This window comes from Haemorhous mexicanus, chromosome 1, assembly GCF_027477595.1.
Source record: "Haemorhous mexicanus isolate bHaeMex1 chromosome 1, bHaeMex1.pri, whole genome shotgun sequence".
NCBI classification, from domain to species: Eukaryota; Metazoa; Chordata; class Aves; order Passeriformes; family Fringillidae; genus Haemorhous; species Haemorhous mexicanus.
Genome location: NC_082341.1, coordinates 51843722 through 51915810, shown reverse-complemented (window position 1 = coordinate 51915810; position 72089 = coordinate 51843722).

The following is a 72089-nucleotide window of genomic DNA, read 5'->3' as shown; positions in this document are numbered from 1 at the left end:
CAGTTTGCAAGGAAATACAGAATTTTGAAGAGAAGTGACGTGACTCCACTTGAGGTTTTCAATGGAAGAGAAGAATGACGATGATGATGACATTCACAGCATTGTTTACAGTAACATTGCAGCTAGTTTCCAGCAACGAAGGTCAGGTTCTGGAAGCAGGCACGCATGATTGTAGAGAAGTCTAAAAAGTTTCAGTTTGGCCGCTTTTCTTGAAAAATAGCTAATATGTCTCAACGTTGTGCTGAATCTCGTTGTACAGACACTTCTTTTGAGGTCTGAACTCCTTGCTGGACTTCTGTATCTAAGAATCAGATACAGTAAACCTATGTTTCCTTATATGCTGTAAGAATTTGGTTCTAATCTAGAAGAGCAAGAAAAGGTTGCCATATTAATACAAGGTAAAGAACCTGCTAAGAAAGCAGTTAATGGACTGCTTTTTTTATTGGAGCAGTGATTTAGTGGTTTGATGGGTTTTTTTTTTTTTTTTGCTTCTCAATAGAATTTTAGAAGTGGTGGGGTAAGAAAGTGTGGCTTTTTATAGGTTTGCCTTGAAAGAAGAATTACAGAGGAAACTGTTGTAAAGAATTGATGCAGAGCTCTATGCATTAATGCACTCTTCCGTACAGAGTTTCAGAAGTGAAAACCAAGAGGAGAGAGTGCCGACAAGATGAGAGTGCCGATTTACTAGAATGAATTCAAGATAGCATTCTTTTCTCTCTGAATTACAGCTCTAAACCTCAGGGTAGTAATAGGAAGTACATAACAATCTCAAAGATTTAAAAATGGATGATGAAGTTTTATATCCAGTAAACTGTAAGGCTTCACATTTTAACCTGGTTTGCATTTTGGCAAAAGCCTGGAATCTTCTGCAATTTGCCAGATAGCAAGGGATTTAGAACAGGAAGTATGCAAGTAATCATTTGGAGCCTTCATCTCCCTTCTTAGAACAATGGATACATTTATTATGCTCCTATTTTTATTCCATCAGGGGATTTGATCATGGAAATGTCTAGTCATTCTTTTCTTGTTTTCAACCCCTCAAAGAGCATGAATCCAAACTATTCAGAAGTTCTTGATCTGCAACAGTGACAAGCACTATACTGGTAAGAGTCAGTGGACATTAGCAGATCCCCTATGCCAGCCCCCTATGGCGGGCAGTTCTGGCAGGACTGATGTTTGAGGGGCTGGAATTCTGTGAAATAGAACATTCTATGAATGGGGAAAATGGAAACAGATTCTGAACGTTCAACCCAACACGTGAACAAGTAATAGGGCAGGTAATTTTCTGTGGAAATTTCTTTAGCCCCAGTGTTGTGGATGATGATTACTCTTCCTACCTCCTTTGGTCAGCTGCCAGCACAGTCACGTTACTCCGCTTATGGACAGAAAACCAGAAGAAGTCATTTTTGAACAAAACATCCAGCAGGACCTTAGAGTGTTTTTGCTGCAAAATGTTTCAAGGCAGATAGGGAAACAATTCCATTGTAGAGAGTGTGCTGAGAAGACAAGTTTGGAAGTTAAAAACCATGGGATCTGTTTCTATATATGTCACTGATTTTGCTTATTATCAATTTGGTGGGGTTTCTTGTTTTGTTGTTTTTTTTTTTTTGGTTTTTTTTGTTGTGGTTTTTTTTTTGGTTTTTTTTTGTTTTGTTTTGTTTTGTTTTTTTCCTGCATCCTTGAGATGAAAGCATAAGACAGAAAAGTACGGTAAAGTTAAAATACTTTTGAGATGGCTTGTGCTGAAAAACTTGTAGCTACTGCTAAGGCCCATAAGCCAGGTCCTGTTTCATTTCTGAGAAGCTGTAAAATTCCCATTGGTAATTTAGTTCTAAGCATCTGTTGTTATGGTGGAGATGCAAATTAAGAAGAACAATTTTTGAATCTGTAGGGATGTATTTACCATTTTGGAGCTGCCTTTTCAGTCTCTGAGCCATCAATGAAAAGAAGGAGAAGAATCTACACTCTTTTCAACCTGTGGACCATCCACTACTGTCCACGTGCTCAGATTCAAAGCCAAACAATCCTGTCGGGCCTGATTGGGAGGAATTATTTGGATTCAAAATACTAGACTAGTATTTGATTTCCATCAGCACAGTCCATTGGGCACAAATTTTGATATCAATAGAACCTTTCACGGGGATCCATCTTTCTCACCTGCAGCACATTTTAAAGAGAAGAGGCATTGTTGAATGGCTTCAGTGAAAAAAAAAATCTTAAATGCACTCTGAATGGAATTGAGATCCAAAGGAGCCAGTATTTCAAGAAAGCCTGAGATGTTGTCTGCCATGAGATCCCTTCTAAGAGGTTCTATTAAGGTACCAAATTCTTCATCAAAATACTGTCAGATTGGTCAGAGGGGAAAAGCAAACTTTTTGAATGGTCCTTTGGGAAGACAGGGCTTGCAGCGAATTTAGTACTTGCTGCTAGGTTGCCTACATTCCAGGAAAGAGTATTAAATACTGAAATTTGACCGATGGTGGATGAAGTCTTTGTGACTGTGAAAGTCCAGTGCATGGCAATCTCAGAAAGGAACCCTTTAAAGCCCCTGAAATGCCAACACACAAGTTGTGAGTTGGCAGTGCATGCCAGGTTTTAGCAAACCACAGCAAAATGCTGATTGCAAAACGAGGCCATCAAGTCACATCCGGTATGAAGCAGTAGGAAAGAGGAAAGCAGCTGAGAGCGTCAACCCTGCTAAGTAGTCTCAGTATTCTTATTGCCATTAGCAGAAATGTGAAATGAGTCTATAAAAATTACAAAGGAGGCAAAAGAAAAGGGAGTGATGACTCCTCTGGCATAGTGTTTCCTAACAGGGATCTTCAAAATCCTGTAAAGATTCTCTCATCCTTTAAACTGAAGGAAGGTATTAATGGCAGTAAGGAAATGGCATCAAGTGCTAGAAAGACTCTGGGCAGTGTACTTCTAGACAGAAATGCCACTGATGGAAAACCGACTAAACTGGCACCAATGCAGCAGCATTGTACTAAAGCCCAGAAATTGTCCACGGCTTCACTCTCTGCCATTCCTTTCATATGCACACAGCAGCTCTGCAACATTCCTACTCATCATCTCCTTGGCAAACTGGGCGTGAGGGTCCGTAGTGACGCAGAGTCCCCAGGCAGGTGCAAAGGAGAGCCGCTTTCTTGCAAAAGCCAGGATTTTGAAGCAGTCAGGCCTTTATCACTTGCATAGCTTTAAGCCGCAACAAACATAATTCAACCAACCGTCATACCCCACGCTGTGAACACGCAATGCTTCTAGAACTTCTTGATCTACCTCTAATTCAGCTGTCTCACTTTCCCCTAGTCATTTTCTACTTAGCCAAAGTAACGGGCCTCAGCCATGGTTTTACAAGGCCTTCCTTTCGGAAAGTTCTACCTATATGCAACAGCATACCACTAGTTTCTTCACCACCAAGAGTTTAGGTAGATGATTGGCATCTGCCCTTGCGGTGAAACACAATGGGGAGAGAAAATGCTGTTGGAGATGTTCAGTCATTCCATTTTCTAGACAGGCCAAATCAAAAGAAAAGCAAGCTATAGGATTGTGTACTTGCTCTTACAGAACACCTGCTGCCATCTGACAATGAACTAGCAGAAAATCAGCAAGAATGAGACTTGAGGCAAACAACCTTTGGAAGGGAATAATGGGTTGATAAATAAAGACAACAGTTTCCAGGCTCTTGAGATACTTTAAATGACAGCAAAGGATTTGAGAGCAGAGGCTGAACTGGTGGGGAAGGATTCAAAGAATCCCAAGAAAAACATGACCAAAGAATAAAAGAACCCCAAGAAAAATAGGGGCAACTGACCTGTTAAGGCCTTCAGGAAATCAGTGGCCGCTGATTTAGATAGGCCATTCAAGTTCATTTACTGGTGCACCTTCCACTCCTATTTCACCTGTCAGCATCACAGGGTGAATTGAGACCTTGGAATCAAGATTATTTGGGATTCTGTTCTTAGCTTTAGGAGAGAAGTACAGCAGGTGAAGTACCTGTTACTGATGTGATACCCAGGAACACAGAGTTGACACATTTCATTGAAGTCCAATCACAACTAGCAATACTAAGAGGATAGGATTGGCGCCTTTTCATGACGCTCTTCTTGTTACGCAGCCTGCTCTGATTCTGGTGAAACTTTTTCGTTAGCTTCTCTCTAAAAAGGAGAAAAACCAATTAAATGTCCCTCCCTGCTGATGCTAATCGAGTCAGAGGTCTATGAAAGGGCCAAAAATATTCGGAATTCTTCTTAGACAATGGAAATGGAAGCAGAGCTACCAATCTATTTCCTTGCAACATATCCCTAAAACTCATTCCCTTCTATTCATCACTTATGTATAGCCAGCAGTACATTCAGGAAAAGATGAAACTGACTGATGTCAGCAAGGGAAGGACTTGAAAGAACTATTCCCATGAATCATCGTATAGACAGTAATTCTAGCATTAAAATCAGAACCCTTTTAGTAAGCATCACTTATGGGAAATTCAGGACTCCTGCACAATGGACCAAGAGGATTAAGCAGAAGCCGTTTATGCTTTACATGATGCACTTACTCATTCTGACTCTCTGCACACGCTAGTCACGCTTTTCTTATTGGTGCCTTTGTCTTGTCCACGCATTCTGCGTGCACCTCTCAGAAGATGTGTTTCCTTACAGTCCAGGTACTTTGCCCCCCCCCCAACCCCCCCCCCCCGTTTTGGAGTTCTTGTGGTCTTGGAATTTAGTTTCTCAGCTTTTCCTCTCTTGTTTTAGCAAGGCTTATGTCTTGATGAATTCCAGAGGGCCCTGAGAAAATTCTGAGAAGAACTGTTCCACGCTGGATGGCTGGTGCAGCCCGTAGTCTAAGCGGTTCAGATACATTGTCACAATTGCCCCTTCTTCTTGCACCAGCCAGATCTTTTCCAATGTCATTTTTAGCAAGAGGCACACCAGTTTCACCATGCATGGAATAACACAAAGCAAGGAAATCATGACTACTGGTAAAAACAAAGCTCCATTTACGAGATCTTTCAACCACCCAGTTCTTTCCCATCCCTCAAACCATTGATGCAAACCCCACTCGTTCCCAGTCAATTTCTTCATATTGTCTTGTACTTGTGTGAGTTTCGTATGAATGGCTGCAGAATGGTCCAAAAGATTCATGCAACATATTCCTTATAAAATTCCTAACACTCGTACCCATGTGCTAGTAACAATAAATCTATTTCACCTCCTATTTGCAGTGTGCTATATCTAATAGGATCTACGTCAGTGAGCACCTGACTTAAAATAGAAGAAGTTACGATAAGTCATTTGAACATCCAGCACCCCAAATGATTAAAAGCAGCCAAACCTTGATAAGCAGCGCCATCTAGCGTAAGGAAGAACACAGGTTTTCCTGCTGGAACGAGCAAAACTCGACATAATGGTGCCAATCACGTCTTTAGCTAGTGTTCCTCTCTAGGTATTCCCGGAAACGAAAAAGCGGCTTCCTCCAGCAAAACCCATTATGAAGGTAAGAGAGCCCGCCGAAGAGCGGCTTCTGTTAAAAGAATCCGGCTACCGGCACCTACCTTCGGACAGCTGCGTATGCCCTTCTTCTGCGTCTCTTGCCGCCTAGACCTTAGCGAAAAGCTTTTCCAGGCATTATCTCAAAAAGGAACGTCGTGCCATCACGACGGTTTTCATGAAGGTACTCGAGTTCTTACATTCTCCTGGAGAAAAGAAAATATAAGATTGACCAGGGAGTGCTGCAAATGGCTAAGAATGATAGAAAAGAAAGTTGTTTGAGAAAATTTTCCTACTTATGGTAATGTAAGTTGAAACTGTTGGAAAGTGGTTAGTTATCGTTTTCCCTCAGTTTCAGAGCTGCTCACTTAATCGCAGTGCTGCGAGGCTTCGTTCTTGACGTCTCAGCATCGGCCGAGCTCTCCGGCTGCTGGAGGCGAAGAAGCGGCTTTTTCGCGCCCAGAGCTTTCTGCCGGTCGCGGTGCGCTCCGAACCGCGGCTTCTGCCGAAAGCCGCCGGGGACCGGCACCTACCTTCGGACAGCTGCGTATGCCCGTCTTCTGCGTCTCTTGCCGCCTAGACCTTAGCGAAAAGCTTTTCCAGGCATTTTCTCAAAAAGGAACTCTGCCAGCACAGCAAGCATCCCACGACGGTTGTCATGAAGGTACTCGAGTTCTTACCATCTCCTGGAGAAAAGAAAATGTAAGATTGGCCAGGGAGTGCTGCATAAGGTTTAGAAGGATGCAAAAGAAATTTTTCCAAGAACTTTTTTTCAGCTTATGGTAATGAGCTATACTGGAGGCTCAGACCATTCTTCTTCTTGGAATTGGTGAAGGATGCACAAGCACTGCTGATTGTGCTTCGTTGTGGTACAGGTAATAAATAGTTGATTGTTTTAATAAAAACACACTTGAAATGCTAAGAGACAAATTTTAAAGCATAATTAATTGGAGAAAGATTCCTAAACTTGTGGCCGGTTTCCCCAACCCATCTATTGATTGCAAACGACATTCCTTGCTGTTGTTCTGGTGCATGAACCAAAGCCCAGTGATGTCTACTACTTAAGAAAGAGGTTCTACCTTCTTACTAGAATATGTTCTTACACTTTTAGAACACTACCCCGAACATTAAGAACAAGAGATTACCTGATGAAGTAATGAAGTGCTTTGGTTGAAAGTAAATTGCATTTGAAGGAAACGGGTTTGGGGGCGAGCACAGGAAGATCTCCGAAGTAGAGTGCCAGCTTAGAGATAAGTGAAGCAATTCAGGAATGTCTTTCCGTGAAAATAGTTTACAGATCTTTCTGCACAACAGGTAACAACCAGCATCAGAAATGTGTGCCAATAACAGACTACTCACTACAAGGTTGTCATCCATGAGTGGTAAGGCAACTCAGACTCATAGCAGTGGTTTTGCTCTTGTGCCTCATAGAATAGACAGAAAAGAATGAGGAAAACTAATTTTTCCATCTAGTTTCTTTCAGTATTGGTTCCAAGACTATTTTCCTGCCCTCAGGAGACAGCAAAAACTGTCAACAACTGAAATGCTTCAGAACTTGAAATGATCTGAATGGCAAATATTTCTCCTCAAATAAAATTTAAAACGTAAGTCATAACGGTAAAACAGATCGAGCTATTTAAAGATGAATGTTCTAGACTTACTAAAACATTCCCAGAGATAACTATTGTGTCCTAAATCTGTTTAAAAGTCCAGAGTTCCTGGTAAAAAAACTTCTATGCAGATGAGGTAGCTACATGATAGTCTCTTTCCAGCTTAATTATACTCTTCACTCTCACCACCTCTACCAGTTGATTTTCGTAAGTTCTTAGAAAACAGTACTTTAACTTTTTTAGTTCTATGAAAAAAATGACAGTGACACGAGTTCTTTGCACTGCCTGTTTTCTGAGAAGCCTGACCATCAAGCCTTAGGAACTTGATCATGAGTTTTATTTCATCTCAAAGTAAATTTTAAGGGTGTGGCAGAGAGAATGGGAGCCTCATGCAAAACAGTTTAGGCTTCTAATTCTTGTATTGTCCTACTTACCTACGACAAGAACTGGAAAGAGGATAGATTCCAGTTAGCAGCTGTTAAACATTTGCACATACTCTTCCGCTAAAGAAGAGGTCAAGGATGGTTTTCTGGCCCTCCCTCCACAAGCTGCAGCTTCCTTCAAGGCACTTTCACCTGCTGTGGCATGGAGCCCTCCAGCAGCTGCACTGTAGGTATGTGTTCCTCCATGGTTCTCTAGGGACTGCTGGGAGACAACCTGCTTCACTAGGATATCTCCAGGGACTGCGGGGGATTCTTTGCTCTGTCAACTGGAACACCTCCTCCTCCTTGTCTTACTGTAGTATCACGGAGCTGCTTCCCATACTGGTTTTTCCCCTCACTTGCCACTGCCCATTCATATGTTTTGTGCTTTTGACAATATATTCTCACAGAGACTGATGGGCTCAGTTGCAAAAATGTGTCTTGCTAGAAAATGACATGCTCTACAAAACCATGATTTTATAGAAAAGAATAGTGGAAGTACAAATATACTGCTAAAGGTCCGGAAACTTGACAGTGCTTCATTGTAATCCATCCCCTGATTTTGCCTTCTTTCTCCTTAAGATCTGGAAAGAATACTGGGCAGGAGACAGTGTTGTTTCAAGGAAAAGACTTTTTTAGGATTCTAGGGTGCATCTTCAACTTTCTTGAGAAAATTGAGAAAAGGCCCTTTGTCTTTTGTGGTAAATATCATTAGGCAGTAGGGACAAATTCTGACCAACAAGAGCAGGTCAAAATCTGGTGAGATCAAGCAATATACCTTGAGTGGCCAGGACAGAATCATAGAGTGGTAGAATCAGTTGAATTGGAAGGGGCCCGTCAGGAGCATCAAGTCCAACTTCTGGCCCTGCATGGGACCTTCCTCAAGAATCACACCAGATGCCTGAGAGCAATGTCCCAAAGGTTCTTGAACTCAAGATAGGTGTGATGCTGTGACCACACCCTGGAGAGACTCTTCCAGTGCCCAGCCATCTTCTGGTCAAAAAACTTTTTCCTGATACCGGACCTGAGCCTCCCCTGACTCAGCTGCATGCTATTTCCTCCAGTTCTGTCCTTGTAAACCTCATTGGAGAACTTTCCGATACCTTCATGTCTTTTTTCATTGTGGTACCCAAAACTGCCCCCAAGCACTCAAGGTGAGGCCGCCCCAGAACACAGCAGAGCAGAGCAGAGCAGAGCAGAGCAGGACAATGCCCTCTCTTGCCCAGCTGGTGATACTGTGCCTGATGCACCCCAGGACAGGCTTGGCCCTCCTGGCTGCCAGGGCACTGCTGATAGCCATTTAGCTTGCCATTGGCCAGGAGCCTGGCTTCCTTTCAGCCTCTGGCTCCCTAGTCTATACACACACACAGAGCAGGATTGCCCTGTCCCAGGTGCTGAATCCAGCACTTGTCATCGCACAACTCCCTAAGGTTGGGGATTGCCTGTGGGAATCCTTGGAAACAGAGGATTTTGGGAAAGCTGCAAAAGGCAGGCCTCAGAGACAGCAGAACTGTGCTTGGAGCTAAGCAGTAGTCATAAGGTTTGTCAGCAGAAAAATGATAGAAGAAGTAGAGAAGTAAGGACAAATAGAACAATGGCCTGTGTATTAAAGCTTGACCAGAAGAACTCCCTAAGCTACAGCAAAGTAGATCTAGCCAGATGTTAGGAAGTTCTAAGCTTAATAATGGAGCTCTGTGCATTCTATCTTAAGGCTTACAAGCAGGTCTTTTATTCAAAAGAAGCAAGCGTTCTTTGAACCAAAGTTCTGTGTGCTTCTAGGGATCGGAAAGAACTACTGTCAATATGCTTTTGCTTTGTGGGATTGGTCAAAAAGCTTTTCAAGTAAGTTGTAACATGAAGTTCTTTTTCTGCTGCTGGGGACGTGAGCTGCTGGCATCTTCCCACTGTCATAAGCATGTCATGAGACTGATGCTGGAAAATACAACAGCTTGGGACGCCTTCCCCTGCAGTCCCGCCCCTTTCGTGATTTGTGCATAGACTCCCGGCCAGCCATAATTGCCCATCTCTCTTATTTGTCAAGATCTCTCTGCAGTGTCTCACTGGCCTCAAGGGAGTTAGTTGGCAGCTCCTCCCAATGTAGCGTCTCTGGCAAACTTGCTTAATATTCCTTCAAGTGCCGAGTCCAAGTGGTTCAAAAGATGTTGAAGAGAACTGGCCCAAGGACGATACTGTCTTAGCCACTGAAATTAGCGCTTCATGCTTCTTCTTGCTCCTTAGTGCAGAAATCACAACAAATATCTTCTTTGTTTCTTTTCTGTCCATGCAGATATCTTTGCTTATGCTCATGCTTTTTATCCCAACAGCAGCTGACACGACATTTACATACAGAGCAAGAGCACGCTTTTCCTGCTGTTACTAGACTTCACAATTTTGCAATCTGTCAATCAGATACCTTTGCAACTGAAGTCAGACCTTCAGCATTTCTCATCAAAAGAGTAGAATGTCCTCAGAAGAAGAGAAAACTTTGCTGCATACTCTGTAAGCCTGCAGAATAGATCATAAGGAGTTAGCATCACAATCATTTCAGCACTGACCCTATACTTGAGCAGGGAAAAAACTTCAAAGAAGAGCTAATTAATGCAGCAACATAATCTAAGGAATAAAACAACTAGGATCTTCCAAACTGGTCCCTGCGGTAGAAATGTACTTGTAAGAATACAGAAGGTAAAAGATATGGTTTGGAAAGGCTATATCCTTGCTAAGCTAAATTGGATCTCATCCTGTAGATGAAAGATCAAGAAGCTCAAAGTGGAGCTAGAGAGACATGTCCAGATCATGAGATAGAGCAAAGCATTTTTCAAGATAATTAGGCATTTTGGTGGACTGGGCAGTTAGGTTAAATCTGCCACACTTACTCACTTTTGGGGACTGAATTGTGGAGTGCTAAACCATATCTGCTGCTCTAGAAAGTAAAAGAGACACATCCAAATGGTATGGCTAGTGTAAAGACTCTCACTCTCTATTGCTAAACATTTCATAAGCTATTAACCGGTCATAGGAACAAAATGAAATAAAGCCATTATACCATCTTGGAATGGAAAAATATGTTCAAAATATTTTTTTCCTTCTGTTTTCTTCCTCTTTTTTTTTTTTTTTTTTTTTTTTTTTTTTTAATCCCAGAAGATATGATTCATAATTTCAACCATTCTGGAATGCTTTCAATAGATGAAGCCAGCATAGTATTTTTCTAACAGGCTCTTGCCCCTTACCTTCTTCATTACTGTTTTGGAATATACTCCACAGTCATTTGATCTCAGTCAGTTTTTTATCTCTCTCCCCCCAAGACAAATTTTAAAGGACTACCTAACCACTAAAAATCATCATTTCTCTGGTTTCTCAAAGCTTTTTGAGAAAGTTGTTTTGTTTTGGTTTTTTCATATTGCATCATTCCTAATGTCTTCAGACCTACTACAAGTGGAAGTTCAAATCAATCTTATCTTAAAGAGACCGTGAAAGATAACGAACTGCCAGTCTTGGTATTTGTATTTTTCTAAATCCTTTTGATTTCAAGGTTGCCTTCCTGAATGCTCAGTTTAATTAGAAAACATTGTGTTTCTAAAGGAGACCCAGTTCAATTGCTTCTGCAAGTTCACCTTCATTTTGTAGGATTGTACTTCAAGAAATCTTGTTTCATTCAAACATTAAAAGAGTTGATTTGACATCATATGTGACCCTTTCATCTCTCTCATCTGTATTTCATTGCGTGAGTTTCACAGTTGCCTCCAAGAAGATTCCTTTCAATTGGCATAGCATGTTATCTGAAGATCTGTCTGCTTTCTTCACTTGCTTGAATGGGAAGACATGGGAAATACATTCTGAAGGTTATCTTTTACAGTCTACTTTTACCTACCAGAGTGCTTCTATTGACTAGAACCAATTTCAGCTGGAAAGGACATATTGTTCTGATCCGCTCCTACCAAGGGGGGATGATGTTTTCTTAACTGATCTCGGAGGGCAAAAGACAAGATGGAAAAGGGATTGCAGTATCACTCCAAACAAATGCACCTTTCTAGAATGACCACAGCAAATGCCTTCAAGGAATTAGGGAGAGGAAAAAAATAGAAAAGAGGGGGAGAAAGAGAGAGGGAGTATAGCTACCAAATGGAGAGAGATGAAGTCCTCGCAGCCCAGCCGATGGAGTTCTCCTAGGGGAGATCTCAGAGTCCTGGTTATCTCAAGGTTCTATTCTAGTCCATTGCTGAGGAGGGAAACAGATCTAGAAATGGCTGAGGGGGAGCAGATACAATAAAGAGCAAGTCTATTGAAATTGCTGAGGGGGAAAATGGTATTGAAGACGGGTACAGACAGTCCATGTTCTCAGCAGGAGAAGTCAATATCAATATCAGCAGTGAGTGGGAGCTATTGTTTCAGGACTGGTTTCTATAGGAAACCAGTCTAGGTCCAGCGAACACATCTGCAGGCAACACTTAGCAGGCATCCTGCTTCAGTCAGGCCAGCAGCCCTGGATCAGAATGACGGGCGTCTCAGCCTCAGTCCTTGGGAGGGGGGCTTCAATCTGCGTCCCTCACGGTGGTAGTGGAGCAGATGAAGGATTTTCCATGGGGCGGCTACCACAGTTGCCCCAGCAAGTTCATCTGGCCAAGAGGTGGGAAAATTCCTGGGCTGGTGTCGCGAAGCATGTGCAGGCCCATAGGTCGCCTCGCCCCTTGGCAGGCCCTGCTAGAAGCAGTCACTGTAGACACAGCTGCCAACAATCACTTGGCAGGCCAGAATTCTGCTCAGGGGCCTCAGGATTTCTGGCATTCCTCTCGGACCGGCATGCCAGCATTCCAGTCAGGGTCCTCAGGGTCCCCATGTCTGTCCTGGGGACGGTCGTGAGGCAAATGAGGGGAACTTCGGACTGTCTTTCACATGGATCAGAAAATCAGTTTACTAAAATGGCCAAAAAAGAATGTGTAACATTTAGAATTGAGGAAAAAAACAAAAACAAAACCAAACCCAAAGCATTGGAGCAATATCATTCTAGAGAATGCCATGTATCTATGAAAAGTACAAAAAACTTCTATTTTCAAATGCACTTACAAATCACCATTTTGCATCTGTTTTGGTTTTTTTTTTTTTGTTGTTTTTTTTTTTTTTTTTTTTTTTTTTGTTTGTTTGTTTGAAAGCTCTGGCACTTATCTGATTCTTTTTTGAGCTAGTTCAGCTCATTAATCTGGTAAGAAAGCAGCTAAAAGTAAAGAGAAAAACCTATGGGGACCAGGATGCCACTTCAGCCACGTTGTCGTGAAGCATTAGGTCAGCCTTCTGTGTTGTAGAAATATCTCTGTCCTAGATGAAAATCAATGCATAGCACTATCTTCTTTTAAACTTTGTCCTTGCTACTGGGTTCCTGAATGATCAAGATGCTTTCAAACCAAACAACAGCCAGCCCTCTGAGATACTCCCCAAAGTATTGCGATGGAATAACTTGATCAGGAGGAAGAGCTCGCTATGCAGAACCTGAATATGAGGTCAAGAATGCTTTGTTGTGGATTACCATAGTTTGGGATTGTTTATCTCTTACCCCACCATGTAGGTCTAGGAAAAAATTAGGTAGCCACAAGGCTTTTACAGCTGTTCTTGTATTTTGGGATAGTAAGGATTTAGGGGAGTAAACAAAACTGTGGTGAGTTTTCCTATTGACTTGATTGCTCTGTCACTTTGAATTAACTGCTTTGCATGTCAGCTAACCCATCAGCATCAATGAGAAGAATATTTTCTTCCTTCCTGCACAAAGGATGTTTCATGATGCCTGTGATGTCAGGGACTTAAAAACGAAGACCATTGTGATTGAAAGGAAGCACTGGCATGCCACAAGGTAACTGTAGTGAGCTGTGTTTCCTCCTCAGCTTCACTGTGAGAGTAGAATTTTAATGAGCAGTTCCAAAACTTGGTCTTAGCATAGTCTGGTGACATATCTCAAAGGAGCGGTGTCCTAGGGTGACTTTATGATGCTTGTATCCCCAGTCATCTGTTCTCTTAATGCTGGATATGATATTCTCTGCCTTCAAGACTGGTTCTGAGAGCAAAGGTGGGGAGAAGAAGAAGCACCGAGTTTCTTATCAGAGGCTGCACTCCTTAAAAAGCAACACTCTTCCACATTCTGCGCTGCACTGTGTTGTCTGGGCACTGACGGAGCAGAACAGAGCACGCATTTGCTTTTTAGTTGGGTTAGCTGGCTGAGGCAGAGTTTTCCCTGGACTGTTTTGTTTTTTCCTTTCCCTTTTCTTGGAACGTTTCGAATCTGCTCCGGACTGGGACCTGGGAAGCACTGGGAACTTGCACTTTGTGGCCTACTGGGGCCTACCCTGGGCAGCAGCCTTCCCCATTGCTGGAGGGGTTTATAACAGAGTGAGCACCCACAGGAGAGACTTTCTGATTTGTCGTCTCTTCAGTGCGGCAAATGAGTTTTGTCATCTGGTATTGTTCATTTTTTTGTGCTGGGAAGTGCTTTGCCTGTTAAATCAACAGCTTTTTCCCACTTCTCTCCCCAAACCAGTTGAAGGGAGCGGCTGTGTGGGTGGGCTTTCGGTGGGGGGGAGGGTGCAGTGGCCCTTTGTGAGGTTTTCTGCCAAATTTAGCCCTAAACCAGGACAATCAGGATGTGCGACTTAGAGAATGATGGTTGGAACTTTGGTTGGAAAAGACCTTTAAGAACATTGAGTCTAAATGGAATTAGCAAATGCAGCCATCAAGAAATGCTTTGCTGTTTGAAGAGAACATGATTTATCTGGTAAGCTTTGCAAGTATTTGTGTCATCGCAAGTACACATGTCCAATGCATTAGATGGGAATTTAATAAGAAACCTGTGCAGATCAACAGAATGATTCTCAGGGTAGGATATTTGCATGTTTCATCTGTCTTCCTGACTTCTTCAAATGAATTCTTTTTAGAAAGTAATGATTGGAATTGTTACTCTTTTGACAGTTCTGAGTGTATTACTGACCTTTTTGGCATATGAATGCCAAACGGGTTAATTCACCTCGTTTTTCAGATAAGGACCGAGATTTAGTGTTGCTTCAGCTGGGGGCAGAAACATTGAAATCCTCCCGCCTCCTTCTTAGTACCTAATTTCTATTACAAAATCAGTGCACAATCTTGTCCCTTAAGGTCCACTTAGCTCAGTTTATACCAACAGGGTGACATTAGCAGGGCTCACATGATGCTGCACACAGAAGCCCTCAGTGTGCAGCTCTAGCAGACAGTAATTCCATGCAGTTGGACAATCCCAGTGCTGACTTTGGATCACCAGAAGCGTTCTTAGTAGAACGAGACAAATTTAATGGAGAGGTCTCTGCAGGAAGTGGCCTGAAGAAGACAGCAGAAATCCCAGCTGTGTGTTTGTAGAAATCAGTTGAAGGCCATTTACAGAAAAAAGATCTTTAAATCTAGCTAGCTTTTTCTGCAGATTATTTGTAAACTATATGCATGAGATGGACAGTTTCACTGAGCAACTGAAATACAGCTGCATTTAAGGGGATTGAATCAGGCTTGGGAAGCAGTGAAATAAAGCTTTTCAGGAATACCGGACATCCAAGTCCCGCCAAAATTGATCCGTTTTTTATGTCCAGATGCTTTTGAAAATAATGGGTGACCATTTGGCTACCTCATCGTTTTAATCAGAAATACAAAGAAAATTTTAAACTCACATTTTTTATAGCTTGAATATTTTTCTTTGTTTATTTCCTACTTTCCAATTCAGTTCTACAAATCATATGATTAGGTAATGAGAACTCATGCTGTATAAAAATATTTAATGCTATACTTCCAAGTTAAGGCCATGTATTTCCTGGAACTGTTTCAAAAAAAAAAAATTCCTATCTGGATTCTTTCTTCCCCACGCTCATTATTAGATGAAAATCATTTCAATATTCTATTTTGACTTTAGATGGTGCAAGATTATATTCAGAAATTCAAGCCTCTACTGTTAGGTTGTTTACATGGTTTTCTGGCCCTTCTAACTTTGTGCAACCACTCTTTGCAGCTATATATTTTTGCAGTAAGGCATCCCAGGGGTCTGTGCGAAGTTTTAATGTCAAGCAGAACTAACATGTAAACTACACGTGACATACTCGACATATTTCACCTCAGAAAGTTCAGTATGCTTAGACGGGATGAAATACGAAAGAAATAGACTTAACACAATATTTCTAAATCTTGGAAATCTATTACCTGAACTTTGAGTCACTTTGCAGGACTCTGTAGAAATGCAAACGTGAAGTCCAAGGAGTAGAGCAGAAGGCATATTGGGCAGGGGGACAGAAGATTGCTTTGAAGGATGATGTAAGCAAGATTGCATCCTAGAAAGATAGCAGCTGCTTCTGCTGGTGCCAACATCGAGAATTTGTGCCACTGGCCTAGTTTTCTGGGGACTTTTGACCTGCACGCTCTTGAGGGCTTGCAGACACGAATTAATCTGTCCTTTGATCTTTTCTTTCATTTGAACGTCTAGGACCTGTTTTGGTCTTGTGTACGGTACTGTATCGTGTTATAAACAGACATGTTTCCACTGTTTGAAAGCTGGAGTTGAAAGTTAGGTTGCAATTATGAGTTGGCTGTCAAAAGAATTAATTTTCTGCTTTAAGCAAAATATCAAGAGAGACATTCAATCCACTCCTGTGATACAGATTCATTTTGAATTTACAGGGTAATTTGCATTAGTGGTTGTACTGCATGAGCAATAAATATGACTTGCTTGGTTTCTAATGATGATAATAGTTCTCTTTGTATTACTATAAGAATTGAATCCACCATCATTCTTTTCCTGTTATTATTATGCTGTAAAGGAGAAACTCTTTTGCATTACCCAAGGAGTAAAATGCATGCATTTAGCATCATTCTTGCAGGTAGTCCTCAATTCTGAAAAGACCTCTCAGAAGCTGCATCAAATGGGAAAGCTAGACGGATGGCAGAATGCAGAAGCTGCCATTTAGGATCGAGTACAAAATGACACCCAAGAAATTCTTCCTGGATGCTGCAGAAGTACAAAGACGCCATTATTTCAAGGTGAAAAAGAGTCAATGAATAAAAAACGATGCTAATCAAGACACTAGAGTACCAAGCGTGCGACAAGGCTTTTTTGTAATGAACATCATTCCCAGCATGAAAAAGTACTCTTTTTATTGTAGATCGTTTAAAAGTGCACAACAGTTTGGAAAAAAGTACTTTTCTTTTTTCTAGTAATAAGAACTCTGTATCATTCTAAGAGATACTGGTCACAGGTTTTTGAAAACAATGTTCTTTTAAAGGTTAATTCTATTCATAAATACTTCACAGGAAAACATTTGATCTGCTGTTCATCCTGAAGACTCTTAAAGGAAAATGTTTTGGTTGCGTTCTCCTCTCTCACTAGTTCAGGAGCTCAGTCTTACCAGCATTCTAATGCTTTTTTATGTTCCTGATGGCACGGCTTAGACATCCTTGACTCCGTTACCGTCATGATTTCCATATCAAGTGATGAGAATTTTTCTTCATGATTGGTGAAGTGTCATAACATTCATGTCAAGTCAATTTGAAGTTTTTTTTTCCAAAGGAATCTCTTCCTTCCTAATGAAAACCTTTTGAAATAGCAAACCTACTCCGTTTTTCAGAAAGTGATATAATACACCTGTAGAGTACAATGTCCTCGGAGTTGTTTTTTCAGCAGAAGAAGAAAACTGCTGTTTTCTTCTTCTTCTATCACCTTAGACTTACTTTATTCAAAACCTTTTTAAACCTTTGAATTTCTATTTTTATAGCTAATTCCTTTCACAGTGGGCTATAGCATATGTATTTTGAAAGGCCATTTGCACATATTCAAAGGGCTTACTTCTATTCTACTAAGAAATGGCTGTACTTCTAGTAGGGAAACTTCAAGGTCCAGTAAGATTTTATCTTGTACAAAATTTAAGAAACTCCAACTCTTAAAAATGATACCAGAAAATGACGTCTGTAAGACTGTGGCAGGAGGCTTTTTCCAGAACAATGTGCAGTTCTTCCCAATTCTATTTTTCCCTCCCATTACTTTGTACACAAAGATTTTTACACAGTCTTCTAACAGTGGCATGTTACTACTGGGCTAGAGTATTGCCCTGCCAGCATTGGTATTGACTGGAATGCAGCTGTGTTCCAATTTGCTGATGGGACAAGGGTTTTTTTGCTGAACACACTTTAGCAAGCAAGAGGGCTTCTTGGTCTTTAGATGCTGAGTCCCAGAAAAAGATGAATGAGGTGGTGACGTGCCTCGTGTTTTGAAGAGAGATCAAAAAGTTATTGCTGGGGTCACCTCCGTTTTGGTACGGGAAGCACACAGAGGGCTTTGAAGCAGCACTTTCACCCTCTTTGCATTCACTAGTAAATCTGAGACAGAGCTTGGCCCAAGGTTTGTGCAAAAATACTCTTTTGATGCAACTGTGCACCAGACAATATCTCTGGGAAAATTTGCAGGGGCAGAAAGCAAGCCCTTCCTGGGAAATCTACTGAAATGGTTCAGAAGTTATTCCCACTCACTGTTGCTAACCTCTGCTGTCTAGCTGTCGGATCTGCTTGGGACCATGTTGAAATAATTCTAAACAGTGTACTGAGGCTGCAATATTGAGGAAACATAGGTATTTTCCATAGGTGTCAGGGAAAAATATTTCTATTGGTAAAAATGAGTTCCATAGAAAACAAGAACAGCATGGTAGAAAAAAAATCACATCAATAGAATGAAGATGCCCAGAATTCTTCTTTTGAAGTTACACAGAGTCAATATTTTCTAAATAATGTTGTGAAACTTATGAAGAAGTAAGAGTACCTTCCACCTGACTGGTGCACAAGTTCATGTTTCCAACTTACAAAAAACATATTATTAAAAGAAAAATGTTCCACCTTGTGGAAAAGTAGCCCATTCTTAATTGTATCAAAGGTAGGATTAGATCAAGTATTCCTACAAGACAGTAGTAGTACTATGAAAAGCCTTTTGGCATCTATCTGACTACAGGAAACTTGAGCAAGCAGAAGTGTCTTTCCCTGCTGCAAGCTGTACTTCCGATTTGCTACTGCTGCTTCAACATTGTTCAAAGAAAACTTGTCAAAATAAAACTAGTGTATACAAGCAACTGGAACTATCCATTGCGTTCCAGCCAATTTGAACTAGAAAATATCGGACACACACTCCAGTTGAATATTCTAATGCATAGATGGAGTATACCAGCACTAAGAAATGGGAACGCTGGAGAAAGGAGCAAATGCAGATGAATTTCAGGGAAGGAAATTATTGGAGAGCTAACTGCAGTCCCTCGACTTTACAAGAAATGATGTCCAGTAAATCCCAACCTGACACATAAAGAACTCCGTTTTGAAATGGGCTGCATCTATGGTCCTCTGTTCTTCCTAGATGAAGGAACTGTGTTTTGAATCAATCTTCCAAGTGGTATGGCTAAAGACCTTGGATACCTCAAATTTTTTTTTTTTTTTCCAGAAGCAACTGTCTCAAAACCTCTCTAAACTGACTTTTCCCCTGAAGATGCCATCTTTTAAAAGAGCACCTTTTCATTTAACAGGGTATTCCAAACATCATTTCCAAATTTAGACTAAAAGTAACACTCTTTCTAGTTATCTTTGGGTTTTTTGCAGCTTCCTGCCAACATAGGCAGCAAGGAAGAGAACAGACGGCAGCTCTTTCTGGAGCATCTTGAACAAATGCCCTTGCTTATGTTCAAATCTTTCACTTCTCCAAAATCCCTAACCATGAAGTAAAGGTTGTGAAGGCATTACTAGTAGTATTAGATGGCAATGGATGGGTCAAATAGAATTTGTATCACATAGATGATACTTGGCAAACAGCAAATGAAGGGGTTTCTTTCAGCTCTCAGACTGATGTTACATCTCAGTAATTTATTAAAAAGATAACAAGAAGGATATTTTTTAACAGTGAACTTAATTACACCCCTACCCATGGACATCTGAATCTTAGGAATAGACAGTGTCTGATTTAGAAAAAAAGAAAGAATGACCACAGTTTAAAGAAGCATATGATCATGAACACTTTGCTGATGGAACGTAGCCTATTCCTTGGCTGAAATGAAGCAGGTAGACAGGACATAGGAAGTATCGTTTTGTGGATCAAACATTTATTTTCTAAAGTGATGCTTACAGATGGTGAACTCACCAACTTCGACATTGCACAGTAGATAAGAGTACCTAACTTGCGCCATCAAGTTATCCCTTGGAATCACCATCCAAGGGCATTTTCCCCTGCCTCTGTGAAAATGTGCCTACCTTTTTCACAACACTTTTGCAGCAGCATTCTTAGGCCTGATCAGCTGGTATGGAGGGTGAATGATCAGCAGCAAGGTGACTGGCCAGGGTCATTTGCTTCCATGGATTTTGATCTACTGGATATTTTGAAGACCTGCTTCAGCCCTGTTGGTCAAACACAGCCTTCAAACGGTGCTAAACAATTGTTTGGGCTGTGGACCACATGAAAAAATACCTTCTGGTGCCTTTACTGGGCCATATGCTCTTGATTCTCTCCCTCAACTTCTCCATCACCTCTCATCTCTTTCACATGAGCTATGTTCAAGGTCCACAGGATACTTTTCACAGAATCTTCAGGCCTGATGCAGAAGGAATGATGAACAAATGCAGCTGGGATGAATTTTCCAGTTTGGATAAAACCTCTTGTGCACACAAATCCCCCTATGCCCAGAAAAACCTTCACTAAGCACTCGTGTTCTACCTAAACCGCAGTTTAGTCTGAAAGAAAAGCTTTGGTCTGAGAGTATCTGAGAGATTTGCATGAAGCACAGATATCTGACCTATGCAATTTTGAAGATCAGAGTTAAAAGAAAATGGCAAGAAGTTTTTAATTTTGCCGGTTTTAATTTTCAATTCCATGCACTTTTTCAAAAAGTGTCAATCTCAAATGGCCATCAACATATTTCAGTCGTCTGGAAGTTAGTATTCATATCAAATGTGTTTCAAATCAATAGAATTTCAAACCTTTCCTCAAAGTTTATATACCTAGATTTAGTATTTCTGATCTCTATTAGATGAAAGGAAGACATTTTTTGCTGTTGGGGTGCTGGAACGCTGCTTCGGGTTGCCCAGAGAAGTTGTGGATGTCCCATCCCTGAACGTATTCAAGTCAGCTTGGATGGGGCTTTGAACAGCAACGAATGCGACCCTTGATGGTAGATAAACAAAGCTTGAATATAGAAGAGACTCAGATTGAGGTATACGAACAAATTTTCTCTCAGCTCTTGGGGTAAATTCAAAGTTGTACAAAATTGCATTTCTCTGTGATTTTCACTACTGTAACAGAAAGCTTCATGAAAACTGTGCAGAAGATATCAACTTTTAAAAGCGATAAGAACTACAACATCAAACACATGGGATGGGTTTCAACATGGGACACCCTCTGAGAGAAAATCTCTGTATTTCTACACTTCATGCCAATCATTAGGATTTCAAGGAGTGCCAAAGAAGGCGGCAAAATATCCTTCAGGACATTATTTACTGTAGTTCAGCCTGGTCATTAGTTGGAATTGGTGTTTGAACTAATGTAGACATACCACACACACTTTCCATGCACTGAAAACTTACTGTTTACAATGAATAAGCAATGAGGATCAAAATTGATTGAAAGCATCTTAAAAATGTCAAGTATTTCACTGTAAATGATCTATGATCAAAATACTTATTCCACCTTAGTGAGGGACAAAAAAATTCTTCCATACCATGATGGTTAAAAATTGTCTAAACCAATGTTTTCTTCTGAAAAGACATCATCTAATTTTTTCTATTTTTAGAAGAAAATATTTCTAGACATAGAACAAAGGAATTTTAAAGGAACAAAAGAAAGGAAAATATTCTGCAAACAGAATTCAATGAAAAGCTGTGTTTTAAATATGAGGCAGATATTCAACAGAGTTTTTGTACCAGATATTTGAAATAGTGTACCGGCTATTTTGTCCACAAAGAGAGCTATTTAGCATTTCAGTCTTTTCCAAGGTGTTCATGATCTGCTATGCTGATCTCTGTGCATGCCTAGGTGTGTGCGGAAGGTGGGGCCATGTGAAGGGGAGTGTCTATGTTTGCTTAGCACTCGGAGAGGCAGATTCATGCCTCAGCTCCATCATTTCTTTTAGAAACTTCCCAGAGAGTGGATATGAAGTTTCATATCCAAAAGAGATCAATTCCCAAGTCATCCATTTTACTCTACCTTGTAAATCACATGCTTTGTTGCATATTTTATCAAATATACTTTCAAGCCGCGTGGAGGAAGGAGAATGTGGAGAATCCCTCCAATGTCTTGCAACTTGTACGCAAATAGATTTTCAAGAAAATCATCATTTCTCTTTTAAATACATCTGGGACAGGCATGATGGTGGTGTCAATCTGTTGAAGTTTTTGTTGCTGGGGGAAGTTGTACGAAAGGACTGGTTTTTACATTGACCAGTTACTGAATCAAGTGCATGAACACATTTGAAATTCCACTGGGGTTTCCTTTTTCTAGCAGACTACTTCTAGAAATGCTAGCAGACTCAAGATGACTCTTTTTCTCTGTTTTTGTTTCTTTCCTATTTTCTTGCTTTCTCTGCAACTGTCTACACAATTTTAGGACTTTTTTCCCAACTCAAATTGTTTCATAGACCGATAATTCAGATACGCTTTTTACAAGGAATGTTTTAAATCTTTGTTAGAATTAAGAAAGTTAAGGACATAGGTCTTTTTCTTCCCTTATGAATATTGCAATGAAAGAGTTCAATAAAGACCAACTCCTTTTTATTTATTTGGAATACAAGTCGATAATTCCCATACAGTAATTCATTGCTGGACCAATATTTGCCATTCTGATGTAAGTTGTCACTTCTTAACAATATGCCTTCTGTGACTACGTTGACAACACTTTTGGTAAAGATCCTAACTGGTCTTAGACACGCATAGGGAGAAATTTGCTCTGCCGGTGTCAGTCTTAAGCATGCGTCTCAGAGGATCTTTCTAGAGCTGGGGAATTTTCCCATGAAAGGGATTCAGTTATGGAAGAGACAGGTTTCCTGGAGTTTTACGTTCTTCTTGAACACTACTTAAGGAACTTAAATCCCATGTCCATTTGGATCTCACTCTGCACAGAGCTTTGTCATGCCAGTCCTTGAAATGCATCTCTAAGAGAATTCACTAACACAGAATGAATGAGGGTGGAAGGGCTCTGTGCGGCTCCCCAAGTCCCATCCCCCTGCTTCAACCAGGATACCTAGAGCCTGTTGCCCAGGATTATATCTGGGCCTACTTTTATTGTCTTCAATGATCCAGACTCCACCATCTTTCTGGACACTCTGTGCCATGGTTCAGTCACCGTCACGGTAAAAAATAATTTTGTGATGCTCAGAGGCAATCTCCTGTATTGCAGTGTGTGCCCACTGCCTCTTGTCTTTTCACTGAGCATCATTGAAAAGACACTGGTTCCCTGCTCTTTGCACTATTCCTTCCCGTAGGTATGTGTGCTGCCATGTAGATAAACGTCCAAAACTTCCCTGAAGCCCAGGCAGATGATATTCTCTTCATCTACCAGGCAAGTTCATTCACCAGAGGAGTTTAAAAAGTCGTCAAGCACCAATTTCCCCTGGTAAATCCATGCTGACTACATTTGTTCTGTCCTCCTTCGTGTGCCTGGCAATGCTTTCCAGGAATAGCTACTCCATCAACTTCCTGGGGATCCAAATGAGGCTGGCTGGCTTGTACTTTTCTGAGTCCTCCTGGTTGCCTTTTTTGAAGATGGGTGACATTTGCTTTCATCCAGTCTTTGGGCGCTTTCCTCAGTCACCATGGTCCATCCAACATGATCAGGAGTGGCCTCAGAATAACATCTGCTAACACCCTTGAGACCTGTGCATCCATCTCAACAAGGCCTGTGGACTTTATGGAATTACTTCCCAATTCAGTGACTATGCCCATAAAAATTTGCATGGGATAAGAGGACATTTTAACAGGTACTTGAAGAGTGAGTGAAAAGCTATGGAAGCAATCCAAAAGGACGAAGACTAGAGTTCCCTTTGAAGACAAAGCATCCCATCATGGAGCTGAGCAGCTTTAGATCCAGGTAAGCTTCCTCTCTGAAAGGATGCAGAAGACATGATTTTACCTAATCCAGTAATAAAATGTGTTGACCATTCACTTGCAATACAAAAAATTCAATGATTTCCAAAATTATTGCCTCCTAAGTAGACAATAATATACTGGCTGGGTATTCCCCTAACAGATGAGAGCACCTGCTTGATGTCTCTTATGCGTGCAGACTATTTGAAGTCGGTCATTTGAGTGGGGATTCCTGGTCTTCGAATTTTCTTTCTGATGAATTTGGAATATTTACTGAAGCAAGGACCGGAAGATGAAAACTTCATTTCCCATCAGCGCACTCTAACATCCATGGCCGTAATGCCATTGTTTCTCCCCAGCTGAGTCAAGAATTGATGACTACAAAGTGGATCAGCTCCAAAGGAAAGATCAAGGCTGGATAATATTCTCTCTTGGTAAAGCTATTTATCTCAAATGAAGTGACCAACTTCTAATCGCTCACTGGCCTAAAGCCACAAGGAGGGGGAGATGGACCAGCTTTCCTTCCACTGCTGCTCTCTTTGTCACCTCGGTGTTTAATACGAGTAGGAAGACGTTCAAAAAGACAGCGTTGCAGAATTCATAAAATTCAGTCTTAAAAAAAATCATTTTTTAGCAGGTGAAATAAAAATAGCAAATAAAATATATAAGTTTGTCTTGCCTTGTTCTGCAGGTTTTGTAACTGGCACACCTTTCCTTATGAACGCACTGTCCTTTCCTAAATACTCTCATATGGAGGAAGATGCTTCTGATCAGAAGAGCACTAGGATGTCTTTACTCGACCTTTTCTTTTCACTGATGCTTGGTCCTCTGAAAAGAATGGTTTTCTAAAATTGAAATGTGCTACTATTGTTCCCATGGGGTAAGCCGCAGACTCCTCCTGTCGGAGCTGTCACTAATCAGCTACTCTCCTATCTGCCTTTAGTAGTTGAATGTTCTGGTCTAAAAGTAGCACCTTCTGTGTAGCCATGCTCTTAGTTGCCAGTGTCATCCTAAATCCAAAGACCCTCCTGCAAAGGACCGCTGGTTCTGTAGTCAACTAGGGAAAAAAGACCCGTCCATCCATGCTTTCTGATTTAAAATATTAGGGTATGATGTCCCTAAACAATTCTCTGCAGTTGAACACTACTTATCTTTGGCGTGTTCCTTCAACTCACTCGCAAGTCATTCATGCCTTAGGTTATTGGGAGAATTGCTTCATTTGAAGATGATTAAAAGGGGTATGAGAATACTTTTGTGCTTCTGCTATGAGGATACTTTTCAAATCCATACAAACATCCTGCAAATGCAAAAACCTGCATCCTGTATTGTCCTAGCTTACAATATCAAAATGCATCCTATTCCCACCCTCAAGAACTGAGGAAACCAGGGGTGGCATCGTTTTTTCCTTCTCTCCTGTTAATGGGCCCATCAATGTCTTGCCACATGACTCAGAGATAACTCCCTCCAGGAGCCATTTCTGTTTCACGGGTAATCAAGGACCCACATCATGACTCAGAACGATATCAGCCCATTGGGAGATGCTCTGCCCAGGGGGTAGGAGCTAAGCATCCCCACCTGGATATAATCTGGGTTTTGGAAGGCAAGAAGCACCATTTTTACTGCATTGCCAGAGGAACGGCCACCCTTAGCCACTGGTTTTCCAGAGGACGAGAGCTACCAGATGGTTTCTACAGAATCACCACTTCAACAAGACCATTTCATCCAAACTGCTTTCACCACCCTAACTAGCAGGACGTCAGCTTGTATTCTGACTCTGTCAGTGGTTTTTCTTTTGTACTCTTGCATGGATTTGGGTTTTTCCCCCTTTTCCTAATAAACTGGATTTCTGACTTGGAGTCTTGCTGCGGTGCTGGATTTCTTCAGCCCAACTAGCTCCCGACACCGACAGCGAGAGTGGGCCGCCCCAAGAAAGCTGTCGAATCCGGGCTGCAGCTGTAGGGCACAGCTGCTCTACGGCACAGGTGGACTGCCTTGGGGATAGAACTGCGCTGAGAGCAGGGACAAGGAACAGGGAGAGGTCTTCTGCATATTTTTCAGTTTACTCCCTGGAGGGTCAAGGACAGAAAGACACTGATTCAAAGGCATCCATCAACTTCTAAATGGGGGGAAGGTCCCAGGGGAGGATACAATCTTTAACCAACTGGGAGAAACTGGGGGTGGTAGACAAGGAGGGGAATACAATGTTGAAACCAGTAGGGGGACTACAGGGGAGGAGAATAACTTGAAGAAACCACTGGGGTTTTGAAGGGTACAAAATTGAGAGGGACGTTTCTAGAGAAAGGGGCAGGCTTGGGGAGGGGTTGATGTTCAATGGGAGAAGGAACAGGGAACAAAAGGGCAGGTCTTTGGGGAGATGGACAGCTAGGGCAAAAGCCAACAATACTGGGGGGAAAGGAACAATCCATTCATAATAACATATGCTATAACAGCACAAAATAGGAAGCCTTAGAAAACGGACTACTAGAACTGCAGTACAATAATAAACACACACTGCAACAGAGTGTCTCACTGGTTTGGCTTTCAAAGCAGAAGAGGTGCCAACCTAAAAATTTCCCAACTTCAAGGTTAACTGGCTGCAGTTTTGATTTCCTTCTTAAATATATCACCAAGGCGCTACCAGCTTCTGTAATTGGCTCAGCAGCATGTCTGTTCTTAGTGCCAAGCAGGGATTCACTTTGCCAGGCATGGAGGAAGCTTCTAGGAGCTTTGCACAAAAAATCACTTCTGTGGCTGGCTTCTTCCCTCCCCACCAAAAACCAAGCCATGCCAAACCAACACCTTAACTAATTCGTAGTACTTAGTACGCATCCAAGAATGTCTTTTAAACGATGTTTTATGTTTTTGACCAAACGCACTGAAAAGAAGTGGATCCATAATATTGATAAAAATTGTTCCAGTTCAATAGAAATATTGGGTCATGCAACTCTAGATTACATAGCTGTTTTTTTGTACAATACCCAGAGGCTTTTTTCACCTCCATGGAAGAGCCTAAATGAGGGATGTGGGAGTCCAGGCGGCTCTCCAAAATGCAGTTTATTCCATCCAAGACGTTGCAGCAGTCCAGGGTAGTGGGCAACAGAGCCTGTGCCTACAGCTGTCAGCTCTAGCTGCAGGCAGGCCTGGAGACCCTTTGGTTTTGGCACTTTGCTGAGCATCTTCATACAGTAGAACCAATCTATCCCTTAACTATTATCTATAGCCTATCCTAACGACTCTAATTACCATATGTTGCTATTCTCCACTCACTAAAAGTCAGTATATTACAGTTGAAGCGGAAAGTTGTTTTTCAGTTTTCTTGACAGTGGAAAATTTGGAGAGCTTTTTCTGCTTGCAGCATTTGCTGACTTGTTTGCCTGTGCTAGCTTCCTGCTTGGTAAAAACATCTTCTTGTTTGGGGTGGGTTTATCCTTTGCTGTAAGTCATAAAACCCTCTTCTAACTAAGGTATCCTCGGTTATCCAGTAAGACTGGCTCAGCAATTCTTTTCTTCTAGATCAAAACTTGCTTCCAACTCTATTCCTTCTTCAGACTCCACATTGAAAAATCTTTCTGCCAAGCATACATATCTGTGAGACTTTCTCGTCAAACTTTCATCTTTCCCAACACCTCTAAAGAAATGTTTCCTGATGGTTTGGATCAGAAGATCCAGTATTGCCATCCTGAGATTTTTCATTCAAAACCCATAAGCTGTGCTCAAGGTTTTGGCTATGTTCTTTGTTGTGCCTTGCATCTATTTTGGCTAGAAAGCCAGTGTAGATGATGTCCTTGCTGCAGTAGCCATGGGAAATAAGGTGGAGTGTCTGGCTGATGTACCGGGATGTAGACTATCCAGCACTCCCCCAGGGAGGCGAGGATCCCTAAAGGAATAGAATATTGGCTATGCTCTGGGAGTTTTACAGAGAGAAAGATCCTCCTAGCTCAAATGATTTGTCTCCTGGAGTTCTGAGGAGTATGTGGTGAAGAAGAAGGCTGCTGTCTTTTCCAAGAATCTTCCGTGCATTCAAGAGGATCATTGAACTTCTTGTCTGAGAATGAAAGAAATATGAGTAGTAATTAGTACTTTTTCTCTGTCTGTGCATCACTGATTGAATTTGGGTAGGCAATATTTTTTTTATTTATTTATTTGAATTATTCATCATAAGGTCTTCCAAATTCCCAAATTCTGCTTCACTTCTTTCTGTTGTAGGCCAGTCTGGTTCATCTTCTCTTCTACTGTATTATTGCAGACCATATCTGAATGGATTTTTTTTTTTTTCATTTTGAACATTAGGTTTAAACCGAATGAACAGAACGCTTTATTTATCCTTATTTGACCAGTTTGCAAGGAAATACAGAATTTTGAAGAGAAGTGACGCGACTCCACTTGAGGTTTTCAATGGAAGAGAAGAATGACGATGATGATGACATTCACAGCATTGTTTACAGTAACATTGCAGCTAGTTTCCAGCAACGAAGGTCAGGTTCTGGAAGCAGGCACGCATGATTGTAGAGAAGTCTAAAAAGTTTCAGTTTGGCCGCTTTTCTTGAAAAATAGCTAATATGTCTCAACGTTGTGCTGAATCTCGTTGTACAGACACTTCTTTTGAGGTCTGAACTCCTTGCTGGACTTCTGTATCTAAGAATCAGATACAGTAAACCTATGTTTCCTTATATGCTGTAAGAATTTGGTTCTAATCTAGAAGAGCAAGAAAAGGTTGCCATATTAATACAAGGTAAAGAACCTGCTAAGAAAGCAGTTAATGGACTGCTTTTTTTATTGGAGCAGTGATTTAGTGGTTTGATGGGTTTTTTTTTTTTTTTGCTTCTCAATAGAATTTTAGAAGTGGTGGGGTAAGAAAGTGTGGCTTTTTATAGGTTTGCCTTGAAAGAAGAATTACAGAGGAAACTGTTGTAAAGAATTGATGCAGAGCTCTATGCATTAATGCACTCTTCCGTACAGAGTTTCAGAAGTGAAAACCAAGAGGAGAGAGTGCCGACAAGATGAGAGTGCCGATTTACTAGAATGAATTCAAGATAGCATTCTTTTCTCTCTGAATTACAGCTCTAAACCTCAGGGTAGTAATAGGAAGTACATAACAATCTCAAAGATTTAAAAATGGATGATGAAGTTTTATATCCAGTAAACTGTAAGGCTTCACATTTTAACCTGGTTTGCATTTTGGCAAAAGCCTGGAATCTTCTGCAATTTGCCAGATAACAAGGGATTTAGAACAGGAAGTATGCAAGTAATCATTTGGAGCCTTCATCTCCCTTCTTAGAACAATGGATACATTTATTATGCTCCTATTTTTATTCCATCAGGGGATTTGATCATGGAAATGTCTAGTCATTCTTTTCTTGTTTTCAACCCCTCAAAGAGCATGAATCCAAACTATTCAGAAGTTCTTGATCTGCAACAGTGACAAGCACTATACTGGTAAGAGTCAGTGGACATTAGCAGATCCTCTATGCCAGCCCCCTATGGCGGGCAGTTCTGGCAGGACTGATGTTTGAGGGGCTGGAATTCTGTGAAATAGAACATTCTATGAATGGGGAAAATGGAAACAGATTCTGAACGTTCAACCCAACACATGAACAAGTAATAGGGCAGGTAATTTTCTGTGGAAATTTCTTTAGCCCCAGTGTTGTGGATGATGATTACTCTTCCTACCTCCTTTGGTCAGCTGCCAGCACAGTCACGTTACTCCGCTTATGGACAGAAAACCAGAAGAAGTCATTTTTGAACAAAACACCCAGCAGGACCTTAGAGTGTTTTTGCTGCAAAATGTTTCAAGGCAGATAGGGAAACAATTCCATTGTAGAGAGTGTGCTGAGAAGACAAGTTTGGAAGTTAAAAACCATGGGATCTGTTTCTATATATGTCACTGATTTTGCTTATTATCAATTTGGTGGGGTTTCTTGTTTTGTTGTTTTTTTTTTTTTTTTTGGTTTTTTTTGTTGTGGTTTTTTTTGTTTGTTTGTTTATTTTTTTTTCCTGCATCCTTGAGATGAAAGCATAAGACAGAAAAGAACGGTAAAGTTAAAATACTTTTGAGATGGCTTGTGCTGAAAAACTTGTAGCTACTGCTAAGGCCCATAAGCCAGGTCCTGTTTCATTTCTGAGAAGCTATAAAATTCCCACTGGTAATTTAGTTCTAAGCATCTGTTGTTATGGTGGAGATGCAAATTAAGAAGAACAATTTTTGAATCTGTAGGGATGTATTTACCATTTTGGAGCTGCCTTTTCAGTCTCTGAGCCATCAATGAAAAGAAGGAGAAGAATCTACACTCTTTTCAACCTGTGGACCATCCACTACTGTCCACGTGCTCAGATTCAAAGCCAAACAATCCTGTCGGGCCTGATTGGGAGGAATTATTTGGATTCAAAATACTAGACTAGTATTTGATCTCCATCAGCACAGTCCATTGGGCACAAATTTTGATATCAATAGAACCTTTCACGGGGATCCATCTTTCTCACCTGCATCACATTTTAAAGAGAAGAGGCATTGTTGAATGGCTTCAGTGAAAAAAAAATCTTAAATGCACTCTGAATGGAATTGAGATCCAAAGGAGCCAGTATTTCAAGAAAGCCTGAGATGTTGTCTGCCATGAGATCCCTTCTAAGAGGTTCTATTAAGGTACCAAATTCTTCATCAAAATACTGTCAGATTGGTCAGAGGGGAAAAGCAAACTTTTTGAATGGTCCTTTGGGAAGACAGGGCTTGCAGCGAATTTAGTACTTGCTGCTAGGTTGCCTACATTCCAGGAAAGAGTATTAAATACTGAAATTTGACCGATGGTGGATGAAGTCTTTGTGACTGTGAAAGTCCAGTGCATGGCAATCTCAGAAAGGAACCCTTTAAAGCCCCTGAAATGCCAACACACAAGTTGTGAGTTGGCAGTGCATGCCAGGTTTTAGCAAACCACAGCAAAATGCTGATTGCAAAACGAGGCCATCAAGTCACATCCGGTATGAAGCAGTAGGAAAGAGGAAAGCAGCTGAGAGCGTCAACCCTGCTAAGTAGTCTCAGTATTCTTATTGCCATTAGCAGAAATGTGAAATGAGTCTATAAAAATTACAAAGGAGGCAAAAGAAAAGGGAGTGATGACTCCTCTGGCATAGTGTTTCCTAACAGGGATCTTCAAAATCCTGTAAAGATTCTCTCATCCTTGAAACTGAAGGAAGGTATTAATGGCAGTAAGGAAATGGCATCAAATGCTAGAAAGACTCTGGGCAGTGTACTTCTAGACAGAAATGCCACTGATGGAAAACCGACTAAACTGGCACCAATGCAGCAGCATTGTACTAAAGCCCAGAAATTGTCCACGGCTTCACTCTCTGCCATTCCTTTCATATGCACACAGCAGCTCTGCAACATTCCTACTCATCATCTCCTTGGCAAACTGGGCGTGAGGGTCCGTAGTGACGCAGAGTCCCCAGGCAGGTGCAAAGGAGAGCCGCTTTCTTGCAAAAGCCAGGCTTTTGAAGCAGTCAGGCCTTTATCACTTGCATAGCTTTAAGCCGCAACAAACATAATTCAACCAACCGTCATACCCCACGCTGTGAACACGCAATGCTTCTAGAACTTCTTGATCTACCTCTAATTCAGCTGTCTCACTTTCCCCTAGTCATTTTCTACTTAGCCAAAGTAACGGGCCTCAGCCATGGTTTTACAAGGCCTTCCTTTCGGAAAGTTCTACCTATATGCAACAGCATACCACTAGTTTCTTCACCACCAAGAGTTTAGGTAGATGGATTGGCATCTGCCCTTGCGGTGAAACACAATGGGGAGAGAAAATGCTGTTGGAGATGTTCAGTCATTCCATTTTCTAGACAGGCCAAATCAAAAGAAAAGCAAGCGATAGGATTGTGTACTTGCTCTTACAGAACACCTGCTGCCATCTGACAATGAACTAGCAGAAAATCAGCAAGAATGAGACTTGAGGCAAACAACCTTTGGAAGGGAATAATGGGTTGATAAATAAAGACAACAGGTTTCCAGGCTATCGAGATACTTTAAATGACAGCAAAGGATTTGAGAGCAGAGGCTGAACTGGTGGGGAAGGATTCAAAGAATCCCAAGAAAAACATGACCAAAGAATAAAAGAACCCCAAGAAAAATAGGGGCAACTGACCTGTTAAGGCCTTCAGGAAATCAGTGGCCGCTGATTTAGATAGGCCATTCAAGTTCATTTACTGGTGCACCTTCCACTCCTATTTCACCTGTCAGCATCACAGGGTGAATTGAGACCTTGGAATCAAGATTATTTGGGATTCTGTTCTTAGCTTTAGGAGAGAAGTACAGCAGGTGAAGTACCTGTTACTGATGTGATACCCAGGAACAGAGAGTTGACACATTTCATTGAAGTCCAATCACAACTAGCAATACTAAGAGGATAGGATTGGCGCCTTTTCATGACGCTCTTCTTGTTACGCAGCCTGCTCTGATTCTGGTGAAACTTTTTCGTTAGCTTCTCTCTAAAAAGGAGAAAAACCAATTAAATGTCCCTCCCTGCTGATGCTAATTGAGTCAGAGGTCTATGAAAGGGCCAAAAATATTCGGAATTCTTCTTAGACAATGGAAATGGAAGCAGAGCTACCAATCTATTTCCTTGCAACATATCCCTAAAACTCATTCCCTTCTATTCATCACTTATGTATAGCCAGCAGTACATTCAGGAAAAGATGAAACTGACTGATGTCAGCAAGGGAAGGACTTGAAAGAACTATTCCCATGAATCATCGTATAGACAGTAACTCTAGCATTAAAATCAGAACCCTTTTAGTAAGTATCACTTATGGGAAATTCAGGACTCCTGCACAATGGACCAAGAGGATTAAGCAGAAGCCGTGTATGGTTTACATGATGCACTTACTCATTCTGACTCTCTGCACACGCTAGTCACGCTTTTCTTATTGGTGCCTTTGTCTTGTCCACGCATTCTGCGTGCACCTCTCAGAAGATGTGTTTCCTTACAGTCCAGGTACTTTGCCCCCCCCCCCCCCCCCCCCCCAATTTGGAGTTCTTGTGGTCTTGGAATTTAGTTTCTCAGCTTTTCCTCTCTTGTTTTAGCAAGGCTTATGTCTTGATGAATTCCAGAGGGCCCTGAGAAAATTCTGAGAAGAACCGTTCCACGCTGGATGGCTGGTGCAGCCCGTAGTCTAAGCGGTTCAGATACATTGTCACAATTGCCCCTTCTTCTTGCACCAGCCAGATCTTTTCCAATGTCATTTTTAGCAAGAGGCACACCAGTTTCACGATGCATGGAATAACACAAAGCAATGAAATAATGACTACTGGTAAAAACAAAGCTCCATTTACGAGATCTTTCAACCACCCAGTTCTTTCCCATCCCTCAAACCATTGATGCAAACCCCACTCGTTCCCAGTCAATTTCTTCATATTGTCTTGTACTTGTGTGAGTTTCGTATGAATGGCTGCAGAATGGTCCAAAAGATTCATGCAACATATTCCTTATAAAATTCCTAACACTCGTACCCATGTGCTAGTAACAATAAATCTATTTCACCTCCTATTTGCAGTGTGCTATATCTAATAGGATCTACGTCAGTGAGCACCTGACTTAAAATAGAAGAAGTTACGATAAGTCGTTTGAACATCCAGCACCCCAAATGATTAAAAGCAGCCAAACCTTGATAAGCAGCGCCATCTAGCGTAAGGAAGAACACAGTTATTCCTGCTGGAACGAGCAAAACTCGACATAATGGTGCCAATCACGTCTTTAGCTAGTGTTCCTCTCTAGGTATTCCCGGAAACGAAAAAGCGGCTTCCTCCAGCAAAACCCATTATGAAGGTAAGAGAGCCCGCCGAAGAGCGGCTTCTGTTAAAAGAATCCGGCTACCGGCACCTACCTTCGGACAGCTGCGTATGCCCTTCTTCTGCGTCTCTTGCCGCCTAGACCTTAGCGAAAAGCTTTTCCAGGCATTATCTCAAAAAGGAACTCTGCCAGCACAGCAAGCGTCCCACGACGGTTGTCATGAGGGTACTCGAGTTCTTACCATCTCCTGGAGAAAAGAAAATGTAAGATTGACCAGGAAGTGCTGCATAAGGTTTAGCAGGATGCAAAAGAAAGCTGTCCAAGAACTTTTTCCCTACTTATGGTAATGCAAGTTGAAACTGTTGGAAAGTGGTTAGTTATCGTTTTCCCTCAGTTTGAGAGCTGCTCACTTAATCCCAGTGCTGTGCGGCTTCGTTCTTGACGTCTCAGCATCGGCCGAGCTCTCCGGCTGCCGGAGGCGAAGAAGCGGCTTTTTCGCGCCCAGAGCTTTCTGCCGGTCGCGGTGCGCTCCGAACCGCGGCTTCTGCCGAAAGCCGCCGGGGACCGGCACCTACCTTCGGACAGCTGCGTATGCCCGTCTTCTGCGTCTCTTGCCGCCTAGACCTTAGCGAAAAGCTTTTCCAAGCATTTTCTCAAAAAGGAACTCTGCCAGCACAGCAAGCGACCCGCGACGGTTTTCATGAAGGTACTCGAGTTCTTACCATCTTCTGGAGAAAAGAAAAAGTGAGATTGGCCAGGAAGTGCTGCATAAGGTTTAGAAGGATGCAAAAGAAAGCTGTCCAAGAACTTTTTCCCTACTTATGGTAATGCAAGTTGAAACTGTTGGAAAGTGGTTAGTTATCGTTTTCCCTCAGTTTGAGAGCTGCTCACTTAATCCCAGTGCTGTGCGGCTTCGTTCTTGACGTCTCAGCATCGGCCGAGCTCTCCGGCTGCCGGAGGCGAAGAAGCGGCTTTTTCGCGCCCAGAGCTTTCTGCCGGTCGCGGTGCGCTCCGAACCGCGGCTTCTGCCGAAAGCCGCCGGGGACCGGCACCTACCTTCGGACAGCTGCCTATGCCCGTCTTCTGCGTCTCCTGCCGCCTAGACCTTAGCGAAAAGCTTTTCCAGGCATTATCTCAAAAAGGAACTCTGCCAGCACAGCAAGCGACCCGCGACGGTTTTCATGAAGGTACTCGAGTTCTTACCATCTCCTGGAGAAAAGAAAAAGTAAGATTGGCCAGAGAGTGCTGCATAAGGTTTAGAAGGATGCAAAATAAAGCTAAGAACTTTTTCCCTACTTATGGTAATGCAAGTTGAAACTGTTGGAAAGTGGTTAGTTATCGTTTTCCCTCAGTTTGAGAGCTGCTCACTTAATCCCAGTGCTGTGCGGCTTCGTTCTTGACGTCTCAGCATCGGCCGAGCTCTCCGGCTGGCGGAGGCGAAGAAGCGGCTTTTTCGCGCCCAGAGCTTTCTGCCGGTCGCGGTGCGCTCCGAACCGCGGCTTCTGCCGAAAGCCGCCGGGGACCGGCACCTACCTTCGGACAGCTGCCTATGCCCGTCTTCTGCGTCTCTTGCCGCCTAGACCTTAGCGAAAAGCTTTTCCAGGCATTATCTCAAAAAGGAACTCTGCCAGCACAGCAAGCGACCCGCGACGGTTGTCATGAAGGTACTCGAGTTCTTACCATCTCCTGGAGAAAAGAAAATGTAAGATTGACTAGGACGTGGTGCATAAGGTTTAGAAGGATGCAAAAGAAAGCTGTCCAAGAACTTTTTTCCCTACTTATGGTAATGCAAGTTGAAACTGTTGGAAAGTGGTTAGTTATCGTTTTCCCTCAGTTTGAGAGCTGCTCACTTAATCGCAGTGCTGTGCGGCTTCGTTCTTGACGTCTCAGCATCGGCCGAGCTCTCCGGCTGCCGGAGGCGAAGAAGCGGCTTTTTCGCGCCCAGAGCTTTCTGCCGGTCGCGGTGCGCTCCGAACCGCGGCTTCTGCCGAAAGCCGCCGGGGACCGGCACCTACCTTCGGACAGCTGCGTATGCCCGTCTTCTGCGTCTCTTGCCGCCTAGACCTTAGCGAAAAGCTTTTCCAAGCATTTTCTCAAAAAGGAACTGTGCCAGCACAGCAAGCGTCCCACGACGGTTGTCATGAAGGTAGTCGAGTTCTTACCATCTCCTGGAGAAAAGAAAAAGTAAGATTGGCCAGGAAGTGGTGCATAAGGTTTAGAAGGATGCAAAAGAAAGCTGTCTAAGAACTTTTTTCCCTACTTATGGTAATGCAAGTTGAAACTGTTGGAAAGTGGTTAGTTATCGTTTTCCCTCAGTTTCAGAGCTGCTCACTTAATCCCAGTGCTGTGCGGCTTCGTTCTTGGACGTCTCAGCATCGGCCGAGCTCTCCGGCTGGCGGAGGCGAAGAAGCGGCTTTTTCGCGCCCAGAGCTTTCTGCCGGTCGCGGTGCGCTCCGAACCGCGGCTTCTGCCGAAAGCCGCCGGGGACCGGCACCTACCTTCGGACAGCTGCCTATGCCCGTCTTCTGCGTCTCCTGCCGCCTAGACCTTAGCGAAAAGCTTTTCCAGGCATTATCTCTAAAAGGAACTCTGCCAGCACAGCAAGCGACCCGCGACGGTTTTCATGAAGGTACTCGAGTTCTTACCATCTCCTGGAGAAAAGAAAAAGTAAGATTGGCCAGGACGTGGTGCATAAGGTTTAGAAGAATGCAAAATAAAGCTGTCTAAGAACTTTTTCCCTACTTATGGTAATGCAAGTTGAAACTGTTGGAAAGTGGTTAGTTATCGTTTTCCCTCAGTTTGAGAGCTGCTCACTTAATCCCAGTGCTGTGCGGCTTCGTTCTTGACGTCTCAGCATCGGCCGAGCTCTCCGGCTGGCGGAGGCGAAGAAGCGGCTTTTTCGCGCCCAGAGCTTTCTGCCGGTCGCGGTGCGCTCCGAACCGCGGCTTCTGCCGAAAGCCGCCGGGGACCGGCACCTACCTTCGGACAGCTGCGTATGCCCGTCTTCTGCGTCTCTTGCCGCCTAGACCTTAGCGAAAAGCTTTTCCAAGCATTTTCTCAAAAAGGAACTCTGCCAGCACAGCAAGCGACCCGCGACGGTTTTCATGAAGGTACTCGAGTTCTTACCATCTTCTGGAGAAAAGAAAAAGTGAGATTGACCAGGAAGTGCTGCATAAGGTTTAGAAGGATGCAAAAGAAAGCTGTCCAAGAACTTTTTCCCTACTTATGGTAATGCAAGTTGAAACTGTTGGAAAGTGGTTAGTTATCGTTTTCCCTCAGTTTGAGAGCTGCTCACTTAATCCCAGTGCTGTGCGGCTTCGTTCTTGACGTCTCAGCATCGGCCGAGCTCTCCGGCTGCCGGAGGCGAAGAAGCGGCTTTTTCGCGCCCAGAGCTTTCTGCCGGTCGCGGTGCGCTCCGAACCGCGGCTTCTGCCGAAAGCCGCCGGGGACCGGCACCTACCTTCGGACAGCTGCCTATGCCCGTCTTCTGCGTCTCCTGCCGCCTAGACCTTAGCGAAAAGCTTTTCCAGGCATTATCTCAAAAAGGAACTCTGCCAGCACAGCAAGCGACCCGCGACGGTTGTCATGAAGGTACTCGAGTTCTTACCATCTCCTGGAGAAAAGAAAATGTAAGATTGACCAGGACGTGGTGCATAAGGTTTAGAAGGATGCAAAAGAAAGCTGTCCAAGAACTTTTTTCCCTACTTATGGTAATGCAAGTTGAAACTGTTGGAAAGTGGTTAGTTATCGTTTTCCCTCAGTTTGAGAGCTGCTCACTTAATCCCAGTGCTGTGCGGCTTCGTTCTTGACGTCTCAGCATCGGCCGAGCTCTCCGGCTGCCGGAGGCGAAGAAGCGGCTTTTTCGCGCCCAGAGCTTTCTGCCGGTCGCGGTGCGCTCCGAACCGCGGCTTCTGCCGAAAGCCGCCGGGGACCGGCACCTACCTTCGGACAGCTGCCTATGCCCGTCTTCTGCGTCTCCTGCCGCCTAGACCTTAGCGAAAAGCTTTTCCAAGCATTTTCTCAAAAAGGAACTGTGCCAGCACAGCAAGCGTCCCACGACGGTTGTCATGAAGGTACTCGAGTTCTTACCATCTCCTGGAGAAAAGAAAAAGTAAGATTGGCCAGGAAGTGCTGCATAAGGTTTAGAAGGATGCAAAAGAAAGCTGTCCAAGAACTTTTTCCCTACTTATGGTAATACAAGTTGCAACTGTTGGAAAGTGGTTAGTTATCGTTTTCCCTCAGTTTGAGAGCTGCTCACTTAATCCCAGTGCTGTGCGGCTTCGTTCTTGGACGTCTCAGCATCGGCCGAGCTCTCCGGCTGCCGGAGGCGAAGAAGCGGCTTTTTCGCGCCCAGAGCTTTCTGCCGGTCGCGGTGCGCTCCGAACCGCGGCTTCTGCCGAAAGCCGCCGGGGACCGGCACCTACCTTCGGACAGCTGCCTATGCCCGTCTTCTGCGTCTCCTGCCGCCTAGACCTTAGCGAAAAGCTTTTCCAGGCATTATCTCTAAAAGGAACTCTGCCAGCACAGCAAGCGACCCGCGACGGTTTTCATGAAGGTACTCGAGTTCTTACCATCTCCTGGAGAAAAGAAAAAGTAAGATTGGCCAGGACGTGGTGCATAAGGTTTAGAAGAATGCAAAATAAAGCTGTCCAAGAACTTTTTCCCTACTTATGGTAATGCAAGTTGAAACTGTTGGAAAGTGGTTAGTTATCGTTTTCCCTCAGTTTGAGAGCTGCTCACTTAATCCCAGTGCTGTGCGGCTTCGTTCTTGACGTCTCAGCATCGGCCGAGCTCTCCGGCTGCCGGAGGCGAAGAAGCGGCTTTTTCGCGCCCAGAGCTTTCTGCCGGTCGCGGTGCGCTCCGAACCGCGGCTTCTGCCGAAAGCCGCCGGGGACCGGCACCTACCTTCGGACAGCTGCCTATGCCCGTCTTCTGCGTCTCCTGCCGCCTAGACCTTAGCGAAAAGCTTTTCCAAGCATTTTCTCAAAAAGGAACTGTGCCAGCACAGCAAGCGTCCCACGACGGTTGTCATGAAGGTACTCGAGTTCTTACCATCTCCTGGAGAAAAGAAAAAGTAAGATTGGCCAGGAAGTGCTGCATAAGGTTTAGAAGGATGCAAAAGAAAGCTGTCCAAGAACTTTTTCCCTACTTATGGTAATACAAGTTGCAACTGTTGGAAAGTGGTTAGTTATCGTTTTCCCTCAGTTTGAGAGCTGCTCACTTAATCCCAGTGCTGTGCGGCTTCGTTCTTGGACGTCTCAGCATCGGCCGAGCTCTCCGGCTGCCGGAGGCGAAGAAGCGGCTTTTTCGCGCCCAGAGCTTTCTGCCGGTCGCGGTGCGCTCCGAACCGCGGCTTCTGCCGAAAGCCGCCGGGGACCGGCACCTACCTTCGGACAGCTGCCTATGCCCGTCTTCTGCGTCTCCTGCCGCCTAGACCTTAGCGAAAAGCTTTTCCAGGCATTATCTCTAAAAGGAACTCTGCCAGCACAGCAAGCGACCCGCGACGGTTTTCATGAAGGTACTCGAGTTCTTACCATCTCCTGGAGAAAAGAAAAAGTAAGATTGGCCAGGACGTGGTGCATAAGGTTTAGAAGAATGCAAAATAAAGCTGTCCAAGAACTTTTTCCCTACTTATGGTAATGCAAGTTGAAACTGTTGGAAAGTGGTTAGTTATCGTTTTCCCTCAGTTTGAGAGCTGCTCACTTAATCCCAGTGCTGTGCGGCTTCGTTCTTGACGTCTCAGCATCGGCCGAGCTCTCCGGCTGGCGGAGGCGAAGAAGCGGCTTTTTCGCGCCCAGAGCTTTCTGCCGGTCGCGGTGCGCTCCGAACCGCGGCTTCTGCCGAAAGCCGCCGGGGACCGGCACCTACCTCCGGACAGCTGCCTATGCCCGTCTTCTGCGTCTCCTGCCGCCTAGACCTTAGCGAAAAGCTTTTCCAGGCATTTTCTCAAAAAGGAACTGTGCCAGCACAGCAAGCGTCCCACGACGGTTGTCATGAAGGTAGTCGAGTTCTTACCATCTCCTGGAGAAAAGAAAAAGTAAGATTGGCCAGGAAGTGGTGCATAAGGTTTAGAAGGATGCAAAAGAAAGCTGTCCAAGTACTTTTTCCCTACTTATGGTAATGCAAGTTGAAACTGTTGGAAAGTGGTTAGTTATCATTTTCCCTCAGTTTGAGAGCTGCTCACTTAATCCCAGTGCTGTGCGGCTTCGTTCTTGGACGTCTCAGCATCGGCCGAGCTCTCCGGCTGCCGGAGGCGAAGAAGCGGCTTTTTCGCGCCCAGAGCTTTCTGCCGGTCGCGGTGCGCTCCGAACCGCGGCTTCTGCCGAAAGCCGCCGGGGACCGGCACCTACCTTCGGACAGCTGCCTATGCCCGTCTTCTGCGTCTCTTGCCGCCTAGACCTTAGCGAAAAGCTTTTCCAAGCATTTTCTCAAAAAGGAACTCTGCCAGCACAGCAAGCGACCCGCGACGGTTTTCATGAAGGTACTCGAGTTCTTACCATCTCCTGGAGAAAAGAAAAAGTAAGATTGGCCAGGAAGTGCTGCATAAGGTTTAGAAGGATGCAAAAGAAAGCTGTCCAAGAACTTTTTCCCTACTTATGGTAATGCAAGTTGAAACTGTTGGAAAGTGGTTAGTTATCGTTTTCCCTCAGTTTGAGAGCTGCTCACTTAATCGCAGTGCTGTGCGGCTTCGTTCTTGGACGTCTCAGCATCGGCCGAGCTCTCCGGCTGCCGGAGGCGAAGAAGCGGCTTTTTCGCGCCCAGAGCTTTCTGCCGGTCGCGGTGCGCTCCGAACCGCGGCTTCTGCCGAAAGCCGCCGGGGACCGGCACCTACCTTCGGACAGCTGCCTATGCCCGTCTTCTGCGTCTCCTGCCGCCTAGACCTTAGCGAAAAGCTTTTCCAGGCATTATCTCAAAAAGGAACTGTGCCAGCACAGCAAGCGTCCCACGACGGTTGTCATGAAGGTACTCGAGTTCTTACCATCTCCTGGAGAAAAGAAAAAGTAAGATTGGCCAGGAAGTGCTGCATAAGGTTTAGAAGGATGCAAAAGAAAGCTGTCCAAGAACTTTTTCCCTACTTATGGTAATGCAAGTTGAAACTGTTGGAAAGTGGTTAGTTATCGTTTTCCCTCAGTTTGAGAGCTGCTCACTTAATCCCAGTGCTGTGCGGCTTCGTTCTTGGACGTCTCAGCATCGGCCGAGCTCTCCGGCTGCCGGAGGCGAAGAAGCGGCTTTTTCGCGCCCAGAGCTTTCTGCCGGTCGCGGTGCGCTCCGAACCGCGGCTTCTGCCGAAAGCCGCCGGGGACCGGCACCTACCTTCGGACAGCTGCGTATGCCCGTCTTCTGCGTCTCTTGCCGCCTAGACCTTAGCGAAATGCTTTTCCAAGCATTTTCTCAAAAAGGAACTCTGCCAGCACAGCAAGCGACCCGCGACGGTTGTCATGAAGGTACTCGAGTTCTTACCATCTCCTGGAGAAAAGAAAAAGTAAGATTGGCCAGAGAGTGCTGCATAAGGTTTAGAAGGATGCAAAAGAAAGCTGTCCAAGAACTTTTTCCCTACTTATGGTAATGCAAGTTGAAACTGTTGGAAAGTGGTTAGTTATCATTTTCCCTCAGTTTGAGAGCTGCTCACTTAATCCCAGTGCTGTGCGGCTTCGTTCTTGACGTCTCAGCATCGGCCGAGCTCTCCGGCTGGCGGAGGCGAAGAAGCGGCTTTTTCGCGCCCAGAGCTTTCTGCCGGTCGCGGTGCGCTCCGAACCGCGGCTTCTGCCGAAAGCCGCCGGGGACCGGCACCTACCTTCGGACAGCTGCCTATGCCCGTCTTCTGCGTCTCTTGCCGCCTAGACCTTAGCGAAAAGCTTTTCCAAGCATTTTCTCAAAAAGGAACTGTGCCAGCACAGCAAGCGACCCGCGACGGTTTTCATGAAGGTACTCGAGTTCTTACCATCTCCTGGAGAAAAGAAAATGTAAGATTGGCCAGGAAGTGCTGCATAAGGTTTAGAAGGATGCAAAAGAAATTTTTCCAAGAACTTTTTTTCAGCTTATGGTAATGAGCTATACTGGAGGCTCAGACCATTCTTCTTCTTGGAATTGGTGAAGGATGCACAAGCACTGCTGATTGTGCTTCGTTGTGGTACAGGTAATAAATAGTTGATTGTTTTAATAAATAAACACTTGAAATGCTAAGAGACAAATTTTAAAGCATAATTAATTGGAGAAAGATTCCTAAACTTGTGGCCGGTTTCCCCAACCCATCTATTGATTGCAAATGACATTCCTTGCTGTTGTTCTGGTGCATGAACCAAAGCCCAGTGATGTCTACTACTTAAGAAAGAGGTTCTACCTTCTTACTAGAATATGTTCTTACCCTTTTAGAACACTACCCCGAACATTAAGAACAAGAGATTACCTGATGAAGTAATGAAGTGCTTTGGTTGAAAGTAAATTGCATTTGAAGGAAACGGGTTTGGGGACGAGCACAGGAAGATCTCAGAAGTAGAGTGCCAGCTTAGTTCTCTGCTTCAGAGATAAGTGAAGCTATTCAGGAATGTCTTTCCGTGAAAATAGTTTACAGATCTTTCTGCACAACAGGTAACCACCAGCATCAGAAATGTGTGCAAATAACAGACTACTCACTACAAGGTTGTCATCCATGAGTGGTAAGGCAACTCAGACTCATAGCAGTGGTTTTGCTCTTGTGCCTCATAGAATAGACAGAAAAGAATGCGGAAAACTAATTTTTCCATCTAGTTTCTTTCAGTATTGGTTCCAGGACTATTTTCCTGCCCTCAGGAGACAGCAAAAACTGTCAACAACTGAAATGCTTCAGAACTTGAAATGATCTGAATGGCAAATATTTCTCCTCAAATAAAATTTAAAACGTAAGTCATAACGGTAAAACAGATCGAGCTATTTAAAGATGAATGTTCTATACATACTAAAACATTCCCAGAGATAACTCTTGTGTCCTAAATCTGTTTAAAAGTCCAGAGTTCCTGGTAAAAAAACTTCTATGCAGATGAGGTAGCTACATGATAGTCTCTTTCCAGCTTAATTATACTCTTCACTCTCACCACCTCTACCAGTTGATTTTCGTAAGTTCTTAGAAAACAGTACTTTAACTTTTTTAGTTCTATGAAAAAAAATGACAGTGACAAGAGTTCTTTGCACTGCCTGTTTTCTGAGAAGCCTGACCATCAAGCCTTAGGAACTTGATCATGAGTTTTATTTCATCTCAAAGTAAATTTTAAGGGCATGGCAGAGAGAATGGGAGCCTCATGCAAAACAGTTTAGGCTTCTAATTCTTGTATTGTCCTACTTACCTACGACAAGAACTGGAAAGAGGATAGATTCCAGTTAGCAGCTGTTAAACATTTGCACATACTCTTCCGCTAAAGAAGAGGTCAAGGATGGTTTTCTGGCCCTCCCTCCACAAGCTGCAGCTTCCTTCAAGGCACTTTCACCTGTTGTGGCATGGAGCTTTCCAGCAGCTGCACTGTAGGTATGTGTTCCTCCATGGTTCTCTAGGGACCGCTGGGAGACAACCTGCTTCACTAGGATGTCTCCAGGGACTGCGGGGGATTCTTTGCTCTGTCAACTGGAACACCTCCTCCTCCTTGTCTTACTGTAGTATCACGGAGCTGCTTCCCATACTGCTTTTTCCCCTCACTTGCCACTGCCCATTCATATGTTTTGTGCTTTTGACAATATATTCTCACAGAGACTGATGGGCTCAGTTGCAAAAATGTGTCTTGCTAGAAAATGACATGCTCTACAAAACCATGATTTTATAGGAAAGAATAGTGGAAGTACAAATATACTGCTAAAGGTCCGGAAACTTGACAGTGCTTCATTGTAATACATCCCCTGATTTTGCCTTCTTTCTCCTTAAGATCTGGAAAGAATACTGGGCAGGAGACAGTGTTGTTTCAAGGAAAATACTTTTTTAGGATTCTAGGGTGCATCTTCAACTTTCTTGAGAAAATTGAGGAAAGGCACTTTGTCTTTTGTGGTAAATATCATTAGGCAGTAGGGACAAATTCTGACCAACAAGAGCAGGTCAAAATCTGGTGAGATCAAGCAATACACCTTGAGTGGCCAGGACCGAACCATAGAGTCGTAGAATCAGTTGAATTGGAAGGGGCCCGTCAGGAGCATCAAGTCCAACTTCTGGCCCTGCATGGGACCTTCCTCAAGAATCACACCGGATGCCTGAGAGCAATGTCCCAAAGGTTCTTGAACTCAAGATAGGCGTGATGCTGTGACCACTCCCTGGAGAGACTCTTCCAGTGCCCAGCCATCCTCTGGTTAAAAAGCTTTTTCCTGATACCGGACCTGACCCTCCCCTGACTCATCTGCATGCCATTTCCTCCAGTTCTGTCCTTGTAAACCTCATTGGAGAACTTTCTGATACCTTCATGTCTTTTTTCATTGTGGTACCCAAAACTGCCCCCAAGCACTCAAGGTCAGGCTGCCCCAGTACAGAGCAGAGCAGAGGAGAGCAGAGCAGGACAATGCCCTCTCTTGCCCAGCTGGCGATACTGTGCCTGATGCACCCCAGGACAGGCTTGGCCCTCCTGGCTGCCAGGGCACTGCTGATGCACATTTAGCTTGCCATTGGCCCGGAGCCTGGCTTCCTTTCTGCAGTGCTTCTCTCCAGCCTCTGGCTCCCTAGTCTATACACACACACAGAGCAGGATTGCCCTGTCCCAGGTGCTGAATCCAGCACTTGTCATCGCACAACTCCCTAAGGTTGGGGATTGCCTGTGGGAATCCTTGGAAACAGAGGATTTTGGGAAAGCTGCAAAAGGCAGGCCTCAGAGACAGCAGAACTGTGCTTGGAGCTAAGCAGTAGTCATAAGGTTTGTCAGCAGAAAAATGATAGAAGAAGTAGAGAAGTAAGGACAAATAGAACAATGGCCTGTGTATTAAAGCTTGACCAGAAGAACTCCCTAAGCTACAGCAAAGTAGATCTAGCCAGATGTTAGGAAGTTCTAAGCTTAATAATGGAGCTCTGTGCATTCTATCTTAAGGCTTACAAGCAGGACTTTTATTCAAAAGAAGCAAGCGTTCTTTGAACCAAAGTTATGTGTGCTTCTAGGGATCGGAAAGAACTGTCAATATGCTTTTGCTTTGTGGGATTGGTCAAAAAGCTTTTGAAGTAAGTTGTAACATGAAGTTCTTTTTCTGCTGCTGGGGACGTGAGCTGCTGGCATCTTCCCACTGTCATAAGCATGTCATGAGACTGATGCTGGAAAATACAACAGCTTGGGACGCCTTCCCCAGCAGTCCCGCCCCTTTCGTGATTTGTGCATAGACTCCCGGCCAGCCATAATTGCCCATCACTCTTATTTGTCAAGATCTCTCGGCAGCGTCTCACTGGCCTCAAGGGAGTTAGTTGACAGCTCCTCCCAATGTAGCGTCTCTGGCAAACTTGCTTAATATTCCTTCAAGTGCCGAGTCCAAGTGGTTCAAAAGATGTTGAAGAGAACTGGCCCAAGGACGATACTGTCTTAGCCACTGAAATTAGCGCTTCATGCTTCTTCTTGCTCCTTAGTGCAGAAATCACAACAAATATCTTCTTTGTTTCTTTTCTATCCATGCAGATATCTTTGCTTATGCTCATGCTTTTTATCCCAACAGCAGCTGACACGACATTTACATAGAGAGCAAGAGCACGCTTTTCCTGCTGTTACTAGACTTAACAATTTTGCAATCTGTCAATCAGATACCTTTGCAACTGAAGTCAGACCTTCAGCATTTCTCATCAAAAGAGTAGAATGTCCTCAGAAGAAGAGAAAACTTTGCTGCATACTCTGTAAGCCTGCAGAATAGATCATAAGGAGTTAGCATCACAATCATTTCAGCACTGACCCTATACTTGAGCAGGGAAAAAACTTCAAAGAAGAGCTAATTAATGCAGCAACATAATCTAAGGAATAAAACAACTAAGATCTTCCAAACTGGTCCCTGCGGTAGAAATGTACTTGTAAGAATACAGAAGGTAAAAGATATGGTTTGGAAAGGCTACATCCTTGCTAAGCTAAATTGGATCTCATCCTGTAGATGAAAGATCAAGAAGCTCAAAGTGGAGCTAGAGAGACATGTCCAGATCATGAGATAGAGCAAAGCATTTTTCAAGATAATTAGGCATTTTGGTGGACTGGGCAGTTAGGTTAAATCTGCCACACTTACTCACTTTTGGGGACTGAATTGTGGAGTGCTAAACCATATCTGCTGCTCTAGAAAGTAAAAGAGACACATCCAAATGGTATGGCTAGTGTGAAGACTCTCACTCTCTATTGCTAAACATTTCATAAGCTATTAACCGGTCATAGGAACAAAATGAAATAAAGCCCTTATACCATCTTGGAATGGAAAAATATGTTCAAAATATTTTTTTCCTTCTGTTTTCTTCCTCTTTTTTTTTTTTTTTTTTTTTTTTTTTTTTTTTTTTTTTTTAATCCCAGAAGATATGATTCATAATTTCAACCATTCTGGAATGCTTTCAACAGATGAAGCCAGCATAGTATTTTTCTAACAGGCTCTTGCCCCTTACCTTCTTCATTACTGTTTTGGAATATACTCCACAGTCATTTGATCTCAGTCAGTTTTTTATCTCTTTCCCCCAAGACAAATTTTAAAGGACTACCTAACCACTAAAAATCATCATTTCTCTGGTTTCTCAAAGCTTTTTGAGAAAGTTGTTTTGTTTTGGTTTTTTCATATTGCATCATTCCTAATGTCTTCAGACCTACTACAAGTGGAAGTTCAAATCAATCTTATCTTAAAGAGACCGTGAAAGATAACGAACTGCCAGTCTTGGTATTTTGTATTTTTCTAAATCCTTTTGATTTCAAGGTTGCCTTCCTGAATGCTCAGTTTAATTAGAAAACATTGTGTTTCTAAAGGAGACCCAGTTCAATTGCTTCTGCAAGTTCACCTTCATTTTGTAGGATTGTACTTCAAGAAATCTTGTTTCATTCAAACATTAAAAGAATAGATTTGACATCATATGTGACCCTTTCATCTCTCTCATCTGTATTTCATTGCGTGAGTTTCACAGTTGCCTCCAAGAAGATTCCTTTCAATTCGCATAGCATGTTATCTGAAGATCTGTCTGCTTTCTTCACTTGCTTGAATGGGAAGACATGGGAAATACATTCTGAAGGTTATCTTTTATAGTCTACTTTTACCTACCAGTGTGCTTCTATTGACTAGAACCAATTTCAGCTGGAAAGAACATATTGTTCTGATCCGCTCCTACCAAGGGGGGATGATGTTTTCTTAACTGATCTCGGAGGGCAAAAGACAAGATGGAAAAGGGATTGCAGTATCACTCCAAACAAATGCACCTTTCTAGAATGACCACAGCAAATGCCTTCAAGGAATTAGGGAGAGGAAAAGAATAGAAAAGAGGGGGAGAAAGAGAGAGGGAGTATAGCTACCAAATGGAGAGAGATGAAGTCCTCGCAGCCCAGCCGATGGAGTTCTCCTAGGGGAGATCTCAAAGTCCTGGTTATCTCAAGGTTCTATTCTAGTCCATTGCTGAGGGGGGAAACAGATCTAGAAATGGCTGAGGGGGAGCAGATACAATAAAGAGCAAGTCTATTGAAATTGCTGAGGGGAAAAATGGTATTGAAGACGGGTACAGACAGTCCATGTTCTCAGCAGGAGAAGTCAATATCAATATCAGCAGTGAGTGGGAGCTATTGTTTCAGGACTGGTTTCTATAGGAAACCAGTTTAGGTCCCGCAAACACATCTGCAGGCAACACTTAGCAGGCATCCTGCTTCAGTCAAGCCAGCAGCCCTGGATCAGAATGACGGGCGTCTCAGCCTCAGTCCTTGGGAGGGGGGCTTCAATCTGCGTCCCTCACGGTGGTAGTGGAGCAGATGAAGGATTTTCCATGGGGCGGCTACCACAGTTGCCCCAGCAAGTTCATCTGGCCAAGAGGTGGGAAAATTCCTGGGCTGGTGTCGCGAAGCACGTGCAGGCCCATAGGTCGCCTCGCCCCTTGGCAGGCCCTGCTAGAAGCAGTCACTGTAGACACAGCTGCCAACAATCACTTGGCAGGCCAGAATTCTGCTCAGGGGCCTCAGGATTTCTGGCATTCCTCTCTGACCGGCATGCCAGCATTCCAGTCAGGGTCCTCAGGGTCCCGATGTCTGTCCTGGGGACGGTCGTGAGGCAAATGAGGGGAACTTCGGACTGTCTTTCACATGGATCAGAAAATCAGTTTACTAAAATGGCCAAAAAAGAATGTGTAACATTTAGAATTGAGGAAAAAAACAAAAACAAAACCAAACCCAAAGCATTGGAGCAATATCATTCTAGAGAATGCCATGTATCTATGAAAAGTACAAAAAACTTCTGTTTTCAAATGCACTTACAAATCAGCCTTTTGCATCTGTTTTGGGTTTTTTTTTTTTTTTTTTTTTTTTTTTGTTTGTTTGTTTGAAAGCTCTGGCACTTATCTGATTCTTTTTTGAGCTAGTTCAGCTCATTAATCTGGTAAGAAAGCAGCTAAAAGTAAAGAGAAAAACCTATGGGGACCAGGATGCCACTTCAGCCACGTTGTCGTGAAGCATTAGGTCAGCCTTCTGTGTTGTAGAAATATCTCTGTCCTAGATGAAAATCAATGCATAGCACTATCTTCTTTTAAACTTTGTCCTTGCTACTGGGTTCCTGAATGATCAAGATGCTTTCAAACCAAACAACAGCCAGCCCTCTGAGATACTCCCCAAAGTATTGCGATGGAATAACTTGATCAGGAGGAAGAGCTCGCTATGCAGAACCTGAATATGAGGTCAAGAATGCTTTGTTGTGGATTACCATAGTTTGGGATTGTTTATCTCTTACCCCACCATGTAGGTCTAGGAAAAAATTAGGTAGCCACAAGGCTTTTACAGCTGTTCTTGTATTTTGGGATAGTAAGGATTTAGGGGAGTAAACAAAACTGTGGTGAGTTTTCCTATTGACTTGATTGCTCTGTCACTTTGAATTAACTGCTTTGCATGTCAGCTAACCCATCAGCATCAATGAGAAGAATATTTTCTTCCTTCCTGCACAAAGGATGTTTCATGATGCCTGTGATGTCAGGGACTTAAAAACGAAGACCATTGTGATTGAAAGGAAGCACTGGCATGCCACAAGGTAACTGTAGTGAGCTGTGTTTCCTCCTCAGCTTCACTGTGAGAGTAGAATTTTAATGAGCAGTTCCAAAACTTGGTCTTAGCATAGTCTGGTGACATATCTCAAAGGAGCGGTGTCCTAGGGTGACTTTATGATGCTTGTATCCCCAGTCATCTGTTCTCTTAATGCTGGATATGATATTCTCTGCCTTCAAGACTGGTTCTGAGAGCAAAGGTGGGGAGAAGAAGAAGCACCGAGTTTCTTATCAGAGGCTGCACTCCTTAAAAAGCAACACTCTTCCACATTCTGCGCTGCACTGTGTTGTCTGGGCACTGACGGAGCAGAACAGAGCACGCATTTGCTTTTTAGTTGGTTTAGCTGGCTGAGGCAGAGTTTTCCCTGGACTGTTTTTTTTTTTCCTTTCCCTTTTCTTGGAACGTTTCGAATCTGCTCCGGACTGGGACCCGGGAAGCACTGGGAACTTGCACTTTGTGGCCTACTGGGGCCTACCCTGGGCAGCAGCCTTCCCCATTGCTGGAGGGGTTGATAACAGAGTGAGCACCCACAGGAGAGACTTTCTGATTTGTCGTCTCTTCAGTGCGGCAAATGAGTTTTGTCATCTGGTATTGTTCATTTTTTTGTGCTGGGAAGTGCTTTGCCTGTTAAATCAACAGCTTTTTCCCACTTCTCTCCCCAAACCAGTTGAAGGGAGCGGCTGTGTGGGTGGGCTTTTGGTGGGGGGGAGGGTGCAGTGGCCCTTTGTGAGGTTTTCTGCCAAATTTAGCCCTAAACCAGGACAATCAGGATGTGCGACTTAGAGAATGGTGGTTGGAACTTTGGTTGGAAAAGACCTTTAAGAACACTGAGTCTAAATGGAATTAGCAAGTGCAACCATCAAGAAATGCTTTGCTGTTTGAAGAGAACGTGATTTATCTTGTAAGCTTTGCAAGTATTTGTGTCATCACAAGCACACATGACCAATGCATTAGATGGGAATATAATAAGAAACCTGTGCAGATCAACAGAATGATTCTCAGGGTAGGATATTTGCATGTTTCATCTGTCTTCCTGACTTCTTCAAATGAATTCTTTTTAGAAAGTAATGATTGGAATTGTTACTCTTTTGACAGTTCTGAGTGTATTACTGACCTTTTTGGCATATGAATGCCAAACGGGTTAATTCACCTCGTTTTTCAGATAAGGACCGAGATTTAGTGTTGCTTCAGCTGGGGGCAGAAACATTGAAATCCTCCCGCCTCCTTCTTAGTACCTCATTTCTATTACAAAATCAGTGCACAATCTTGTCCCTTAAGGTCCACTTAGCTCAGTTTATACCAACAGGGTGACATTAGCAGGGCTCACATGATGCTTCACACAGAAGCCCTGAGTGTGCAGCTCTAGCAGACAGTAATTCCATGCAGTTGGACAATCCCAGTGCTGACTTTGGATCACCAGAAGCGTTCTTAGTAGAACGAGACAAATTTAATGGAGAGGTCTCTGCAGGAAGTGGCCTGAAGAAGACAGCAGAAATCCCAGCTGTGTGTTTGTAGAAATCAGTTGAAGGCCATTTACAGAAAAAAGATCTTTAAATCTAGCTAGCTTTTTCTGCAGATTATTTGTAAACTATATGCATGAGATGGACAGTTTCACTGAGCAACTGAAATACAGCTGTGTTTAGGGGGATTGAATCAGGGTTGGGAAGCAGTGAAATAAAGCTTTTCAGGAATACCGGACATCCAAGTCCCGCCAAAATTGATCCGTTTTTTATGTCCAGATGCTTTTGAAAATAATGGGTGACCATTTGGCTACCTCATCGTTTTAATCAGAAATACAAAGAAAATTTTAAACTCACATTTTTTATAGCTTGAATATTTTTCTTTGTTTATTTCCTACTTTCCAATTCAGTTCTACAAATCATATGATTAGGTAATGAGAACTCATGCTGTATAAAAATATTTAATGCTATACTTCCAAGTTAAGGCCATGTATTTCCTGGAACTGTTTCAAAAAAAAAAAAATCCTATCTGGATTCTTTCTTCCCCACGCTCATTATTAGATGAAAATCATTTCAATATTCTATTTTGACTTTAGATGGTGCAAGATTATATTCAGAAATTCAAGCCTCTACTGTTAGGTTGTTTACATGGTTTTCTGGCCCTTCTAACTTTGTGCAACCACTCTTTGCAGCTATATATTTTTGCAGTAAGGCATCCCAGGGGTCTGTGCGAAGTTTTAATGTCAAGCAGAACTAACATGTAAACTACACGTGACATACTCGACATATTTCACCTCAGAAAGTTCAGTATGCTTAGACGGGATGAAATACGAAAGAAATAGACTTAACACAATATTTCTAAATCTTGGAAATCTATTACCTGAACTTTGAGTCCGTTTGCAGGACTCTGTAGAAATGCAAACGTGAAGTCCAAGGAGTAGAGCAGAAGGCATATTGGGCAGGGGGACAGAAGATTGCTTTGAAGGATGATGTAAGCAAGATTGCATCCTAGAAAGATAGCAGCTGCTTCTGCTGGTGCCAACATCGAGAATTTGTGCCACTGGCCTAGTTTTCTGGGGACTTTTGACCTGCACGCTCTTGAGGGCTTGCAGACACGAATTAATCTGTCCTTTGATCTTTTCTTTCATTTGAACGTCTAGGACCTGTTTTGGTCTTGTGTACGGTACTGTATCGTGTTATAAACAGACATGTTTCCACTGTTTGAAAGCTGGAGTTGAAAGTTAGGTTGCAATTATGAGTTGGCTGTCAAAAGAATTAATTTTCTGCTTTAAGCAAAATATCAAGAGAGACATTCAATCCACTCCTGTGATACAGATTCATTTTGAATTTACAGGGTAATTTGCATTAGTGGTTGTACTGCATGAGCAATAAATATGACTTGCTTGGTTTCTAATGATGATAATAGTTCTCTTTGTATTACTATAAGAATTGAATCCACCATCATTCTTTTCCTGTTATTATTATGCTGTAAAGGAGAAACTCTTTTGCATTAACCAAGGAGTAAAATGCATGCATTTAGCATCATTCTTGCAGGTAGTCCTCAATTCTGAAAAGACCTCTCAGAAGCTGCATCAAATGGGAAAGCTAGACGGATGGCAGAATGCAGAAGCTGCCATTTAGGATCGAGTACAAAATGACACCCAAGAAATTCTTCCTGGATGCTGCATAAGTACAAAGACGCCATTATTTCAAGGTGAAAAAGAGTCAATGAATAAAAAACGATGCTAATCAAGACACTAGAGTACCAAGCGTGCGACAAGGCTTTTTTGTAATGAACATCATGCCCAGCATGAAAAAGTACTCTTTTTATTGTAGATCGTTTAAAAGTGCACAACAGTTTGGAAAAAAGTGCTTTTCTTTTGTCTAGTAATAAGAACTCTGTATCATTCTAAGAGATACTGGACACAGGTTTTTGAAAACAATGTTCTTTTAAAGGTTAATTCTATTCATAAATACTTTACAGGAAAACATTTGATCTGCTGTTCATGCTGAAGACTCTTAAAGGAAAATGTTTTGGTTGCGTTCTCTTCTGACTAGTTCAGGAGCTCAGTCTTACCAGCATTCTAATGCTTTTTTATGTTCCTGATGGCACGGCTTAGACATCCTTGACTCCGTTACCGTCATGATTTCCATATCAAGTGATGAGAATTTTTCTTCATGATTGGTGAAGTGTCATAACATTCATGTCAAGTCAATTTGAAGTTTTTTTTTCCAAAGGAATCTCTTCCTTCCTAATGAAAACCTTTTGAAATAGCAAACCTACTCCGTTTTTCAGAAAGTGATATAATACACCTGTAGAGTACAATGTCCTCGGAGTTGTTTTTTCAGCAGAAGAAGAAAACTGCTGTTTTCTTCTTCTTCTATCACCTTAGACTTACTTTATTCAAAACCTTTTTAAACCTTTGAATTTCTATTTTTATAGCTAATTCCTTTCACAGTGGGCTATAGCATATGTATTTTGAAAGGCCATTTGTACATATTCAAAGGGCTTACTTCTATTCTACTAAGAAATGGCTGTACTTCTAGTAGGGAAACTTCAAGGTCCAGTAAGATTTTATCTTGTACAAAATTTAAGAAACTCCAACTCTTAAAAATGATACCAGAAAATGACGTCTGTAAGACTGTGGCAGGAGGCTTTTTCCAGAACAATGTGCAGTTCTTCCCAATTCTATTTTTCCCTCCCATTACTTTGTACACAAAGATTTTTACACAGTCTTCTAACAGTGGCATGTTACTACTGGGCTAGAGTATTGCCCTGCCAGCATTGGTATTGACTGGAATGCAGCTGTGTTCCAATTTGCTGATGGGACAAGGGTTTTTTGCTGAACACACTTTAGCAAGCAAGAGGGCTTCTTGGTCTTTAGATGCTGAGTCCCAGAAAAAGATGAATGAGGTGGTGACGTGCCTCGTGTTTTGAAGAGAGATCAAAAAGTTATTGCTGGGGTCACCTCCCTTTTGGTACGGAAAGCACACAGAGGGCTTTGAAGCAGCACTTTCACCCTCTTTGCATTCACTAGTAAATCTGAGACAGAGCTTGGCCCAAGGTTTGTGCAAAAATACTCTTTTGATGCAACTGTTCACCAGACAATATCTCTGGGAAAATTTGCAGGGGCAGAAAGCAAGCCCTTCCTGGGAAATCTACTGAAATGGTTCAGAAGTTATTCCCACTCACTGTTGCTAACCTCTGCTGTCTAGCTGTCGGATATGCTTGGGACCATGTTGAAATAATTCTAAACAGTGTACTGAGGCTGCAATATTGAGGAAACATAGGTATTTTCCATAGGTGTCAGGGAAAAATATTTCTATTGGTAAAAATGAGTTCCATAGAAAACAAGAACAGCATGGTAGAAAAAAAATCACATCAATAGAATGAAGATGCCCAGAATTCTTCTTTTGAAGTTACACAGAGTCAATATTTTCTAAATAATGTTGTGAAACTTATGAAGAAGTAAGAGTACCTTCCACCTGACTGGTGCACAAGTTCATGTTTCCAACTTACAAAAAACATATGATTAAAAGAAAAATGTTCCACCTTGTGGAAAAGTAGCCCATTCGTAATTGTATCAAAGGTAGGATTAGATCAAGTATTCCTACAAGACAGTAGTAGTACTATGAAAAGCCTTTTGGCATCTATCTGACTACAGGAAACTTGAGCAAGCAGAAGTGTCTTTCCCTGCTGCAAGCTGTACTTCCGATTTGCTACTGCTGCTTCAACATTGTTCAAAGAAAACTTGTCAAAATAAAACTAGTGTATACAAGCAACTGGAACTATCCATTGCGTTCCAGCCAATTTGAACTAGAAAATATCGGACACACACTCCAGTTGAATATTCTAATGCATAGATGGAGTATACCAGCACTAAGAAATGGGAACGCTGGAGAAAGGAGCAAATGCAGATGAATTTCAGAGAAGGAAATTATTGGAGAGCTAACTGCAGTCCCTCGACTTTACAAGAAATGATGTCCAGTAAATCCCAACCTGACACATAAAGAACTCCGTTTTGAAATGGGCTGCATCTATGGTCCTCTGTTCTTCCTAGATGAAGGAACTGTGTTTTGAATCAATCTTCCAAGTGGTATGGCTAAAGACCTTGGATACCTCAAATTTTTTTTTTTTTTTCCAGAAGCAACTGTCTCAAAACCTCTCTAAACTGACTTTTCCCCTGAAGATGCCATCTTTTAAAAGAGCACCTTTTCATTTAACAGGGTATTCCAAACATCATTTCCAAATTTAGACTAAAAGTAACACTCTTTCTAGTTATCTTTGGGTTTTTTGCAGCTTCCTGCCAACATAGGCAGCAAGGAAGAGAACAGACGGCAGCTCTTTCTGGAGCATCTTGAACAAATGCCCTTGCTTATGTTCAAATCTTTCACTTCTCCAAAATCCCTAACCATGAAGTAAAGGTTGTGAAGGCATTACTAGTAGTATTAGATGGCAATGGATGGGTCAAATAGAATTTGTATCACATAGATGATACTTGGCAAACAGCAAATGAAGGGGTTTCTTTCAGCTCTCAGACTGATGTTACATCTCAGTAATTTATTAAAAAGATAACAAGAAGGATATTTTTTAACAGTGAACTTAATTACACCCCTACCCATGGACATCTGAATCTTAGGAATAGACAGTGTCTGATTTAGAAAAAAAGAAAGAATGACCACAGTTTAAAGAAGCATATGATCATGAACACTTTGCTGATGGAACGTAGCCTATTCCTTGGCTGAAATGAAGCAGGTAGACAGGACATAGGAAGTATCGTTTTGTGGATCAAACATTTATTTTCTAAAGTGATGCTTACAGATGGTGAACTCACCAACTTCAATATTGCACAGTAGATAAGAGTACCTAACTTGCGCCATCAAGTTATCGCTTGGAATCACCATCCAAGGGCATTTTCCCCTGCCTCTGTGAAAATGTGCCTACCTTTTTCACAACACTTTTGCAGCAGCATTCTTAGGCCTGATCAGCTGGTATGGAGGGTGAATGATCAGCAGCAAGGTGACTGGCCAGGGTCATTTGCTTCCATGGATTTTGATCTACTGGATATTTTGAAGACCTGCTTCAGCCCTGTTGGTCAAACACAGCCTTCAAACGGTGCTAAACAATTGTTTGGGCTGTGGACCACATGAAAAAATACCTTCTGGTGCCTTTACTGGGCCATATGCTCTTGATTCTCTCCCTCAACTTCTCCATCACCTCTCATCTCTTTCACATGAGCTATGTTCAAGGTCCACAGGATACTTTTCACAGAATCTTCAGGCCTGATGCAGTAGGAATGATGAACAAATGCAGCTGGGATGAATTTTCCAGTTTGGATAAAACCTCTTGTGCACACAAATCCCCCTATGCCCAGAAAAACCTTCACTAAGCACTCGTGTTCTACCTAAACCACAGTTTAGTCTGAAAGAAAAGCTTTGGTCTGAGAGTATCTGAGAGATTTGCATGAAGCACAGATATCTGACCTATGCAATTTTGAAGATCAGAGTTAAAAGAAAATGGCAAGAAGTTTTTAATTTTGCCGGTTTTAATTTTCAATTCCATGCACTTTTTCAAAAAGTGTCAATCTCAAATGGCCATCAACATATTTCAGTCGTCTGGAAGTTAGTATTCATATCAAATGTGTTTCAAATCAATAGAATTTCAAACCTTTCCTCAAAGTTTATATACCTAGATTTAGTATTTCTGATCTCTATTAGATGAAAGGAAGACATTTTTTGCTGTTGGGGTGCTGGAACGCTGCTTCGGGTTGCCCAGAGAAGTTGTGGATGTCCCATCCCTGAACGTATTCAAGTCAGCTTGGATGGGGCTTTGAACAGCAACGAATGCGACCCTTGATGGTAGATAAACAAAGCTTGAATATAGAAGAGACTCAGATTGAGGTATACGAACAAATTTTCTCTCAGCTCTTGGGGTAAATTCAAAGTTGTACAAAATTGCATTTCTCTGTGATTTTCACTACTGTAACAGAAAGCTTCATGAAAACTGTGCAGAAGATATCAACTTTTAAAAGCGATAAGAACTACAACATCAAACACGTGGGATGGGTTTCATCATGGGACACCCTCTGAGAGAAAATCTCTGTATTTCGACACTTCATGCCAATCATTAGGATTTCAAGGAGTGCCAAAGAAGGCGGCAAAATATCCTTCAGGACATTATTTACTGTAGTTCAGCCTGGCCATTAGTTGGAATTGGTGTTTGAACTAATGTAGACATACCACACACACTTTCCATGCACTGAAAACTTACTGTTTACAATGAATAAGCAATGAGGATCAAAATTGATTGAAAGCATCTTAAAAATGTCAAGTATTTCACTGTAAATGATCTAGGATCAAAATACTTATTCCTCCTTAGTGAGGGACAAATAAATTCTTCCATACCATGATGGTTAAAAATTGTCTAAACCAATGTTTTCTTCTGAAAAGACATCATCTAATTTTTTCTATTTTTAGAAGAAAATATTTCTAGACATAGAACAAAGGAATTTTAAAGGAACAAATGGAAGGAAAATATTCTGCAAACAGAATTCAATGAAAAGCTGTGTTTTAAATATGAGGCAGATATTCAACAGAGTTTTTGTACCAGATATTTGAAATAGTGTACCGGCTATTTTGTCCGCAAAGAGAGCTATTTAGCATTTCAGTCTTTTCCAAGGTGTTCATGATCTGCTATGCTGATCTCTGTGCATGCCTAGGTGTGTGCGGAAGGTGGGGCCATGTGAAGGGGAGTGTCTATGTTTGCTTAGCACTCGGAGAGGCAGATTCATGCCTCAGCTCCATCATTTCTTTTAGAAACTTCCCAGAGAGTGGATATGAAGTTTCATATCCAAAAGAGATCAATTCCCAAGTCATCCATTTTACTCTACCTTGGAAATCACATGCTTTGTTGCATATTTTATCAAATATACTTTCAAGCCGCGTGGAGGAAGGAGAATGTGGAGAATCCCTCCAATGTCTTGCAACTTGTACGCAAATAGATTTTCAAGAAAATCATCATTTCTCTTTTAAATACATCTGGGACAGGCATGATGGTGGCGTCAATCTGTTGAAGTTTTTGTTGCTGGGGGAAGTTGTACGAAAGGACTGGTTTTTACATTGACCAGTTACTGAATCAAGTGCATGAACACATTTGAAATTCCACTGGGGTTTCCTTTTTCTAGCAGACTACTTCTAGAACTAGCTAGCAGACTCAAGATGACTCTTTTTCTCTGTTTTTGTTTCTTTCCTATTTTCTTGCTTTCTCTGCAACTGTCTACACAATTTTAGGACTTTTTTCCCAACTCAAATTGTTTCATAGACCGATAATTCAGATACGCTTTTTACAAGGAATGTTTTAAATCTTTGTTAGAATTAAGAAAGTTAAGGACATAGGTCTTTTTCTTCCCTTATGAATATTGCAATGAAAGAGTTCAATAAAGACCAACTCCTTTTTATTTATTTGGAATACAAGTCGATAATTCCCATACAGTAATTCATTGGTGGACCAATATTTGCCATTCTGATGTAAGTTGTCACTTCTTAACAATATGCCTTCTGTGACTACGTTGACAACACTTTTGGTAAAGACCCTAACTGGTCTTAGACACGCATAGGGAGAAATTTGCTCTGCCGGTGTCAGTCTTAAGCATGCGTCTCAGAGGATCTTTCTAGAGCTGGGGAATTTTCCCATGAAAGGGATTCAGTTATGGAAGAGACAGGTTTCCTGGAGTTTTACATTCTTCTTGAACACTACTTAAGGAACTTAAATCCCATGTCCATTTGGATCTCACTCTGCACAGAGCTTTGTCATGCCAGTCCTTGAAATGCATCTCTAAGAGAATTCACTAGCACAGAATGAATGAGGGTGGAAGGGCTCTGTGCGGCTCCCCAAGTCCCATCCCCCTGCTTCAACCAGGATACCTAGAGCCTGTTGCCCAGGATTATATCTGGGCCTACTTTTATTGTCTTCAATGATCCAGACTCCACCATCTTTCTGGACACTCTGTGCCATGGTTCAGTCACCGTCACGGTAAAAAATAATTTTGTGATGCTCAGAGGCAATCTCCTGTATTGCAGTGTGTGCCCACTGCCTCTTGTCTTTTCACTGAGCATCATTGAAAAGACACTGGTTCCCTGCTCTTTGCACTATTCCTTCCCGTAGGTATGTGTGCTGCCATGTAGATAAACGTCCAAAACTTCCCTGAAGCCCAGGCAGATGATATTCTCTTCATCTACCAGGCAAGTTCATTCACCAGAGGAGTTTAAAAAGTCGTCAAGCACCAATTTCCCCTGGTAAATCCATGCTGACTACATTTGTTCTGTCCTCCTTGGTGTGCCTGGCAATGCTTTCCAGGAATAGCTACTCCATCAACTTCCTGGGGATCCAAATGAGGCTGGCTGGCTTGTACTTTTCTGAGTCCTCCTGGTTGCCTTTTTTGAAGATGGGTGACATTTGCTTTCATCCAGTCTTTGGGCACTTTCCTCAGTCACCATGGTCCATCCAACATGATCAGGAGTGGCCTCAGAATAACATCTGCTAACACCCTTGAGACCTGTGCATCCATCTCAACAAGGCCTGTGGACTTTATGGAATACTTGCCAATTCAGTGACTATGCCCATAAAAATTTGCATGGGATAAGAGGCCATTTTAACAGGTACCTGAAGAGTGAGTGAAAAGCTATGGAAGCAATCCAAAAGGACGAAGACTAGAGTTCCCTTTGAAGACAAAGCATCCCATCATGGAGCTGAGCAGCTTTAGATCCAGGTAAGCTTCCTCTCTGAAAGGATGCAGAAGACATGATTTTACCTAATCCAGTAATAAAATGTGTTGACCATTCACTTGCAATACAAAAAATTCAATGATTTCCAAAATTATTGCCTCCTAAGTAGACAATAATATACTGGCTGGGTATTCCCCTAACAGATGAGAGCACCTGCTTGATGTCTCTTATGCGTGCAGACTATTTGAAGTAGGTCATTTGAGTGGGGATTCCTGGTCTTCGAATTTTCTTTCTGATGAATTTGGAATATTTACTGAAGCAAGGACCGGAAGATGAAAACTTCATTTCCCATCAGCGCACTCTAACATCCATGGCCGTAATGCCGTTGTTTCTCCCCAGCTGAGTCAAGAATTGATGACTACAAAGTGGATCAGCTCCAAAGGAAAGATCAAGGCTGGATAATATTCTCTCTTGGTAAAGCTATTTATCTCAAATGAAGTGACCAACTTCTAATCGCTCACTGGCCTAAAGCCACAAGGAGGGGGAGATGGACCAGCTTTCCTTCCACTGCTGCTCTCTTTGTCACCTCGGTGTTTAATACGAGTAGGAAGACGTTCAAAAAGACAGCGTTGCAGAATTCATAAAATTCAGTCTTAAAAAAAATCATTTTTTAGCAGGTGAAATAAAAATAGCAAATAAAATATATAAGTTTGTCTTGCCTTGTTCTGCAGGTTTTGTAACTGGCACACCTTTCCTTATGAACGCACTGTCCTTTCCTAAATACTCTCATATGGAGGAAGATGCTTCTGATCAGAAGAGCACTAGGATCTCTTTACTCGACCTTTTCTTTTCACTGATGCTTGGTCCTCTGAAAAGAATGGTTTTCTAAAATTGAAATGTGCTACTATTGTTCCCATGGGGTAAGCCGCAGACTCCTCCTGTCGGAGCTGTCACTAATCAGCTACTCTCCTATCTGCCTTTAGTAGTTGAATGTTCTGGTCTAAAAGTAGCACCTTCTGTGTAGCCATGCTCTTAGTTGCCAGTCTCATCCTAAATCCAAAGACCCTCCTGCAAAGGACCGCTGGTTCTGTAGTCAACCAAGGAAAAAAGACCCGTCCATCCATGCTTTCTGATTTAAAATATTAGGGTATGATGTCCCTAAACAATTCTCTGCAGTTGAACACTACTTATCTTTGGCGTGTTCCTTCAACTCACTCGCAAGTCATTCATGCCTTAGGTTATTGGGAGAATTGCTTCATTTGAAGATGATTAAAAGGGGTATGAGAATACTTTTGTGCTTCTGCTATGAGGATACTTTTCAAATCCATACAAACTCCCTGCAAATGCAAAAACCTGCATCCTGTATTGTCCTAGCTTACAATATCAAAATGCATCCTATTCCCACCCTCAAGAACTGAGGAAACCAGGGGTGGCATCGTTTTTTCCTTCTCTCCTGTTAATGGGCCCATCAATGTCTTGCCACATGACTCAGAGATAACTCCCTCCAGGAGCCATTTCTGTTTCACGGGTAATCAAGGACCCACATCATGACTCAGAATGATATCAGCCCATTGGGAGATGCTCTGCCCAGGGGGTAGGAGCTAAGCATCCCCACCTGGATATCATCTGGGTTTTAGAAGGCAAGTAGCACTATTTCTACTGCATTGCCAGAGGAATGGCCACCCTTAGCCACTGGTTTTCCAGAGGACAAGAGCTACCAGATGGTTTCTACAGAATCACCACTTCAACAAGACCATTTCATCCAAACTGCTTTCACCACCCTAACTAGCAGGACGTCAGCTTGTATTCTGACTCTGTCAGTGGTTTTTCTTTTGTACTCTTGCATGGATTTGGGTTTTTTCCCCTTTTCCTAATAAACTGCATTTCTGACTTGGAGTCTTGCTGCAGTGCTGGATTTCTTCAGCCCAACTAGCTCCCGACACCGACAGCGAGAGTGGGCCGCCTCAAGAAAGCTGTCGAATCCGGGCTGCAGCTGTAGGGCACAGCTGCTCTACGGCACAGGTGGACTGCCTTGGGGATAGAACTGCGCTGAGGGCAGGGACAAGGAACAGGGAGAGGTCTTCTGCATATTTTTCAGTTTACTCCCTGGAGGGTCAAGGACAGAAAGACACTGATTCAAAGGCATCCATCAACTTCTAAATGGGGGGAAGGTCCCAGGGGAGGATGCAATCTTTAACCAACTGGGAGAAACTGGCGGTGGAAGACAAGGAGGGGAATACAATGTTGAAACCAGTAGGGGGACTACAGGGGAGGAGAGTAACTTGAAGAAACCAATGGGGTTTTGAAGGGTACAAAATTGAGAGGGAAGTTTCTAGAGAAAGGGGCAGGCTTGGGGAGGGGTTGATGTTCAATGGGAGAAGGAACAGGGAACAAAAGGGCAGGTCTTTGGGGAGAGGGACAGCTAGGGCAAAAGCCAACAATACTGGGGGGAAAGGAACAATCCATTCATAATAACATATGCTATAACAGCACAAAATAGGAAGCCTTAGAAAATGGACTACTAGAACTGCAGTACAATAATAAACACACACTGCAACAGAGTGTCTCACTGGTTTGGCTTTCAAAGCAGAAGAGGTGCCAACCTAAAAATTTCCCAACTTCAAGGTTAACTGGCTGCAGTTTTGATTTCCTTCTTAAATATATCACCAAGGCGCTACCAGCTTCTGTAATTGGCTCAGCAGCATGTCTGTTCTTAGTGCCAAGCAGGGATTCACTTTGCCAGGCATGGAGGAAGCTTCTAGGAGCTTTGCACAAAAAATCACTTCTGGGGCTGGCTTCTTCCCTCCCCACCAAAAACCAAGCCATGCCAAACCAACACCTTAACTAATTCGTAGTACTTAGTACGCATCCAAGAATGTCTTTTAAACGATGCTTTATGTTTTTACCAAACGCACTGAAAAGAAGTGGATCCGTAATATTGATAAAAATTGTTCCAGTTCAATAGAAATATTGGGTCATGCAACTCTAGATTACATAGCTGTTTTTTTGTACAATACCCAGAGGCTTTTTTCACCTCCATGGAAGAGCCTAAATGAGGGATGTGGGAGTCCAGGCGGCTCTCCAAAATGCAGTTTATTCCATCCAAGACGTTGCAGCAGTCCAGGGTAGTGGGCAACAGAGCCTGTGCCTACAGCTGTCAGCTCTAGCTACAGGCAGGCCTGGAGACCCTTTGGTTTTGGCACTTTGCTGAGCATCTTCATACAGTAGAACCAATCTATCCCTTAACTATTATCTATAGCCTATCCTAACGACTCTAATTACCATATGTTGCTATTCTCCACTCACTAAAAGTCAGTATATTACAGCTGAAGCGGAAAGTTGTTTTTCAGTTTTCTTGACAGTGGAAAATTTGGAGAGCTTTTTCTGCTTGCAGCATTTGCTGACTGGTTTGCCTGTGCTAGCTTCCTGCTTGGTAAAAACATCTTCTTGTTTGGGGTGGGTTTATCCTTTGCTGTAAGTCATAAAACCCTCTTCTAACTAAGGTATCCTCGGTTATCCAGTAAGACTGGCTCAGCAATTCTTTTCTTCTAGATCAAAACTTGCTTCCAACTCTATTCCTTCTTCAGACTCCACATTGAAAAATCTTTCTGCCAAGCATACATATCTGTGAGACTTTCTTGTCAAACTTTCATCTTTCCCAACACCTCTAAAGAAATGTTTCCTGATGGTTTGGATCAGAAGATCCAGTATTGCCATCCTGAGATTTTTCTTTCGAAACCCATACGCTGTGCTCAAGGTGTTGGCTATGTTCTTCATTGTGCCTTGCATCTATTTTGGCTAGAAAGCCAGTGTAGATGATGTCCTTGCTGCAGTAGCCATGGGAAATAAGGTGGAGTGTCTGGCTGATGTACCGGGATGTAGACTATCCAGCACTCCCCCAGGGAGGCGAGGATCCCTAAAGGAATAGAATATTGGCTATGCTCTGGGAGTTTTACAGAGAGAAAGATCCTCCTAGCTCAAATGATTTGTCTCCTGGAGTTCTGAGGAGTATGTGGTGAAGAAGAAGGCTGCTGTCTTTTCCAAGAATCTTCCGTGCATTCAAGAGGATCATTGAACTTCTTGTCTGAGAATGAAAGAAATATGAGTAGTAATTAGTACTTTGTCTGTGCATCACTGATTGAATTTGGGTAGGCAATATTTTTTTTATTTATTTATTTGAATTATTCATCATAAGGTCTTCCAAATTCCCAAATTCTGCTTCACTTCTTTCTTTTGTAGGCCAGTCTGGTTCATCTTCTCTTCTACTGTATTATTGCAGACCATATCTGAATGGATTTTTTTCTTCATTTTGAACATTTGGTTTAAACTGAATGAACAGAACACTTTATTTATCCTTATTTGACCAGTTTGCAAGGAAATACAGAATTTTGAAGAGAAGTGACGTGACTCCACTTGAGGTTTTCAATGGAAGAGAAGAATGACGATGTCCTACATTCACAGCATTGTTGACAGTAACATTGCAGCTAGTTTCCAGCAACGAAGGTCAGGTTCTGGAAGCAGGCACGCATGATTGTAGAGAAGTCTAAAAAGTTTCAGTTTGGCCGCTTTTCTTGAAAAATAGCTAATATGTCTCAACGTTGTGCTGAATCTCGTTGTACAGACACTTCTTTTGAGGTCTGAACTCCTTGCTGGACTTCTGTATCTAAGAATCAGATACAGTAAACCTATGTTTCCTTATATGCTGTAAGAATTTGGTTCTAATCTAGAAGAGCAAGAAAAGGTTGCCATATTAATACAAGGTAAAGAACCTGCTAAGAAAGCAGTTAATGGACTGCGTTTTTTATTGGAGCAGTGATTTAGTGGTTTGATGGGTTTTTTTTTTTTTGCTTCTCAATAGAATTTTAGAAGTGGTGGGGTAAGAATGTGTGGATGTTTATAGGTTTGCCTTGAAAGAAGAATTACAGGGGAAACTGTTGTAAAGAATTGATGCAGAGCTCTATGCATTAATGCACTCTTCCGTACAGAGTTTCAGAAGTGAAAACCAAGAGGAGAGAGTGCCGACAAGATGAGAGTGCCGATTTACTAGAATGAATTCAAGATAGCATTCTTTTCTCTCTGAATTACAGCTCTAAACCTCAGGGTAGTAATAGGAAGTACATAACAATCTCAAAGATTTAAAAATGGATGATGAAGTTTTATATCCAGCAAACTGTAAGGCTTCACATTTTAACCTGGTTTGCATTTTGGCAAAAGCCTGGAATCTTCTGCAATTTGCCAGATAACAAGGGATTTAGAACAGGAAGTATGCAAGTAATCATTTGGAGCCTTCATCTCCCTTCTTAGAACAATGGATACATTTATTATGCTCCTATTTTTATTCCATCAGGGGATTTGATCATGGAAATGTCTAGTCATTCTTTTCTTGTTTTCAACCCCTCAAAGAGCATGAATCCAAACTATTCAGAAGTTCTTGATCTGCAACAGTGACAAGCACTATACTGGTAAGAGTCAGTGGACATTAGCAGATCCCCTATGCCAGCCCCCTATGGCGGGCAGTTCTGGCAGGACTGATGTTTGAGGGGCTGGAATTCTGTGAAATAGAACATTCTATGAATGGGGAAAATGGAAACAGATTCTGAACGTTCAACCCAACACGTGAACAAGTAATAGGGCAGGTAATTTTCTGTGGAAATTTCTTTAGCCCCAGTGTTGTGGATGATGATTACTCTTCCTACCTCCTTTGGTCAGCTGCCAGCACAGTCACGTTACTCCGCTTATGGACAGAAAACCAGAAGAAGTCATTTTTGAACAAAACACCCAGCAGGACCTTAGAGTGTTTTTGCTGCAAAATGTTTCAAGGCAGATAGGGAAACAATTCCATTGTAGAGAGTGTGCTGAGAAGACAAGTTTGGAAGTTAAAAACCATGGGATCTGTTTCTATATATGTCACTGATTTTGCTTATTATCAATTTGGTGGGGTTTCTTGTTTTGTTGTTTTTTTTTTTTGGTTTTTTTTGTTGTGTTTTTTTTTTGTTTGTTTGTTTATTTTTTTTTCCTGCATCCTTGAGATGAAAGCATAAGACAGAAAAGAACGGTAAAGTTAAAATACTTTTGAGATGGCTTGTGCTGAAAAACTTGTAGCTACTGCTAAGGCCCATAAGCCAGGTCCTGTTTCATTTCTGAGAAGCTATAAAATTCCCATTGGTAATTTAGTTCTAAGCATCTGTTGTTATGGTGGAGATGCAAATTAAGAAGAACAATTTTTGAATCTGTAGGGATGTATTTACCATTTTGGAGCTGCCTTTTCAGTCTCTGAGCCATCAATGAAAAGAAGGAGAAGAATCTACACTCTTTTCAACCTGTGGACCATCCACTACTGTCCACGTGCTCAGATTCAAAGCCAAACAATCCTGTCGGGCCTGATTGGGAGGAATTATTTGGATTCAAAATACTAGACTAGTATTTGATTTCCATCAACACAGTCCATTGGGCACAAATTTTGATATCAATAGAACCTTTCACGGGGATCCATCTTTCTCACCTGCAGCACATTTTAAAGAGAAGAGGCATTGTTGAATGGCTTCAGTGAAAAAAAAATCTTAAATGCACTCTGAATGGAATTGAGATCCAAAGGAGCCAGTATTTCAAGAAAGCCTGAGATGTTGTCTGCCATGAGATCCCTTCTAAGAGGTTCTATTAAGGTACCAAATTCTTCATCAAAATACTGTCAGATTGGTCAGAGGGGAAAAGCAAACTTTTTGAATGGTCCTTTGGGAAGACAGGGCTTGCAGCGAATTTAGTACTTGCTGCTAGGCTGCCTACATTCCAGGAAAGAGTATTAAATACTGAAATTTGACCGATGGTGGATGAAGTCTTTGTGACTGTGAAAGTCCAGTGCATGGCAATCTCAGAAAGGAACCCATCAAAGCCCCTGAAATGCCAACACACAAGTTGTGAGTTGGCAGTGCATGCCAGGTTTTAGCAAACCACAGCAAAATGCTGATTGCAAAACGAGGCCATCAAGTCACATCCGATATGAAGCAGTAGGAAAGAGGAAAGCAGCTGAGAGCGTCAACCCTGCTAAGTAGTCTCAGTATTCTTATTGCCATTAGCAGAAATGTGAAATGAGTCTATAAAAATTACAAAGGAGGCAAAAGAAAAGGGAGTGATGACTCCTCTGGCATAGTGTTTCCTAACAGGGATCTTCAAAATCCTGTAAAGATTCTCTCATCCTTGAAACTGAAGGAAGGTATTAATGGCAGTAAGGAAATGGCATCAAATGCTAGAAAGACTCTGGGCAGTGTACTTCTAGACAGAAATGCCACTGATGGAAAACCGACTAAACTGGCACCAATGCAGCAGCATTGTACTAAAGCCCAGAAATTGTCCACGGCTTCACTCTCTGACATTCCTTTCATATGCACACAGCAGCTCTGCAACATTCCTACTCATCATCTCCTTGGCAAACTGGGCGTGAGGGTCCGTAGTGACGCAGAGTCCCCAGGCAGGTGCAAAGGAGAGCCGCTTTCTTGCAAAAGCCAGGCTTTTGAAGCAGTCAGGCCTTTATCACTTGCATAGCTTTAAGCCGCAACAAACATAATTCAACCAACCGTCATACCCCACGCTGTGAACACGCAATGCTTCTAGAACTTCTTGATCTACCTCTAATTCAGCTGTCTCACTTTCCCCTAGTCATTTTCTACTTAGCCAAAGTAACGGGCCTCAGCCATGGTTTTACAAGGCCTTCCTTTCGGAAAGTTCTACCTATATGCAACAGCATACCACTAGTTTCTTCACCACCAAGAGTTTAGGTAGATGGATTGGCATCTGCCCTTGCGGTGAAACACAATGGGGAGAGAAAATCCTGTTGGAAATGTTCAGTCATTCCATTTTCTAGACAGGCCAAATCAAAAGAAAAGCAAGCGATAGGATTGTGTACTTGCTCTTACAGAACACCTGCTGCCATCTGACAATGAACTAGCAGAAAATCAGCAAGAATGAGACTTGAGGCAAACAACCTTTGGAAGGGAATAATGGGTTGATAAATAAAGACAACAGTTTCCAGGCTCTTGAGATACTTTAAATGACAGCAAAGGATTTGAGAGCAGAGGCTGAACTGGTGGGGAAGGATTCAAAGAATCCCAAGAAAAACATGACCAAAGAATAAAAGAACCCCAAGAAAAATAGGGGCAACTGACCTGTTAAGGCCTTCAGGAAATCAGTGGCCGCTGATTTAGATAGGCCATTCAAGTTCATTTACTGGTGCACCTTCCACTCCTATTTCACCTGTCAGCATCACAGGGTGAATTGAGACCTTGGAATCAAGATTATTTGGGATTCTGTTCTTAGCTTTAGGAGAGAAGTACAGCAGGTGAAGTACCTGTTACTGATGTGATACCCAGGAACACAGAGTTGACACATTTCATTGAAGTCCAATCACAACTAGCAATACTAAGAGGATAGGATTGGCGCCTTTTCATGACGCTCTTCTTGTTACGCAGCCTGCTCTGATTCTGGTGAAAGTTTTTCATTAGCTTCTCTCTAAAAAGGAGAAAAACCAATTAAATGTCCCTCCCTGCTGATGCTAATCGAGTCAGAGGTCTATGAAAGGGCCAAAAATATTGGGAATTCTTCTTAGACAATGGAAATGGAAGCAGAGCTACCAATCTATTTCCTTGCAACATATCCCTAAAACTCATTCCCTTCTATTCATCACTTATGTATAGCCAGCAGTACATTCAGGAAAAGATGAAACTGACTGATGTCAGCAAGGGAAGGACTTGAAAGAACTATTCCCATGAATCATCGTATAGACAATAACTCTAGCATTAAAATCAGAACCCTTTTAGTAAGTATCACTTATGGGAAATTCAGGACTCCTGCACAATGGACCAAGAGGATTAAGCAGAAGCCGTTTATGGTTTACATGATGCACTTACTCATTCTGACTCTCTGCACATGCTAGTCACGCTTTTCTTATTGGTGTCTTTGTCTTGTCCACGCATTCTGCGTGCACCTCTCAGAAGATGTGTTTCCTTACAGTCCAGGTACTTTGCCCCTCCCCCCCCCCCCCCCCCCCCCCCCCCCGTTTTGGAGTTCTTGTGGTCTTGGAATTTAGTTTCTCAGCTTTTCCTCTCTTGTTTTAGCAAGGCTTATGTCTTGATGAATTCCAGAGGGCCCTGAGAAAATTCTGAGAAGAACCGTTCCACGCTGGATGGCTGGTGCAGCCCGTAGTCTAAGCGGTTCAGATACATTGTCACAATTGCCCCTTCTTCTTGCACCAGCCAGATCTTTTCCAATGTCATTTTTAGCAAGAGGCACACCAGTTTCACGATGCATGGAATAACACAAAGCAAGGAAATCATGACTACTGGTAAAAACAAAGCTCCATTTACGAGATCTTTCAACCACCCAGTTCTTTCCCATCCCTCAAACCATTGATGCAAACCCCACTCGTTCCCAGTCAATTTCTTCATATTGTCTTGTACTTGTGTGAGTTTCGTATGAATGGTTGCAGAATGGTCCAAAAGATTCATGCAACATATTCCATATAAAATTCCTAACACTCGTACCCATGTGCTAGTAACAATAAATCTATTTCACCTCCTATTTGCAGTGTGCTATATCTAATAGGATCTACGTCAGTGAGCACCTGACTTAAAATAGAAGAAGTTACGATAAGTCGTTTGAACATCCAGCACCCCAAATGATTAAAAGCAGCCAAACCTTGATAAGCAGCGCCATCTAGCGTAAGGAAGAACACAGTTATTCCTGCTGGAACGAGCAAAACTCGACATAATGGTGCCAATCACGTCTTTAGCTAGTGTTCCTCTCTAGGTATTCCCGGAAACGAAAAAGCGGCTTCCTCCAGCAAAACCCATTATGAAGGTAAGAGAGCCCGCCGAAGAGCGGCTTCTGTTAAAAGAATCCGACTACCGGCACCTACCTTCGGACAGCTGCGTATGCCCTTCTTCTGCGTCTCTTGCCGCCTAGACCTTAGCGAAAAGCTTTTCCAGGCATTATCTCAAAAAGGAACTCTGCCAGCACAGCAAGCGTCCCAAGACGGTTGTCATGAGGGTGCTCGAGTTCTTCCCATCTCCTGGAGAAAAGAAAAAGTAAGATTGACCAGGAAGTGCTGCATAAGGTTTAGCAGGATGCAAAGGAAAGCTGTCCAAGAACTTTTTCCCTACTTATGGTAATGCAAGTTGAAACTGTTGGAAAGTGGTTAGTTATCGTTTTCCCTCAGTTTGAGAGCTGCTCACTTAATCCCAGTGCTGTGCGGCTTCGTTCTTGACGTCTCAGCATCGGCCGAGCTCTCCGGCTGCCGGAGGCGAAGAAGCGGCTTTTTCGCGCCCAGAGCTTTCTGCCGGTCGCGGTGCGCTCCGAACCGCGGCTTCTGCCGAAAGCCGCCGGGGACCGGCACCTACCTTCGGACAGCGGCGTATGCCCGTCTTCTGCGCCTCTTGCCGCCTAGACCTTAGCGAAGAGCTTTTCCAAGCATTTTCTCAAAAAGGAACTGTGCCAGCACAGCAAGCGTCCCGCGACGGTTTTCATGAAGGTACTCGAGTTCTTACCATCTCCTGGAGAAAAGAAAAAGTGAGATTGGCCAGGAAGTGGTGCATAAGGTTTAGAAGGATGCAAAAGAAAGCTGTCCAAGAACTTTTTCCCTACTTATGGTAATGCAAGTTGAAACTGTTGGAAAGTGGTTAGTTATCGTTTTCCCTCAGTTTGAGAGCTGCTCACTTAATCCCAGTGCTGTGCGGCTTCGTTCTTGACGTCTCAGCATCGGCCGAGCTCTCCGGCTGCCGGAGGCGAAGAAGCGGCTTTTTCGCGCCCAGAGCTTTCTGCCGGTCGCGGTGCGCTCCGAACCGCGGCTTCTGCCTAAAGCCGCCGGGGACCGGCACCTACCTTCGGACAGCTGCCTATGCCCGTCTTCTGCGTCTCTTGCCGCCTAGACCTTAGCGAAAAGCTTTTCCAGGCATTATCTCAAAAAGGAACTCTGCCAGCACAGCAAGCGACCCGCGACGGTTTTCATGAAGGTACTCGAGTTCTTACCATCTCCTGGAGAAAAGAAAAAGTGAGATTGGCAAGGAAGTGCTGCATAAGGTTTAGAAGGATGCAAAAGAAAGCTGTCCAAGAACTTTTTCCCTACTTATGGTAATGCAAGTTGAAACTGTTGGAAAGTGGTTAGTTATCGTTTTCCCTCAGTTTGAGAGCTGCTCACTTAATCCCAGTGCTGTGCGGCTTCGTTCTTGACGTCTCAGCATCGGCCGAGCTCTCCGGCTGCCGGAGGCGAAGAAGCGGCTTTTTCGCGCCCAGAGCTTTCTGCCGGTCGCGGTGCGCTCCGAACCGCGGCTTCTGCCGAAAGCCGCCGGGGACCGGCACCTACCTTCGGACAGCTGCCTATGCCCGTCTTCTGCGTCTCTTGCCGCCTAGACCTTAGCGAAATGCTTTTCCAGGCATTATCTCAAAAAGGAACTCTGCCAGCACAGCAAGCGACCCGCGACGGTTTTCATGAAGGTACTCGAGTTCTTACCATCTCCTGGAGAAAAGAAAAAGTGAGATTGGCCAGAGAGTGCTGCATAAGGTTTAGAAGGATGCAAAAGAAAGCTGTCCAAGAACTTTTTCCCTACTTATGGTAATGCAAGTTGAAACTGTTGGAAAGTGGTTAGTTATCGTTTTCCCTCAGTTTCAGAGCTGCTCACTTAATCCAAGTGCTGTGCGGCTTCGTTCTTGACGTCTCAGCGTCGGCCGAGCTCTCCGGCTGGCGGAGGCGAAGAAGCGGCTTTTTCGCGCCCAGAGCTTTCTGCCGGTCGCGGTGCGCTCCGAACCGCGGCTTCTGCCGAAAGCCGCCGGGGACCGGCACCTACCTTCGGACAGCTGCCTATGCCCGTCTTCTGCGTCTCCTGCCGCCTAGACCTTAGCGAAAAGCTTTTCCAGGCATTATCTCAAAAAGGAACTCTGCCAGCACAGCAAGCGTCCCGCGACGGTTTTCATGAAGGTACTCGAGTTCTTACCATCTCCTGGAGAAAAGAAAAAGTAAGATTGGCCAGGAAGTGGTGCATAAGGTTTAGAAGGATGCAAAAGAAAGCTGTCCAAGAACTTTTTCCCTACTTATGGTAATGCAAGTTGAAACTGTTGGAAAGTGGTTAGTTATCGTTTTCCCTCAGTTTGAGAGCTGCTCACTTAATCCCAGTGCCGTGCGGCTTCGTTCTTGACGTCTCAGCATCGGCCGAGCTCTCCGGCTGCCGGAGGCGAAGAAGCGGCTTTTTCGCGCCCAGAGCTTTCTGCCGGTCGCGGTGCGCTCCGAACCGCGGCTTCTGCCTAAAGCCGCCGGGGACCGGCACCTACCTTCGGACAGCTGCCTATGCCCGTCTTCTGCGTCTCTTGCCGCCTAGACCTTAGCGAAAAGCTTTTCCAGGCATTATCTCAAAAAGGAACTCTGCCAGCACAGCAAGCGTCCCGCGACGGTTTTCATGAAGGTACTCGAGTTCTTACCATCTCCTGGAGAAAAGAAAAAGTGAGATTGGCCAGAGAGTGCTGCATAAGGTTTAGAAGGATGCAAAAGAAAGCTGTCCAAGAACTTTTTCCCTACTTATGGTAATGCAAGTTGAAACTGTTGGAAAGTGGTTAGTTATCGTTTTCCCTCAGTTTGAGAGCTGCTCACTTAATCCCAGTGCTGTGCGGCTTCGTTCTTGACGTCTCAGCATCGGCCGAGCTCTCCGGCTGCCGGAGGCGAAGAAGCGGCTTTTTCGCGCCCAGAGCTTTCTGCCGGTCGCGGTGCGCTCCGAACCGCGGCTTCTGCCGAAAGCCGCCGGGGACCGGCACCTACCTTCGGACAGCTGCCTATGCCCGTCTTCTGCGTCTCTTGCCGCCTAGACCTTAGCGAAATGCTTTTCCAGGCATTATCTCAAAAAGGAACTCTGCCAGCACAGCAAGCGACCCGCGACGGTTTTCATGAAGGTACTCGAGTTCTTACCATCTCCTGGAGAAAAGAAAAAGTGAGATTGGCCAGAGAGTGCTGCATAAGGTTTAGAAGGATGCAAAAGAAAGCTGTCCAAGAACTTTTTCCCTACTTATGGTAATGCAAGTTGAAACTGTTGGAAAGTGGTTAGTTATCGTTTTCCCTCAGTTTCAGAGCTGCTCACTTAATCCAAGTGCTGTGCGTCTTCGTTCTTGACGTCTCAGCGTCGGCCGAGCTCTCCGGCTGCCGGAGGCGAAGAAGCGGCTTTTTCGCGCCCAGAGCTTTCTGCCGGTCGCGGTGCGCTCCGAACCGCGGCTTCTGCCGAAAGCCGCCGGGGACCGGCACCTACCTTCGGACAGCTGCCTATGCCCGTCTTCTGCGTCTCCTGCCGCCTAGACCTTAGCGAAAAGCTTTTCCAGGCATTATC